At 45.1% G+C, this 72,089-nt stretch overlaps 1 protein-coding gene and 2 long non-coding RNA genes across 3 annotated transcripts; 1 reads left to right on the top strand and 2 right to left on the bottom strand.

Annotated features, from left to right (window-relative positions):
- Nucleotides 1-25,480: 25,480 nt before the first annotated feature.
- Nucleotides 25,481-25,885, bottom strand: LOC311121013. Its single transcript, XR_014612222.1, has 2 exons — nucleotides 25,784-25,885; nucleotides 25,481-25,700 (listed from the first exon to the last, which is right to left on the bottom strand). It is a non-coding gene; the product is annotated as an uncharacterized lncRNA (long non-coding RNA).
- A 6,988-nt stretch (nucleotides 25,886-32,873) lies between these two features.
- Nucleotides 32,874-33,357, bottom strand: LOC311121012. The gene is made up of 2 exons (XR_014612221.1): nucleotides 33,177-33,357; nucleotides 32,874-33,093 (listed from the first exon to the last, which is right to left on the bottom strand). It is a non-coding gene; the product is annotated as an uncharacterized lncRNA (long non-coding RNA).
- Nucleotides 33,358-49,325: 15,968 nt separating this feature from the next.
- Nucleotides 49,326-67,368, top strand: LOC311121010 (myosin heavy chain, fast skeletal muscle-like; the record flags this gene model as incomplete). The annotated part of the gene is made up of 39 exons (XM_084195554.1): nucleotides 49,326-49,541; nucleotides 49,880-50,026; nucleotides 51,089-51,245; nucleotides 51,619-51,646; nucleotides 52,047-52,161; nucleotides 52,251-52,343; nucleotides 52,520-52,580; nucleotides 52,691-52,789; nucleotides 53,083-53,186; nucleotides 53,616-53,754; nucleotides 54,218-54,336; nucleotides 54,489-54,638; nucleotides 54,733-54,903; nucleotides 55,132-55,435; nucleotides 56,134-56,198; nucleotides 56,292-56,379; nucleotides 56,496-56,613; nucleotides 57,014-57,137; nucleotides 57,579-57,715; nucleotides 58,329-58,584; nucleotides 58,816-59,058; nucleotides 59,406-59,582; nucleotides 59,679-59,824; nucleotides 59,993-60,083; nucleotides 60,691-61,080; nucleotides 61,202-61,328; nucleotides 61,829-61,947; nucleotides 62,093-62,289; nucleotides 62,428-62,611; nucleotides 62,729-62,894; nucleotides 63,208-63,332; nucleotides 63,492-63,800; nucleotides 64,038-64,241; nucleotides 64,382-64,507; nucleotides 64,646-64,816; nucleotides 66,314-66,418; nucleotides 66,515-66,610; nucleotides 66,918-67,049; nucleotides 67,348-67,368. 39 exons carry the CDS (start codon nucleotides 49,326-49,328, stop codon nucleotides 67,366-67,368), a joined length of 5,820 nt encoding a protein of 1,939 aa, XP_084051680.1.
- Between the last annotated feature and the right edge of the window lie 4,721 nt (nucleotides 67,369-72,089).

The raw sequence follows: 72,089 nt of genomic DNA, 5'->3' as shown, positions 1-72,089 counted from the left end.
GTTCTCATGCTTTTAAAATAACAGTTCTATTGAAGAACATTATAGATCACTGCCGTTCCCGGTTCTGTTTTCTGTTCCTCAAAACATTTATTTATTTTCCAGTTTTCGGTTCTGTTCACCGAACCAGTTCCAACCCCTGATGTAATATAGCTTGTACTAGCTAGGTAGCGAACAACTTTAGAAAACCACTCTATAAAGTAGTTTGTGCTAACTAGCTATATGGAATTCACCCTCTACCGTTTGGGCCTGTTTTGATTGTACTAGCTACAGATCCACCTCATCAGTACCTGTATAAGTGTTCCCGCTGCCCCCTTGTCTCTGTGTGTGATTGTTTATTGTGGAGGTTATATGAGCTCGGTGGAGCTTCTTGTACTTTGTATCGACATGTATACGGAATAAACCTTTATTCTGTGATTTACCCTCCTGTGCCTGACTCCGTCCAAATCACAAGCCACACCGAAGCTTCTGTGCGGGATTCTCTACGTACATTTTCTATGTAGCTGCTGCTCACTGTCACGATCGTCCGAGGAAGCGGACCAATACGCAGCGCGTTGAGTGAACATAATGACTTTAATTAGTAAGCACGTCAATACAAAACAAAAGACGAAAGTGAAGTCCAACAGTGACTAAGACTGAAACGGAACAAAAACCCACCATACCCACAGGAAAACATTCAGAATAAATATGGCTCCCAATCAGAGATAACGAGCCGACAGCTGACACTCGTTACCTCCGATTGGGAGTCATTGACCAAACCTAGAAATACAACCACAGAACTGCAAACATAGAAATACAAAACCAAAACCCAACAAAACAAAATACACCCTGGCTCAAATACAAAAGTCCCAGAGCCAGAGTGTCACAGTACCCCCCCCTAAAGGTGCGCACTCCGGGCGCACCAGCATACCGTCTAGGGGAGGGTCTGGGTGGGCGTCTGTCCACGGTGGCGGTTCTGGCCCTGGTCGTGGTCCCCACCCCACCTTAGTCACTATCCGCTTCCGTAGCCTCCTCCACATGACCACCCCCCAACTAAACCCCACTGGATTAAGGGGCGGCACCGGACTAAAGGGCAGCACCGGACTAAGGGGCAGCACCGGACTAAGGGGCAGTACCGGATTAAGGGGCAGCACCAGGATAAGGGGCAGCACCGGGCTAAGGGACAGCACCGGACTAAGGGGCAGCACCGGACTAAGGGACAGCATCGGGCTAAGGGACAGCCCCGGACTCAATGGTGGATCCTGGCTGGCTGGCTCTGGCGGATCCTGGCTGGACGGCTCTGGCGGATCCTGGCTGGACGGCTCATGGCTGGCTGAAAGATCTGGCTGCTCATGGCTGGCTGACGGATCTGGCTGCTCATGGCTGGCTGACGGATCTGGCTGCTCATGGCTGGCTGACGGATCTGGCTGCTCATGGCTGGCTGACGGATCTGGCTGCTCATGGCTGGCTGACGGATCTGGCTGCTCATGGCTGGCTGACGGATCTGGCTGCTCATGGCTGGCCGACGGATCTGGCTGCTCATGGCTGGCTGAAGGATCTGGCTGCTCATGGCTGGCTGACGGATCTGGCTGCTCATGGCTGGCTGACGGATCTGGCTGCTCATGGCTGGCTGACGGATCTGGCTGCTCATGGCTGGCCGACGGATCTGGCTGCTCATGGCTGGCTGACGGATCTGGCTGCTCATGGCTGGCTGACGGATCCTGTCTGGCGGAAGGCTCTGGCTGATCCTGTCTGGCGGAAGGCTCTCGCGGCTCCGGTCTGGCGGACGGCTCTGAAGGCTCATGGCAGACGGGCGGCTTAAGCGCCTTTGGGCAGACGGGCAGTTCAGGCCCCGTTGGGCAGACGGCAGACTCTGGCCGTCTGAGGCGCACCGTAGGCCTGGTGCGTGGTGCCGGAACTGGAGGTACCGGGCTGAGGACACGCATCTCAGGGCTAGTGCGGGGAGAAGCAACAGGGTATGCTGGACCCTGGGAGCGCACATAAAGCCTAGTGCGGGGAGAAGGAACAGGGCATGCTGGACCCTGGGGACGCACATAAGGCCTAGTGCGGAGAGCAGCAACAGGACGCACAGGACTCGGGGAACACACAGGAGGCTTGGTGCGTGGTGTAGGCACTGGTGGTACTGAGCTGGAGCGGGGAGGTGGCGCCGGAAATACCGGACCGTGCAGGCTTACTGGCCCCCTTGAGCACTGAGCCTGCCCAACCTTACCCGGGTTGATGCTCCCCGTCGCCCGACCAGTACGAGGAGGTGGAATAACCCGCACCGGCCTATGTGGGCGAACCGGGAACACCATGCGTAAGGCTGGTGCCATGTACGCCGGCCCGAGAAGACGCACTGGTGGCCTGATGCGTTGGGCCGGCTTCATGACATCCGGCTCCACGCTCAATCTAGCCCGGCCGATACGTGGAGCTGGGATGGTGACGCACACCACAGGCGTAGTGCGTAGAGCAGGAACCGGCCGGGCTGGGCTGGCGACGCACATCGTGGACCTGGTGCGTGGAGTAGGAACAGGCCGGTCCATACCGGGAACACACACCACTGGCCTTAACTGGGGATCAGGAACGGGCCGGACCGGACTGGTAACACACCTCAGTCTCTCACGCCGTGCCACAACAACTTCCCTCCCTCTACTCGCCAATGGCTCCCGTAATCCGAAAGCCTTCTCTCCACCTCTACCTGTGGCAGCCTCCTGCTGCCCAGCCGCCCAAGCCATGTGCCCCCCCCAAAAAATTCTTTGGGGTTGCCTCTCATCCTTCCGACGATGGCCCTGCCGACGCCGTTGCTCCTCTCTCCGTCGCCTCTCCACTGTCTCGCTCCATGGACGGCGATCCATCCCATCCAGGATTTCCTCCCAAGTCCATGACCCTTTTCCGTCCAATATCTCCTCCCATGTCCATGAATCCTTAGGAGCAGGGTCCTGTTGCCGCTTGACACGCTGCTTGGTCCTATTACGGTGGGTTTTTCTGTCACGATCGTCTGAGGAAGCGGACCAATACGCAGCGCGTTGAGTGAACATAATGACTTTAATTAGTAAGCACGTCAATACAAAACAAAAGACGAAAGTGAAGTCCAACAGTGACTAAGACTGAAACGGAACAAAAACCCACCATACCCACAGGAAAACATTCAGAATAAATATGGCTCCCAATCAGAGATAACGAGCCGACAGCTGACACTCGTTACCTCCGATTGGGAGTCATTGACCAAACCTAGAAATACAACCACAGAACTGCAAACATAGAAATACAAAACCAAAACCCAACAAAACAAAATACACCCTGGCTCAAATACAAAAGTCCCAGAGCCAGAGTGTCACACTCACTTTCCCCCTCCATTCATTTGCTTCCGTTTAAGAAACGTTTTTCAACAGAATCGACGGAATGAACACACCCCTGATCACACGCAAACAGTTCACTTTCATAGCAGCCACTTAAAAACAGAACGATCACTTTGCTTGTTGTATATAGAATTCATTCTCGCAACTATCTACGCGCTCTCCTCCTCTCACCTTTTCCCTTCGCTTGTGGACTTCAGTGCACAACACATCAGCTGTCTATGACCAGGCGAAAAAACCTTTCCAAGGCAAACCCTCATGATGACCACTAACCGCTACACACAGCCTACATCATTGTCTACTAGAACTAACACGTTAGTAAACCTGCTACAATCGTGCAGCACAGTGTACAGTCAGAAAGCAGTTTAGCAGTTACACCGGCGGGCCCCGGTGGCAATAAATTAATAAAACCAAAAACCATAGCCAGCTAGCTAACATAACATCCCTCTCTGTTTGAGCCGGGTGTTTGAGTAGGCAAAACTAGCTAGCTGCATTTGCTAGCTAAGTGAAAGTAAAACAAAACATTTTTACAACCAAATATAGCTATCTCTCTTCTTAATTTTGGAAGAAATTAATTTGTTAACTGTTCAACTATTGTCTTTCTCTCTCTTTGAGTCAACTACTCACCACATTGTATGCACTGCAGTGCTAGCTAGCTGTGGCGTATGCTTTCAGTACTAAATTAATTATCTGATCCTTTGATTGGGTGTATAACATGTCAGTTCATGCTGCAAGAGCTCTGATAGATTGGAGGAAGTCCTCCGGAAGTTGCCACAATTACTGTGTAAGTCTATGGAAGGGGGTGAGAACCAAGAGCCTCCTAGGTTTTGTATTGAAGTCAATGTACCCAGAGGAGGACAGAAGCTACTACTGTCAAAGTTCAAACTCAACGGGCCCTGTACAGGGCTCAAAACAACTGCTAATAGTTTAACAGGTTACTAAGGCCTTTTCACACCAACTGAGTTGTGTTTGACTTGGTGAGAAAGGGCCTTTACAGGTGTAGCAGGTGTGGAGGACGGGGATTGGAAAGTAGGCTGTCTGACCAAACTATACAACTATGTGGAACAATTAATATATGTGGAACAGTTAACATGTGGAACAGTAACTGTGTGTAACACATGACATATGGTAATGATCACAGCATTGGAGTAAAAATTTAAATGTTAAAGCAATTATATAGTAATTAATGATGAATTAGATTGTCAATCAAGCAATCAAATAACTTTTACATGTAGAATGTTTTTAACAAATGAACATATTATTAAGTGAAAGTGCTGAATAGTACCAGAGCTTAAACCCTTATAGACCCTAGCATGTCTTGGGGATCCCCTGTTATTGGTGATGGTGAGAGGTTAGCATGTCTTGGGGATCCCCTGTTATTGGTGATGGTGAGAGGTTAGCATGTCTTGGGGATCCCCTGTTATTGGTAGTGGTGAGAGGTTAGCAGGTCTTGGGGATCCCCTGTTATTGGTAATGATGAGAGGTTAGCATGTCTTGGGGATCCCCTGTTATTGGTAATGGTGAGAGGTTAGCATTCCTTCGGGGTCCCCTGTTATTGGTAATGGTGAGAGGTTAGCATGTCTTGGGGATCCCCTGTTATTGGTAATGGTGAGAGGTTAGCGTGTTTTGGGGGTCCTGTTATTGGTAATGGTGAGAGGTTAGCATGTCCCGTGTTATTGGTAATGGTGAGGGGTATGATCTTTGTACCATTTAAATTCATCCTAAAATATCAATTTTGCTATCTCCCAATATAAAAGCCATCTCTGATGAGAGACCTGCTCTCCTCCATCTTGCATTACAAACACTACACTTGTCCGTTCAGTAGCGGGGTAAGACTCCATCTTGGGAAATCCCCTGTTATTGGTAATCGTGAGAGGTTAGCATGTCTTGGGGATCACCTGTTATTGGTAATGGTGAGAGGTTGGCATGTTTTGGGGGTATGATCTTTGTGCCTCTGTAAATTTCACACTCACAATTATTCACGATTTGTTCAGGATGATCTGTAATCATGGTAGCATCCACATTACTGTAGAAGTGTTCAGAAACATATTCTATTATTTACAATAAGTTACTCCAAAATGAAACAACACATTATTTACCATTCATTTATATTGGGCACAATATAAACTAAAACAAACTGCAAATGCATCCTATAAATTTGTAGAGTCCCACGCTTGATGTAGTCATTGCATGCTAGGAATATAGAACCAAGCACTAAACTTTTGACTACTTTAATACACATATACTGTAAGTGACACCTTCAAATGGAAGGACTCGATACATAAAGTCCTTTCATTTTGTGAAGGAACATTTTATGTTTGAGCTTGTCATGAGCCTCTCACTCCACCGGGTTACCACCTTAATTTTCTTCCACTCTGCTCACCACTCTCTCTACTCAGCCTAACTAGCTCCACCTGTCCCTGCTCTGCTCTGCTCTAATTACTCTGCCAGCTGCGCTGCATTACCCACTACCTCTCCCAGTATTTAAGGCCCTGTCTTTCAGCTCTCCGGTGTCAGATCGTCTGCAAAGCTCACACCCGGAACCTGTTTGCTCGCGCTTCTGGCTCACCCTGGTTTTGTGACCCCGGACCTGCCTGATTTTTGGATACTCTTCTGCCCCAGGAGATCCAGACCTGCTTCTGCCATTACGACTCCTGACTACTCTTCAATCCCGGTAACTCTGACCAGCCTTCTGCCTTGCTACTACGTATTTTGGATTTCCCTTGAACTGTACTGCTGCCTTGTTTCATTCCGCCCTGTTGTGTCTGTGTCTCCCCCCCCCAGGACTTCTGGACCACCCACCACCGGCTTCATAGGACGCATCGCTGCCACTGGGGGGGGCACAGACCCAGCACATTGGACGGGATCCCTGTTACCCCTGGAGCCTTCATTCACTCCCTACTTCCCTTTTCCCTTAAGTTTTAATAAACTTTCTGGTGTGACGCAATTGTGGTCCTCTGGTCGTCTGTCTGAACCGTGACAGTACGATCTGACCATTATGGACTCAGCGCACACTTTCCCCGACATGGAAACCGATGAGCATGAGCAGCAGTTCCAGCAGCAGCAACAACAACTCGCCATGATCATTCAACTCCTCACCAACCTTACCCCAGCCAGTCTGCCCACCAGCCCTGCCCCCGAGTTACCTGCCCCGGTCATTGCAGCCGCTGCTCCGGAACCCAAGATTGGAAACCCCGAGCGGTTCAACGGCGACTCAACCCAGGTCCGGCCATTCCTGACTAGCTGCCGACTTCAGTTCTCCTTGCAGCCAAGGACCTTCGCCACGGAGGGGGCTAAAGTTGGGTATGCCATCACTCACCTGACGGGCCGAGCTCGACTCTGGGGAACAGCAGAGTTCGAACGTCAAACCCCCGCATGTGCAACCTTCGACCTGTTTGCTGAGGAGATGCTGAAGGTGTTTGACCTGGATTCACCAACCGCAGAGGCGTCTCGTGAACTGTTCAGTATTCGACAAGGCAGACGTACAGTCGCAGACCATTCCATCGACTTCCGAACCCTGGCTAGACGAAGTTCTTGGAACACACCATCGTTGGTGGACGCGTTCTTCCATAGTTTGGCTGACTATATCAAGGACGAGTTGGTCTCCCATGAACTGCCTTCCACTCTTGATGAAGCCATCGCACTGACTGTCAGGATCGACAGAAGGATACAGACCCGTCGTCGTGAGAGGGGGCGCCAAGGTCCACCTACTACCGGCATTCGGAGAGATCCGACTGGGCTCCTGTCATCTACTGCCACTCACCCAGGTCAGTTTGATCAGTCTGAGCCTATGGAGATTGGGCGAGCCTCTCTCACTCCTGCAGAGCGCCAGCGCCGCTTCACCTCAAACCTCTGCCTCTATTGTGGAGGTGATGGACATCGTGTGGTAACCTGCCCTTTAAAGGGCCGAAGCTCACCGGGCATAGGGGGAGTCCGGTTGAGTTCAATGACCATCCAGTCCTCCGACCGCAAACCCCTGCTGCAAGTTCACCTCCGCCTCTCTGACTCAACTCACACCCTGGCTGCTCTGGTGGATTCTGGCGCCGAAGCCAACATAATGGACATCAAGCTGGCACGCCAACTGGGACTGGAGAACCTCCGTTTGACACCTCCTATTCCTGCCCGGGCACTGGACGGACACTTACTCGGATCGGTCACTCATGTCACGGCCCCGGTCTCGATGGGTCTGTCCGGAAACCATCAAGAAACTATCCAGTTTCACCTGCTCCCCTCTCCAGGCCAACCCCTCATCCTGGGTTACCCATGGCTCCGCCGGCACAACCCTCAGCTCGACTGGGTGACCGGGGTGATCAGGGAGTGGGGAGAGGACTGCCACCGAACCTGCCTGCTTGCTGCCGCACTACCCCCTCGGCCAGTACCTACTAACTCCGCTCCTGACCTCTCCAATGTCCCAGAATGCTACCATGGTCTCAGAGAGGTGTTTAACAAAGCAAGAGCCACATCTCTGCCCCCTCACCGACCGTACGACTGTGCCATCGACCTCCTCCCTGGAACAGCCCCTCCAAAGGGTCGTCTTTATTCATTGTCTGCTCCTGAAAGAAAGTCCATGGAGGACTACATCAATGGCTCTCTGTCCGCAGGATTAATCCGTTCATCTTCATCTCCTGCTGGTGCTGGCTTCTTCTTTGTGGGGAAGAAGGACGGATCTCTTCGCCCCTGCATCGACTACAGGGGACTCAACGACATCACAGTGAAGAACCGTTACCCTCTGCCTCTGCTCACCTCTGCTTTTGAGTTGCTCCAGGGAGCCACTGTTTTTACCAAGTTGGATCTCAGAAACGCTTACCACCTAGTGCGGATCCGGGAGGGAGATGAATGGAAAACCGCATTCAATACACCAACAGGCCACTACGAGTATCTGGTTATGCCTTTTGGCCTCACCAATGCTCCTGCTGTGTTCCAGGCTCTAGTGAATGATGTACTGCGGGACATGTTAAACAAGTTTGTCTTCGTTTACCTGGATGACATCCTAATCTACTCCAGGAACCTGTCTGAACACACCCGCCATGTCCAGCAAGTCCTTCATCGTCTTCTGGAGAATTCCCTCTACGCCAAGGCAGAGAAATGTGAGTTTCACGTCAAGACAGTGGCCTTCCTGGGGTACATAGTGGCAGAGGGAAGTATCCAAATGGATCCTGCCAAAGTATCAGCAGTCACTTCATGGCCAGTTCCGGAGAACAGAAAGAAGCTGCAACAGTTTCTGGGGTTTGCTAACTTCTACAGAAAGTTTATCCGGAACTACAGTACCGTTGCTGCCCCTCTCACTGCTCTAACCAGCACCAAGCAACCCTTCACCTGGACCCCAGCAGCCGACAAAGCCTTCAGTACCCTCAAGGTGAGGTTCACCTCCGCTCCCATCCTCCAGATGCCTGATGTGGACCGGCAATTCATTGTGGAGGTGGACGCCTCGGATGTGGGAGTTGGTGCTGTGATTTCTCAGTGGGCTGCGGAGGATAGGAAGCTCCATCCCTGTGCCTTTTTCTCACGTCGGTTGTCCCCCTCTGAGTGCAATTACGACATAGGGAACCGTGAGCTGCTGGCTGTGAAGCTTGCCTTGGAGGAGTGGCGTCACTGGCTGGAGGGGTCCACCATTCCATTTCTCGTTTGGACCGATCATAAGAACTTGGAGTACATCCGCACGGCCAAACGGTTGAACTCCAGGCAGTCCCGCTGGGCCCTGTTCTTCACCAGGTTTAATTTCACTCTGTCATACCGGCCTGGATCACGCAACACCAAGCCAGACGCCCTCTCCCGTCAATTCCAGAAGGATGACACCCCCTCCAAGGACCCTGTGTCGATTCTGCCAAGTCCCTGCATCGTTGCAGCTCTGACCTGGGCTGTTGAGGAACAGGTGCTGGAGGCTCTCCGTAACCAGCCAGGTCCCAGCACTTGCCCAGCTGACCGCCTTTTTGTCCCCGAAGACCTGAGGTCCCAGGTCGTTCAGTGGGGACATGACTCCCGCCTAGCTTGTCACCCTGGCTCCACCCGCACTTACAACCTGCTCGCCCAGAGGTTCTGGTGGCCCTCTCTGAGAAGGGATGTACGGGAATTCGTCCAAGCCTGCCCCATCTGCAACCAACACAAGTCGTCCTGCCAGCCCCCAGCCGGATTGCTGCAGCCCCTGCCTGTGCCCAGACGTCCCTGGTCTCACATCGCCCTTGACTTTGTCACGGGGCTGCCCCCTTCAAGTGGCATGACCGTCATTCTCACCATTGTTGACCGTTTCAGCAAGATGGCACACTTCATTCCCCTCCCCAAGCTCCCAACCGCCAAGGAGACCGCCCAGGTGGTCCTGGAACACGTCTTCCGGATCCACGGACTGCCTAAGGATGTAGTTTCTGACCGTGGTCCACAATTCTCCTCCGCTTTTTGGAAGGAGTTCTGTCACCTGCTGGGAGCCACAGTCAGTCTGACTTCCGGATTCCATCCCCAATCCAATGGGCAGTCAGAGCGGGCTAATCAGGAGCTCGAGAAGGCACTGCGATGCATGACTTCACGCAACCCCCACTCCTGGTCGCAGCAATTGACATGGGTGGAGTACGCACACAATTCTCTGACCTGCTCTGCCATCGGTATGTCCCCTTTCCAATGTGTTTATGGATACCAGCCTCCTCTATTTGCCAGCCAGGAAGAGGAGGTTACTTGCCCATCTGCACTTGCTTTTGCCCGTCGATGTCGCCGCACCTGGTCACAAGCCCGAGCCACACTCCTCAGATCCGTTGCCAGCTACACTACTGGGGCCAACCGTCGGAGAATTCCTGCTCCCACCTACCATGTTGGTCAAAGGGTGTGGTTGTCATCGAGGAACCTGCCACTCAGGGTGGAGTCGCAGAAGCTGGCACCTCGGTTCATTGGCCCATTCCCTATCATAAGAGTGATTAGCCCAACTGCTGTCCGGCTCCAACTGCCTAATTCCCTGAGGGTGCACCCCACTTTCCATGTGTCTAAGATTAAGCCCATCCATGAGAGTCCGCTGGTCCCTGCTGCGCCTTGTCCTCCTCCTCCACGGCTCGTCGATGGTGGTCTGGTTTACACCGTCCGCCGCCTGCTTCGGTCCAGACGGAGGGGTAGGGGTCTCCAGTACCTCATTGACTGGGAGGGCTATGGACCTGAGGAAAGGACCTGGGTGCCAGCTAGTCGGATTGTGGACAGGACTCTCATCACCGCTTTCCACCAACGGCATCCTGATCAACCTGCAATCCGTAGGGGCCGCCCCAGAGGGGTCCCTAACCGTCCTGCCCGCTCGGCTTCCTGTCCTGTGCCTGATCCTGTCTCGGGACCTGTCCCATCTCCCGACCACGGCCCTCCGGCTTCCTCCGAGGATGAGGACGTTCACTCGGACCGTTCGGAGGAGTTCTAGCCCTCCTCCGGCTCCCCTCCTCCCGCCCGGCGTGGTGTTGCTCTTGGGACTTCTGGGGCCGTCCCTTGGGGGGGGGGTTCTGTCATGAGCCTCTCACTCCACCGGGTTACCACCTTAATTTTCTTCCACTCTGCTCACCACTCTCTCTACTCAGCCTAACTAGCTCCACCTGTCCCTGCTCTGCTCTGCTCTAATTACTCTGCCAGCTGCGCTGCATTACCCACTACCTCTCCCAGTATTTAAGGCCCTGTCTTTCAGCTCTCCGGTGTCAGATCGTCTGCAAAGCTCACACCCGGAACCTGTTTGCTCGCGCTTCTGGCTCACCCTGGTTTTGTGACCCCGGACCTGCCTGATTTTTGGATACTCTTCTGCCCCAGGAGATCCAGACCTGCTTCTGCCATTACGACTCCTGACTACTCTTCAATCCCGGTAACTCTGACCAGCCTTCTGCCTTGCTACTACGTATTTTGGATTTCCCTTGAACTGTACTGCTGCCTTGTTTCATTCCGCCCTGTTGTGTCTGTGTCTCCCCCCCCCAGGACTTCTGGACCACCCACCACCGGCTTCATAGGACGCATCGCTGCCACTGGGGGGGGCACAGACCCAGCACATTGGACGGGATCCCTGTTACCCCTGGAGCCTTCATTCACTCCCTACTTCCCTTTTCCCTTAAGTTTTAATAAACTTTCTGGTGTGACGCAATTGTGGTCCTCTGGTCGTCTGTCTGAACCGTGACAGAGCTTTTCTAATAACCAATTCGACTGGGCTCATGCAAAGGACTGATTGATCGTGCCTGGGAGGAATCCTTACTATCAGTATAAGCAATTTGTCCGTACGCCCAGAACATTGTTTTGATGACCGAAAGGGGTGTCTCAGTTTCAAGGTCTCAGCTATTGGTCGGTCACATGCATGAACCAAACGTTAATGATGAATTAATTATGAATAATGAATAAGCTAAATCATGCAAATATAACTTGTCTGTGTAAGTAGTATATAAGAGAACAAGATTCATTTAAGATTGACTTCAGGTGTCCCTGATGTTAATTTCCATGACAATTTCTAAACGGTAAAACAGATATGTATGAAAATACCCTCAAATAAAAGGTGACATTCTGTACTGTTGCCGCAGTTTTGTTTGATCTCAAATCCAAAATGCTGGAGTATAGAGCCAAATTAAACATCTTAGCTTCACTGTCCAAATAAATACGTAGGTGTGTATTGCAAATATAAAAAAAAAATGTGTATAGCAAATATCCAAACAACATGTAGTATAGCTATTCTCCAATAAAGGGGAATAAACGCCAAGGCTAGAAGAGGCTACGCAAAGGGCCTTTTTTTGCATGCCACTGCATAGGTTACTTAAGGTTGTACAACCATCTGGAAGTCTCACAAGCTTACATTGTTTCGCTACACGGATTCCAGCGGTAATCAATAGCGATGGAACTTAAGCCTCGTTCACAGGAACTTAAGCCTCGTTCACATTACCCATAAGCCGTGTCGTTGCGCTGGATGTCATGCATTTCAATTGAGACTTCCACAACAGAGTGAAAACACCACGCCCCCTTGTGGTTCAAGGTTCCGTTGCGAGACGGACACTGCATACGTTGGCATTTTTCTAACTTTAGGTCGTCTTCAGTCCAGTAACAGGAAGTTACCAATACAGAGAAGATTAAAATATGTGGTTTTCGGTGATGGCTTTATGAGATAGCTAGCAACTTGTAAACAATTACCCATTCCTATAAGTTAGTATTTTAATAGTAGTGTTAAATAATACACATTGGCTTTTAAGCCAATTATATTATGACTGTTGCCTCCCGTTGAAGTTTATTGTGATGGTGATGATGTTTGTTTTGATTATAATTGTTAGGTGGAGGTTGCTAGCTACAATGTTACCTTCAACCTAGCCTTTAGCTAGCTAGCTACTCTGCACTGCAAGCTAGTTTGACTTGCAATAAAATTAGAGAAACAAGTTGATGAAAAAGTAACTAAACAAAACATGTTTTATTATCATCTGAAACAATATATTGATCCTGTCTTGAATTAAAAGGTTATATTTTGCTATCTCCCTAAATAAATGCGATCTCTGATGAGAGACAGGCTCTCCTCCATCTTGCGTTACAAACACTACACTTCTCCATTCAGTGGCGGTGCAAGACTTTGTGAAGATGACTTAATGGGTAATTAAATACGTCACGATGTCTGCTTAGGAGTGTTTTAACAATGCATCTTTCTTACAACGGCCGAAGATGTAACATGCGTTTCCCTAAACACCACGAAGAGAAAATATTTGTAAAGTGCATTGTTGAGGCACGTGTCGATACTGATAGGATCTAAAGATAGGCAGCACTGCTCTCTGTGCCCTGAATGCCCCCTTGTCACACCCTGGCTCTGGGACTCTATTTGTTGAGCCAGGGTGTGTTCATTCTATGTGTTTATTTTCTATGTTGGGGGTTCTAGTTCGTCATTTTCTATGTTTGACTGAGTGACTCCCAATCAGAGGCAACGAGTGTCAGCTGTTGGCTGGTTGTCTCTGATTGGGAGCCATATTTAACTGTCTGTGTTTCACTTTGTGTTTGTGTGTTTTTGTTCCGTGTTCGGTCATTGTTACCGTGGACTTCACGAGTCGTTTGTTGTTTTCGTTCGTGCTTTATTAAATAAAGTTAACATGTTCTTTCAACACGCTGCGCATTGGTCTCTCCCTGACGTTCGTGACAGAAAAACCCACCGTACCAGGACCGAGCAGCGTGTCCAGGAACAGGCAGCCTGGACATGGGAGGAGATATTGGACGGGAAAGGGTCCTGGACCTGGGAGGAAATCCTGGCCGGGATGGATCGCCGGCCATGGATTGAGACGGTGGAGAGGCGACGGAGAGAGGAGCAGCGGCGTCAGCAGGGTCAACGTCGGACAGGCGAGAGGCAACCCCAAAAATGTTTTAGGGGGGGGGGGCACACGGCAGGGGCGACGAGGGAGCAGGAGGTAGTGTTGCAGAGGATGGAGCATTTGGAGGCGATAAGGGAAAGGGTGAGAAATGAGGCATGGCGAGAGGAACTCGGTAGGCAGCTGAGGGAGTGGGGGGTTATGACGAAACCCAGTCCCGCTCCTCACACCAAGCAAGTGGTGTGCGTCACCAGTCCGGTCCGGCCCGTTCCTGCTTCCCGCACTAAGTGTAAGGTGCACGCCGCCAGCCCAGCCCGGCCTGTTTCTGCCCCTTGCACCAAGCCTACGGTGTGCGTCACCAGCCCGGCCCGGCCTGTTCCTGCCACTCGCACCAAGCCTACGGTGTGCGTCGCCAGCCCGGTCCAGCCTGTTCCTGCCCCTCGCACCAAGCCTACGGTGCGAGTCGTCAGCCTGGTCCAGCCTGTTCCTGCCCCTCGCACCAAGCCTACGGTGCGAGTCGTCAGCCTGGTCCAGCCTGCCCCTCGCACCAAGCCTACGGTGCGAGTCGTCAGCCTGGTCCAACCCGTTCCTGCCACTCGCACCAAGCCAGGGGTGCGAGTCGTCAGTCCGGTGAGGCCCGTTCCTGCCACTCGCACCAAGCCAGGGATGCGAGTCGTCAGTCCGGTGAGGCCCGTTCCGGCTCCACGCACCAAGCCAGGGGTGCGAGTCGTCAGTCCGGTGAGGCCCGTTCCGGCTCCACGCACCAAGCCAGAGGTGCGAGTCGTCAGTCCGGTGAGGCCCGTTCCGGCTCCACGCACCAAGCCAGGGGTGCGCATCGTCAGCACGGTCCGGCCCGTTGCTGCAACACGCACCAAGCCAAGGGTGCGCATCGTCAGCCCGGTCCGGCCAGTTGCTGCTCCACGCACCAAGCCAGAGGTGCGCGTCGTCAGTCTGGCACAACCCGTGCCTGGGTCATCGGTGCCAATTCAGGTACCGCTCAACTGCTCCACTAAGGAGCTGAAGCCTACCGCTCCTGCTACGTCCAGTCCAGCTCCAGCCAGCGGGGCCAGACCGGACCAGGGGTGCTATGGGGGGTTTGTTGGAGGGTGGTGGGCAAGCCCGGAGCCAGAACCGCCGCCGAGGAGGAATGCCCACCCAGCCCTCCCCTGTTTTGCTCGTATTTAGGCGCGGTCGCAGTCCGCGCCTTTAGGGGGGGGTACTGTCACACCCTGGCTCTGGGACTCTATTTGTTGAGCCAGGGTGTGTTCATTCTATGTGTTTATTTTCTATGTTGGGGGTTCTAGTTCGTCATTTTCTATGTTTGACTGAGTGACTCCCAATCAGAGGCAACGAGTGTCAGCTGTTGGCTGGTTGTCTCTGATTGGGAGCCATATTTAACTGTCTGTGTTTCACTTTGTGTTTGTGGGTTTTTGTTCCGTGTTCGGTCATTGTTACCGTGGACTTCACGAGTCGTTTCTTGTTTTGTTGATTGTGTTCTATTATCACTAAAGATAATAAAGTTAAACATGTTCGTTCATCACGCTGCGCCTTGGTCTGTTCAATACGACGATCGTGACACCCCTTTAACTTATTTTTCACATTTTGCTGTCTTAAATTTTAATCAGAAACAATATTAAATTGTATTATTTTTCCCACAGATCTACACAACCTACTTAACATTTACTAAGTGAAAAGGTTATAAAACTTACAAAATTAAGAAAAAATAACTGAAATATCATAATTTGAGTTAATATTTGGTGGAAGCACATTTAGCAGCCATTACAGCTGTGAATAAGATTTTACCAACTTTGCACAACTCTTAGGGTTACATATATCCATTGTTTTTGTTAACATTGCTCAAGCTCAATATATTTTGTTGGGAATCATTGATGGATTGCAATATTCAAGCCTTGTTTCTGATTTTTAAGCAAATTTAAGTCAGGACTGAGACACCTCTACGAAATCCATTTTGGCATCTTTGGCAAAAACATTTGTGTAATTGTCTCGCTGAAAAATAAAACTATCCCAGGGTTTTCAGAAGACTGAGGCTGTTAACTTTTTACCTGGGCTTTGCTCCTTTCATATTTAATTGAATCCTGACAAACTGCCCACTCCCTGCCAACGGCAAGCATACCCATAAGATGATGCTGCCACCACTATACTTGAAAAGTGTTTCACTCTTTGTTGTGTTGGATTGGATTTGACCCAACTTTGTAGTTTTTTATATATGCCAAAAATATTGTCTTGCAGTACTACTTAACAGCCTTGTTGCAAACATAATTGATTATTTGGAGTGGATTAAATGTAATTTCTAAAATATACTTAAGTATCAAAAGTAAAAGTATTAATCATTTCAAATGTCTTATTTTAAGCAAACCAGACGGCACCATGTATAGTTGAAGTCGGAAGTTTACATGCAACTTAGCCAAATACATTTAAACTCAGTTTTCCACAATTCCTGAGTTTCCAAGATGGTGAGGTAGTGCAGTTGTGTTTTTATCGTCTGTCTGTAAATAGCCTGTAAATACCCTATTTTCGTACATTTTTCGTACATATTTCCCTATCAGACTTTTCATCCTTCTACAAGATATACTTTCCTGCAACCCACCTCACTCAATGTGGAACGGGTTCTATTATTGACTTACCTTTATCTAGAAGCTAGAATCTCCAGTTGAAACTAGCTAGCCAGCTAACTAGCTACTTGCTATTTGCTATTAGCCACAGCTAGCGGTGTTTTCATCTAGAACATTGGATTTTTTTTCCGCGGGATTAATTTTAATCACTGGACATAGATCACCGGATATTCGGCCAGTCTGCACAGCGCGTTATCGACCCAGAACATATCAGTTTTTCCGCGGAATCACTGATTCACTGGACCTTTAACTCCGGATTCATCGCCACCAGCTGGCTACAACAAAACGGACGCTGTGGTCTGGCTAATCAACCTGAGCTAGGCCCATCTCCCGGCTATCTACCTCTCTATCAACTGGACGGGACCACATAGTATTGACACGGAGCCCCGCCGATCCTACACGACTGGTCTGCCGACGAAATCGTCTGATGTGGTTACGACGTAACCACGAAGATTCCATCCATCTGCTAGCCCTGGCCCGCTAGCACACGCTTACTCACTAAACTGAACTAGCTACTGGACTAGCTACTTGCTATTAGCCACAGCTAGCAGTATTTCACGCAGAACATTTGATATTTTTCCGCGGGATTAATTTTAATCACTGGACTTTGATCACCGGATATTCGGCCAGTCAGCACTGCGCGTTATCGACCCAGAACATATCAGTTTTTCCGGCGGAATCACTGGACCTTTAACTCCGGATTCTTCGCTACCAGCTGGCTACAACAAAACGGACGTAGCACACGCTAGCCGTAGCCTCTTACTCACTAGTGCTTTACCACCGGACCTTATGATAACTCAGCTATACAGCTGATATCTGCTGGACTGTTCCTTTTTACGGTACTACATCCTGTTTATGTTTAGCCTCAGCCCAAACATGGTTAGTTTATTGTTGTTTCGGTTATTTCTAATTGTACTATATCACTGTAGACCCCCCAGCCTAGCTAAACCTGCCTTAGTTAGCTCTTTTGTCCCTCCACCAATACACTCAGAGACCGATTCAATTGATGCCTTTAGAGATACTATCTCTTTCAGTGTTACCCAACGCTTAGGTTTGCCTCCACTTTACTCATGTCCTTCCATATCCTTGTCTGTACATAATGCCCTGAATCTTTTCTATAACACCCGGAAATCTGTCCCCTTTATTCTATATACCCAACGCACTAGAAGACCAGTTCTTAAAGCCTTTAGCCGTATCCTTATTCTAGTCCTCCTCTGTTCCTCTGGTGATGTAGAGGCTAACCCAGGCCCTGTAGCCCCCAGTATCACTCCTACTCCCCAGGAGCTATCATTTGTTGACTTCTGTAATCGCAAAAGTCTTGGTTTCTTGCACATAAATATCAGAAGTCTACTTCCTAAGTTTGAGTTATTCACTGCGTTAGCACACTCTGCCAACCCTGATGTTCTAGCAGTGTCTGAATCCTGGCTCAGGAAGGCCACCAAAAATTCTGAAATTTCCATCCCCAACTATAACATTTTCCGTCTAGATAGAACTGCCAAAGGGGGTGGAGTTGCAATCTACTGTAGAGATAGCCTGCAGAGCTCTATCATACTATCCAGGTCTGTGCCCAAACAGTTTGAGCTTTTACTTCTAAAAATCCACCTTTCCAGAAATAAGTCTCTCACTGTTGCCGCTTGCTACAGACCCCCCTCAGCCCCCAGCTGTGCCCTGGACACCATATGTGAATTGCTTGCCCCCCATCTATCCTCAGAGTTCGTACTGCTTGGTGACCTAAACTGGGATATGCTTAACACCCCAGCCGTCCTACAATCTAAACTAGATGCCCTCAACCTCACGCAAATTATCAACGAACCTACCAGGTACAACCCTAAATCCTTAAACATGGGTACCCTCATAGATATCATCCTGACTAACATACCCTCTAAATACAGCTCAGCTGTCTTCAACCAGGATCTCAGCGATCACTGCCTTATTGCCTGCGTCCGTAACGGGTCCGCGGTCAAACAACCACCCCTCATCACTGTCAAACGCTCCCTAAAACACTTTAGCGAGGAGGCCTTCCTAATTGACCTGGCCCAGGTATCCTGGATGGATATAGATCTCATTCCGTCAGTAGAGGATGCCTGGTTGTTCCTTAAAAATAATTTCCTCTCAATCTTAAATAAACATGCCCCATTCAAAAAATACAGAACTAAGAACCGATATAGCCCCTGGTTCTCCTCAGACTTGACTGCCCTTGACCAGCACAAAAACATCCTGTGGCGTACAGCATTAGCATCAAATAGCCCCCGCGATATGCAACTTTTCAGGGAAGTTAGGAACCAATATACACAAGCAGTCAGGAAAGCAAAGGCTAACTTTTTCAAACAGAAATTTGCATCCTGTAGCACTAACTCCAAAAAGTTTTGGGACACTGTAAAGTCCATGGAGAATAAGAGCACTTCCTCCCAGCTGCCCACTGCACTGAGGCTAGGAAACACTATCACCACCGATAAATCTACAATAATCGAGAATTTCAACAAGCATTTTGCTACAGCTGGCCATGCTTTCCATCTGGCTACCACTAACCCGGCCACCAACTCTGCACCCTCTGCTGCAACTTGCCCATGCCCCCCCCGCTTCTCCTTCACACAAATTCAGACAGCTGATGTTTTGAAAGCGCTGCAAAATCTGGACCCCTACAAATCAGCTGGGCTAGACAATCTGGACCCTTTCTTCCTAAAACTAGCCGCCGAAATTGTCGCAACCCCTATTACTAGTCTGTTCAACCTCTCTTTCATAACGTCTGAGATCCCCAGAGATTGGAAAGCTGCCGCGGTCATCCCCCTCTTCAAAGGGGGTGACACTCTAGATCCAAACTGCTACAGACCTATATCCATCCTGCCCTGCCTTTCGAAAGTATTCGAAAGCCAAGTTAATAAACAGATCATCGACCATTTCGAATACCACCGTACCTTCTCCGCTATGCAATCTGGTTTCCGAGCTGGTCACGGGTGCACTTCAGCCACGCTCAAGGTCCTAAACGATATTATAACCGCGATTGATAATAGACAGTACTGTGCAGCCGTCTTCATCGACCTGGCCAAGGCTTTCGACTCTGTTAACCACCGCATTCTTATTGGCAGACTAAATAGCCTTGGTTTCTCAAATGACTGCCTCGCCTGGTTCACCAACTACTTCTCAGATAGAGTTCAGTGTGTCAAATCGGAGGGCCTGTTGTCTGGACCTATGTCAGTCTCTATGGGGGTGCCACAGGGTTCAATTCTTGGGCCGACACTTTTCTCCGTGTATATCAATGATGTCGCTCTTGCTGCTGGTGACTCTCAGATCCACCTCTACGCAGACGACACCATTTTGTATACATCTGGCCCTTCATTGGACACTGTGTTAACAAACCTCCAAACGAGCTTCAATGCCATACAACAATCCTTCAGTAGCCTTCAACTGCTCTTAAACACTAGTAAAACTAAATGCATGCTTTTCAATCGAACGCTGCTAGCACCCGCCCACCCGACTAGAATCACCACTCTCGACGGGTCTGACCTAGAGTATGTGGACAACTACAAATATCTAGGTGTCTGGTTAGACTGTAAACTCAACTTCCAGACTCACATAAAGAATCTCCAATCCAAAGTTAAATCTAGAATCGGCTTCCTATTTCGCAACAAAGCCTCCTTCACTCATGCTGCCAAACATGCCCTCGTAAAACTGACTATCCTACCGATCCTTGACTTCGGCGATGTCATTTATAAAATAGCCTCCAACACTCTACTCAGCAAATTGGATGTAGTCTATCACAGTGCCATCCGTTTTGTCTCCAAAGCCCCATACACTACCCACCACTGTGACCTGTACGCTCTTGTTGGCTGGTCCTCACTACATGTTCGTCGTCAAACCCACTGGCTCCAGGCCATCTATAAATCACTGATAGGCAAATCCCCGCCTTATCTTAGCTCATTGGTCACCATAGCAGCACCCACCCGTAGTCTGCGCTCCAGCAGGTATATCTCACTGGTCATTCCCAAAGCCAACACCTCCTTTGGCCGCCATTCCTTCCAGTTCTCTGCTGCCAATGACTGGAACGAATTGCAAAAATCTCTGAAGCTGGAGACTCTTATCTCCCTCAATAACTTTAAGCATCAGTTGTCAGAGCACCTTACCGATCACTGCACCTGTACACAGCCCATCTGAAATTAGCCCACCCAACTACCTCATCCCTATATTGTTATTTAATTTGCTCTTTTGCACCCCAGTATCTCTATTTGCACATAATCTCTTGCACATCTAGCATTCCAGTGTTAATACTATTGTAATTATTCTGCACTATAGCCTATTTATTGCCTTACCTCCATAACTTGCTACATTTGCACACACTGTATATATATTTTCTGTTGTATCTCTGACTTTATGTTTTTTTTTACCCCATATGTAACTCTGTGTTGTTTTTGTTGCACTACTTTGCTTTGTCTCGGCCAGGTCGCAGTTGTAAATGAGAACCTGTTCTCAACTGACTTACCTGGTTAAATAAAGGTGAAATAAAAAAATAAAATAAAAATTAACCCTAGTAAAAATTCCCTGTCTTAGGTCAGTTAGGATCACCACTTTAAAAAATGTGAAATGGCAGAATAATAGTAGAGAGAATTATTTATTTCAGCTTTTATTTATTTCATCACATTCCCAGTGGGTCAGAAGTTTACATAAACTCAATTAGTATTTGGTACCATTGCCTTTAAATTGTTTAACTTGGGACAAACGTTTCGGGTAGCCTTCCACAAGCTTCCCACAATATGTTGGGTGAATTTTGGCCCATTCCTCCTGACAGAGCTGAGTCATGTTTGTAGGCCTCCTTGCTCTCACACACGTTTTCAGTTCTGCCCACAAATTTTCCACAGGATTGAGGTCAGGGATTTGTGATGGCCACTCCAATACCTTGACTTGATGCCATCTATTTTGTGAAGTGCACCAGTCCCTCCTGCAGCAAAGCACCCCTGTGCTTCACTGTTGGGATGGTGTTCTTCGTCTTGCAAGGCTCACCCTTTTTCATCCAAAGATAACAATGGTCATTATGGCCAAACAGTTCTATTTTTGTTTCATCAGACCAAAAAGTACGATCTTTGTCCCCATGTGCAGTTGCAAACCGTAGTCTGGCTTTTTTATGGCGGTTTTGGAGCAGTGGCTTCTTCCTTGCTGAGCGGCCTTTCAGGTTATGTCGACATAGGACTTGTTTTACTGTGGATATAGACACTTTTGTACCTGTTTCCTCCAGCATCTATACAAGGTCCTTTACTGTTGTTCTGGGATTGATTTGAACTTTTCGCACCAAAGTACGTTCATCTCTAGGAGACAGAATGCGTCTCCTTCCTGAGCGGAACGATGGCTGCGTGGTCCCATGGTGTTTATACTTGCATACTATTGTTTGTACAGATGAACGTGGTACCTTTAGGCATTTGGAAATTGCTCCCAAGGATGAACCAGACTTGTGGAGGTTTACCATTTTTTTCTGAGGTTTTGGCTGATTTCCTTTGATTTTCCCATGATGTCAAGCAAAGAGGCACTGAGTTTGAAGGTAGGCCTTGAAATACATCCACAGCTGACTCAAATGATGTCAATTAGGCTATCAGAAGCTTCTAACGCCATGACATCCTTTTCTGGACATTTCCAAGTTGTTTAAAGGCACAGTTAACTTAGTGTATGTAAACTTTGACCCACTGGAATTGTGATACAGTGAATTATAAGTGAAATAATCTGTATGCACAAAGTAGATGTCCTAACCGACTTGCCAAAGCCATAGTTTGTTAACAATACATTTTGTGGAGTGGTTGAAAAACGAGTTTTAATGACTCCAACCTAAGTGTATGTAAAATTCCGACTTCAACTGTATATATATATATATATATATATATATATATATATATATATATATATATATATATATACATACAGTGGCGGAAAAAAGTATTTAGTCAGCCACCAATTGTGCAAGTTCTCCCACTTAAAAAGATGATAGAGGCCTGTAATTTTCATCATAGGTACACGTCAACTATGACAGACAAATTGAGGAAAAAAAATCCTGAAAATCACATTGTAGGATATTTTATGAATTTATTTGCAAATTATGGTGGAAAATAAGTATTTGGTCACCTACAAACAAGCAAGATTTCTGGCTCTCACAGACCTGTAACTTCTTCTTTAAGAGGCTCCTCTGTCCTCCACTCGTTACCTGTTTTAATGGCACCTGTTTGAACTTGTTATCAGTATAAAAGACACCTGTCCACAACCTCAAACAGTCACACTCCAAACTCCACTATGGCCAAGACCAAAGAGCTGTCAAAGGACACCAGAAACAAAATTGTAGACCTGCACCAGGCTGGGAAGACTGAATCTGCAATAGGTAAGCAGCTTGGTTTGAAGAAATCAACTGTGGGAGCAATTATTAGGAAATGGAAGACATACAAGACCACTGATAATCTCCCTCGATCTGGGGCTCCACGCAAGATCTCACCCCGTGGGGTCAAAATGATCACAAGAACGGTGAGCAAAAATCCCAGAACCACACGGGGGGACCTAGTGAATGACCTGCAGAGAGCTGGGACCAAAGTAACAAAGCCTACCATCAGTAACACACTACGCCGCCAGGGACTCAAATCCTGCAGTGCCAGACGTGTCCCCCTTCTTAAGCCAGTACATGTCCAGGCCCGTCTGAAGTTGTCTAGAGTGCATTTGGATGATCCAGAAGAGGATTGGGAGAATGTCATATGGTCAGATGAAACCAAAATATAACTTTTTGGTAAAAACTCAACTCGTCGTGTTTGGAGTACAAAGAATGCTGAGTTGCATCCAAAGAACACCATACCTACTGTGAAGCATGGGGGTGGAAACATCATGCTTTGGGGCTGTTTTTCTGCAAAGGGACTAGGACGACTGATCCGTGTAAAGGAAAGAATGAATGGGGCCATGTATCGTGAGATTTTGAGTGAAAACCTCCTTCCATCAGCAAGGGCATTGAAGATGAAATGTGGCTGGGTCTTACAGCATGACAATGATCCCAAACACCGCCCGGGCAATGAAGGAGTGGCTTCGTAAGAAGCATTTCAAGGTCCTGGAGTGGCCTAGCCAGTCTCCAGATCTCAACCCCATAGAAAATCTTTGGAGGGAGTTGAAAGTCCGTGTTGCCCAGCGACAGCCCCAAAACATCACTGCTCTAGAGGAGATCTGCATGGAGGAATGGGCCAAAATACCAGCAACAGTGTGTGAAAACCTTGTGAAGACTTACAGAAAACGTTTGACCCATGTCATTGCCAACAAAGGGTATATAACAAAGTATTGAGACACTTTTGTTATTGACCAAATACTTATTTTCCACCATAATTTGCTAATAAATTCATTAAAAATCCTACAATGTGATTTTCTGGATTTTTTATTCTCATTTTGTCTGTCATAGTTGACGTGTACCTATGATGAAAATTACAGGCCTCTCTCATCTTTTTAAGTGGGAGAACTTGCACAATTGGTGGCTGACTAAATACTTTTTTTCCCCACTGTATATATATATATACAGTGGGGAGAACAAGTATTTGATACACTGACGATTTTGCAGGTTTTCCTACTTACAAAGCATGTAGAGGTCTGTAATTGTTATCATAGGTACACAAAAATCCAGAAAATCACATTGTATGATTTTTAAGTAATTAATTTGCATTTTATTGCATGACATGAGTATTTGATCACCTACCAACCAGTAAGAATTCCGGCTCTCACAGACCTGTTAGTTTTTCTTTAAGAAGCCCTCCTGTTCTCCACTCATTACCTGTATTAACTGCACCTGTTTGAACTCGTTAACTGTTTAAAAGACACAAGTCCACACACTCAATCAAACAGACTCCAACCTCTCCACAATGGCCAAGACCAGAGAGCTGTGTAAGGACATCAGGGATACAATTGTAGACCTGCACAAGGCTGGGATGGGCTACAGGACAATAGGCAAGCAGCTTGATGAGAAGGCAACAACTGTTGGCGCAATTATTAGAAAATGGAAGAAGTTCAAGATGACTGTCAATCACCCTCGGTCTGGGGCTCCATGCAAGATCTCACCTCGTGGGGCATCAATGATCATGAGGAAGGTGAGGGATCAGCCCAGAACTACACGGCAGGACCTGTTCAATGACCTGAAGAGAGCTGGGACCACAGTCTCAAAGAAAACCATTAGTAACACACTACTCCGTCATGGATTAAAATCCTGCAGAGCACGTAAGTCCCCCTGCTCAAGCCAGCGCATGTCCAGGCCCGTCTGAAGTTTGCCAATGACCATCTGGATGATCCAGAGGAGGAATGGGAGAAGGTCATGTGGTCTGATGAGACAAAAATATAGCTTTTTGGTCTAAACTCCACTCGCCGTGTTTGGAGGAAGAAGAAGGATGAGTACAACCCCAAGAACACCATCTCAACCGTGAAGCATGGAGGTGGAAACATAATTCTTTGGGGATGCTTTTCTGCAAAGGGGACAGGATGACTGCACCATATTGAGGGGAGGATGGATGGGGCCATGTATCGCGAGATCTTGGCCAACAACCTCCTTCCCTCAGTAAGAGCATTGAAGATGGGTCATGGCTGGGTCTTCCAGCATGACAACGACCCGAAACACACAGCCAGGGCAACTAAGGAGTGGCTCCGTAAAAAGCATCTCAAGGTCCTGGAGTGGCCTAGCCAGTCTCCAGACCTGAACCCAATAGAAAATCTTTGGAGGGAGCTGAAAGTCCGTATTGCCCAGCGACATCTCCGAAACCTGAAGGATCTGGAGAAGGTATGGAGGAGTGGGCCAAAATCCCTGCTGCAGTGTGTGCAAACCTGGTCAAGACCTACAGGAAACGTATGATATCTGTAATTGCAAACAAAGGTTTCTGTACCAAATATTAAGTTCTGCTTTTCTGATGTGTCAAATACTTATGTCATGCAATAAAACGCAAATGAATTACTTAAAAATCATTCAATGTGATTTTCTGGATTTTTGTTTTAGATTCCGTCTGAAGTGTACCTATGATAAAAATGACAGACCTCTACATGCTTTGTAAGTAGGAAAACCTGCAAAATCGGCAGTGTATCAAAGACTTGTTCTCCCCACTGTGTATATATATATATATATTTACAGATAGCCAGGGGCACACTCAGACATAATTTACAAACGAAGCATGTGTGTTTTGTGACTCTGCCAGATCAGAGGCAGTAGGGATGACCAGGGATGTTCTTGTTATGATTTAACTGGATAGAACCCAAATGCAGACAAGTACACCAAGCCAGAGAAGTTTTAACAGGTTTATTATAATGTTCAATAGTCCAGGTTTCCAATAAATGGGGAAGAGCAAGTCCAGGTTACAGGGAGGGTAACAGATCCAGGTCAGGGCAGGTGTGGTACCGTAATGTCCTAGTGTCCGTGGTGAGTCCAAAGGAGAGGTCCGATAGTGGAGAGCAGGATGGTGGTGGCAGGAGTGAAGCGGAGGCAGGAGTCAGGTTCCAAATATCTGTGGCACAGGAGAAAAAGTAAATAGACAGGCCAAAAACACAAGAGCGAAAACAGACAGGTTGAGTCGGCAGCGAGACTAACATGGTTGTCTTGACTATGATCTGACGATGAGTGGCAAGTTTGACCGGGTCTTAAAGGGCTGAGGTGATTATGGTGAATGAGCTGCAGCTGGAACCCTGACTCCCGCACACCAGACTTCACTCAAGGACAAACAGAGGGGAGGGGAAGAGCAGAGAGAGAGCTACCTAGCAGCAGTAGGCCTAACAGTACCCCCCCCTCTACGGACGCCACCTGGCGGCCGACAGGGTTTATCGGGATGTGACCGATGAAATTCACGGACCAGAGCAGGATCCACAATGAAGCTCCTGGGCACCCAGGAACGTTCCTCAGGACCATAACCCTCCCAATCCACCAGGTAATGGAAACCACGACCCCGGCGGCGAACATCCAGAAGTCGCCGGACAGTGTAGACAGGACCCGCACCCACGATCCTGGGCGGAGGAGGGGGACGAGAGGGCGGGCACAGAGGGCTGACAGACACAGGCTTGATCTGGGATACATGAAAAGTGGAATGAACCCGTAGGGAGGCAGGAAGCTGTAGCTTAACCACGCAGGGGTTAACAATAGACAGTATCTTGAACGGTCCTATAAAACGCGGCGCCATCTTCTTAGATTCTACTTTCAATGGAAGATCACGTGACTTAAGCCATACCTCTTGACCAGGAGAGTAACCGGGAGCCTGGGACCGGTGACGGTTGGCTTGCCTCTGCATGTACGCCGAAGCTCGGGACAGAGCTACCCTGGCCTTCCTCCAGACCTTGAAGCAGCGGCGCATGTGGGACTGCACCGAGGGTACCGCCAGTTCCCTCTCTTGAGAAGGGAACAGGGGAGGTTGATAACCCAGAGCACACAGAAAGGGAGACAAACCAGAGGAAGCGTTAGTCAAGGTGTTATGAGCATATTCCACCCAGGGGAGCATGGAGCTCCAAGACCCAGGGTTAGACCCTGTGACACAGCGGAGAGCGGTCTCCATCTCCTGGTTCGCTCTCTCGGCTTGCCCGTTGGTCTGGGGGTGATATCCAGAGGACAGGCTGGATGTGATGCCCAAAGCTTTACAGAAAGCTTTCCATACCTGGGAGACAAACTGGGGACCCCTGTCGGAGACAATATCAGTGGGCAGACCATGACAGCGGAACACATGTTCAACCAAAATATCAGCCGTCTCTCTGGCAGTGGGCAGTTTAGGTAGGGCCAAAAAATGAGCAAACTTAGAAAAACGATCAATCACAGTAAGAATGACAGTCTTTCCAGACGAGGGGGGAAGTCCAGTGACAAAATCCAAAGCAATGTGGGACCAGGGCCGGCTGGGTATAGGCAGAGGTCGTAGATGACCAGCGCTGGCCTGGGTGGAGTTCTTACTTCGTGCACAGACCGTACAAGCAGCAATGAAGGCTCGAGTGTCCGCCTCCATCCTGGGCCACAGGAACTTCCGTCGCACAAAGTCAAGGGTCCGAGTAACTCCAGGGTGACAGGTAAGGGGAGACGAGTGAGCCCACTGAAGTACCTGGGAGCGAACAGACTCAGGGACAAACAACCGGTTAGGAGGACCGCTCCCAGGGTCAGCTTGATGATGTTGAGCCTGTCTAACAATCCCTTCGATGTCACATGTAATGGCCGCAATACTGCAGGTAGGAGGCAAGATGGGTTCAGGGTTACTACCAGTATCAACAGCAGCAGTGGCGGCTCCTGAAAAAATTCTCAGGAGGGGCAATTTTTCTGATGATTTAGGTGACCTACACACATTTAAAAAAAGATATGTCCAGCAACAACATGAAGACAGGGGCAGCATATAAGTCAATACCAGAAGCATTTATTGACTGACCTCAAAAGTGTTGGCTTACCAGGGTTGGTGGAGCCCTCAGTTTCATCTTTGCCTCGCAAAGCTAACTCAAACACTCCGCAAAACTTCACACACTGGATTAGCCGGCTGAGGATGTGGTGGTTCTTGCTAATGTCGTAGTAAATATATTTGTTATAGTGAATATGGAATATGATATGTTGAGTAAAATGTTGTGCTAAGATCTATTTAGGTCAGGAGCTGGTTATAAGTTCTGTTCCTATCCAATAACAATGGACAAAAGGGTCCTATCTTGTCAGCCTTGTCAGCAGGTGGCCAAGGACAACACCCACGCCATAGGCCTCTCAGTTCTTCCAACTCACGAGTTCTTGCTCTGAGGACACACACACACACACACACACACACACACACACATCATCACTGTTAAACACACACACACAAAAATCCCCTCTCTTAGGCTGAACATTTGAAGACAGAGAACCCGACTCAGAGCCAATGCAACAGTGACAGTAGCCTGCAGGGGACCTCGCCCAACTCATCAGGACCAATCAGAAGATCAGAACTACTAGATTGAACCTACTTCATTTATTGCATAAAATGTCTGCACACAATGTTTCGGGGCTCTCTTCAGATAATAATAATAATAATAATAATAATAATAATATGCCATTTAGCAGACGCTTTTATCCAAAGCGACTTACAGTCATGCGTGCATACATTTTTGTGTATGGGTGGTCCCGGGGATCGAACCCACTACCTTGGCGTTACAAGCACCATGCTCTACCAGCTGAGCTACAGAAAGTGGATACTCATGGATGCGCATTGCAATTGTAAAATGTCAACACAATTGGAGACACCACGTCATTTTTGGAGACATGTTATTGACAGTAAACTATTGTAGATGCGACTGCTAACTAAATAAAACATTTTAGCTGGCTAGCTAATCATCTTAGCTAAATGTGGGGCAAACAATTCAGTTATTTACCGTTAATTTGAGGGATTGGGGTGAAAGAAATCGAGTTACATAGTGATACTTTACGATATACTGTATTGACAATATCGCAATATTTTAGCGCTAGTTGGCTGTACCTGCACCAAAACACCATTATTGTTCCTTCATAGCTTGTTCTCAATCTTTTCACATTGGGAGCAAATTTGTTTTCAGCACTTTTATTTCCATGACTGATCAAAACTCGTTCTCATGGCTTTCTGATCCCTCTGCAACAGACATATGGTGCGCAATAAAATCACAGTATCGAATCGCAATACGTATAGAATCATGAGACTCGCAATGCTGATGCATATATCTTATCGTGAGGTTCCTGGCAATTCCCAGCCCAAGTTCATTTGCCACAACAAATCTCTTCGCTAGCAAATGCGATGTCTTCTCCAAAACGGCAATGTGTCTCCAGCAATGTTTACTTTTTTGACGTTCTATGGCATCTCCACTTTCCAAGCATATATGACCACATGTAATATTTTGGTAAGTGATGCAAATAGTGAACTATGTAGGGCCAGGATGTAAAATATATGTAGCTGCAGCAATTTCTCTTATCTGATATGGTAAGTAATGGGGCTTAATTTATAGCTCCCTAAGAGTTTGACGAACGGGTCCGTGAACGCGATTCCAGATATATTTACCTCTGAATAAACTGCCTTTATTACACCATATTCACATCCAGTAAACTTGTGATTATCAACACTAACCTCATCGTTGTGGCGGCGGACAGCTAGCCTGTATCCCTCGTCATCCAGTTGAGTGAGTGGCAGTCTTTTTTAGTTCGTACCAATTTTTGGAAAATCCTCGGGTGTAGGACTTTCCGGCTTTAGTAGAAACCTGTTGAATTATTAAATTTGGTCTGGGAGGTCCTAATTGTTTCGTTGCCAATTTATCTTCATTTGTTCGCCGACAAAAAGGAACTTCTTTCAAAGACACAATCGAGTTGGACTGAAGCCTAGCCATTTTGATAGTAGTAGTGAATTGATTGAGGCTGCTACCTGGTCTTTTCTTAGTTACGTTCATTCGTGGTTACGTTATGTATGACGAAAGCGCGTAAGTGCAAGCCCACAGACACCCATAGAGAATGTATTGAAAGCTTTGAAATGTGAAACAAATAGATTTTACATGACAGGCTATGAGAGACTTCTGGGCGATTTTCAACCTGACTGAAATCGCCCAAAAAACGGGCGGGGCCATTTGAAGCACGACTTTAGCCTGATTTGACATTTAGTGGCTGGCAGATCAGACGTGAACACTGATAACTGCTGTTGCCGTGATATAATTTTTTATAAATTTATATATATTTTTTTTATTTGTATTTTTTTAATTTTTTATAATTGATTAGAAAAAAAATCCCTTCCTTTTCCCGTTTGGCAGTGCGTCGCCCATATCGCCCTATTGAACAAGCCGTCCCTGAACAGCAGAATGAACACGAGACAGGGCGTCAGGCTTGACGTTGCGTGACCCAGGACGGTAAGACAGAGAAAAATTGAATCTCCCAAAAAATAGTGCCCACCTGGCTTGACGGGGATTGAGCTGCTTAGCTGACTGGATGTATGCCAGATGCTTGTGATCCGTCCAAACGATGAAGGGTTGTTCCGCCCCCTCCAACCAATGCCGCCACTCCTCGAGAGCCAGCTTAACGGCGAGCAGTTCACGATTGCCAACATCATAATTCCTCTCTGCCTGAGAAAGCTTCCGTGAAAGAAAAGCACAGGGATGCAGCTTGTTATCTTCAGGAAAACGTTGTGACAAAACCGCACCTACCCCAGTGTCGGATGCATCCACCTCCACGACAAACTGGCGGTCTGGGTCCGGCTGCATCAGAATGGGAGCCGAGGCGAAGCGATGTTTCAGTTCTTCGAACGCTGATTCGGCCCCTTCATTCCAAGCGAACGGTAGTGAGATGGAGGTGAGAGCGGTGAGTGGTGCCGCAATGCGGCTGTAGTCCTTGATGAACCTCCTGTAGAAGTTCGCAAACCCCAGGAATCGTTGAAGTTGTTTGCGGGTGGAGGGGGCTGGCCAGTCCGTGACTGCAGAGATCTTAGCTGGGTCCATCCGCAACTCCCCCTGAGCGATTATGTAACCCAAAAAAGAGGTCTCAGACACATGAAATTCACATTTCTCCATCTTCACAAATAGTTTGTTCTCCAACAACCTTTGCAACACCTGGCGCACATGTAGTTCATGTTCCTGGGAGGACTCAGGATATCATCCAGATAGACAAAAACAAAACGATTCAACATGTCCCGAAGGACATCATTCACGAGTGCCTGAAAAATAGCAGGGGCATTAGACAAACCAAAAGGCATGACCAGATACTCAAAATGTCCCAAGGATGTGTTGAAGGCAGTCTTCCATTCATCACCTTTACGAATGCGCACCAGGTGATACGCATTTCGTAGATCCAGTTTCGTAAAGATGGTAGCACCATGAAGGAGGGGAAAAGCAGAATTAATCAAAGGCAGAGAATACTTGTTCTTAATGGTGATGTTGTTAAGTCCACGGTAATCAATACAGGGTCTGAGGGTCTTATCCTTTTTAGCAACAAAAAAGAATCCCACTCCTACCGGTGACGAGGAAGGACGAATAATACCTGCCCCCAAGGAGTCCCGAATGTAGTTCTCCATAGCCTCCGTCTCCGGGCGGGAGAGATTGTACAGGCGACTGCTGGGGAGCGGGGCTCCTGGCTGGAGGTCAATGGCGCAGTCGTAAGGCCGGTGAGGAGGAAGGGAAGTAGCTCTGTGTTTGCAGAAAACGGATGCCAGGTCATGATACACATCAGGGACAGCAGAAAGATCCATGGACTCCAGTGGAGGTTGAGGCACAGTACTGGCAGGAGTCTGAGCAGAACACAAGCAATTCACATGACAAAATGTGCTCCATGAAACAATTCTACCTGTCACCCAATCAATGTGTGGATTGTGTCTTATGAGCCAGGGGATACCAAGGACCAGGGGGGTCTGTGGGCAGTCGATAATATGGAATTGAATGTTCTCCTGATGATTTCCCGACACTCTAAGACAAACAGGAACAGTCTGATGGGTAATACGGGTCAACAATTGTCCATTTAGACCCTTAGCCTGCAGCGGACAGTCCATAGGAACAGTCTCCAAATCCATTTGTTGAGCCCACTCTCTATCCAAAAAGCTTTCGTCGGCACCAGAGTCAACCAGCGCACTAACAGAGAAATTCTGGGACTGCCACTGGAGGGATGCCTGGAGCAGAATGCGGGGAGAAGAGGAAGAATCCGCTGCTCGGCTCACCAAAACTTCTCCCATTAATGATGAGCCGGCCCTTTTCCCGGACGAACTGGGCAGGAAGGAACGAAATGACCAGCCTCTCCACAGGCAGACCCGAGCCTGAATACGACGTGCACGCTCCTCTGAGGACAACCGTGCACGACCCACCTCCATGGCTTCGGGTTCAGTGCTCCTCGTATCGACTCGGGAAGACCCGGCTTTCTCCGTAGGGAAGATGCGGGGAAGAGTTTGTTGACGACAGACAGGTTGCTTGGAACTAACACTCCTCTCCCGGCGGCGCTCCCGAATCCGATTATCCAACCTGATGGTGAGTGAAATAAGATTATCCAGCGTAGGCGATTCATCATATGACACCAATTCATCTTTTAAAGTCTCAGACAAAGCATTGATGAACACTCCTTGTAATGCCTCGTCATTCCAACCACTCACTGCCGCTAAAGTCCGAAACTCCACTGCCATCTCCGCCACACTGCGAGCCCCCTGCTGAAGAGAAAACAACCGTTTCGCAGCCTCCTTGCCTCGTATGGGGTGGTCAAAAACCTTCCTCATCTCAGTGGTGAAGGCAACGTAAGCGTTGCAAATGTCCGACTGACTCTCCCAGACCGCGGATCCCCAGGCACGAGCGGAACCGCTAGTAGAGTTGATAAGGTAGGCAATACGGGCTCTTTCTGAGGCGTAGGTGAGGGGCTGTTGTTCAAACACTAACGAGCATTGAGTCAAAAAATCGCCACAGGTTCCCATGTTCCCGTCATAGCGCTCTGGAGCAGGAACAAAGGGCTCTCTGATCTGGGCTGAAGGGGTAGTAAGGGCAGACACTTGATTGGTGAGTAATTGAACCTGATTAAGCAGCACCTGACTGTCCTCAGCAATCGTCTTAAACAGGGTATCATGTTGGCCAAGTAAAATGCCCTGGTTGGCTATGGCAGTCCAAATTTGAGTGCACTCTGGTGTGGTATCCGAGCTACTGTCTGCTGGGTTCATATTGGTCAGATCATACTGTTATGATTTAACTGGATAGAACCCAAATGCAGACAAGTACACCAAGCCAGAGAAGTTTTAACAGGTTTATTATAATGTTCAATAGTCCAGGTTTCCAATAAATGGGGAAGAGCAAGTCCAGGTTACAGGGAGGGTAACAGATCCAGGTCAGGGCAGGTGTGGTACCGTAATGTCCTAGTGTCCGTGGTGAGTCCAAAGGAGAGGTCCGATAGTGGAGAGCAGGATGGTGGTGGCAGGAGTGAAGCGGAGGCAGGAGTCAGGTTCCAAATATCTGTGGCACAGGAGAAAAAGTAAATAGACAGGCCAAAAACACAAGAGCGAAAACAGACAGGTTGAGTCGGCAGCGAGACTAACATGGTTGTCTTGACTATGATCTGACGATGAGTGGCAAGTTTGACCGGGTCTTAAAGGGCTGAGGTGATTATGGTGAATGAGCTGCAGCTGGAACCCTGACTCCCGCACACCAGACTTCACTCCTGCAATCAAGGACAAACAGAGGGGAGGGGAAGAGCAGAGAGAGAGCTACCTAGCAGCAGTAGGCCTAACAGTTCTATTGATAAGTGCGTGAATTTGACAATATTTCTGTCCTGCTAAGCATTTAAAAATGTAACGAGTACTTTTGGGTGTCAAGGAAAAGGTATGGAGTAAAAAGTACAATATTTACTTTAGGAATGTAGTGAAAGTAAAGCGCAGATAACCCCCATAAAACTACTTAAATAGTACTTTAAAGTATTTTTACTTAAATACTTTACACCACTGGTCATACAGGCCGGTAATATGGAGTAAATGCAATGATGTTGATTCCTTTTGTATTTTAAAGTATCGTGGTGGCAGCATCATGTTATGGATATGCTTATCACTGGCAGGGAAGTGGATTATGAATAGGTTCTGAAAGAGGGAACATGATCTAATTGAGAAAGGAAAATTAGCTAGAAAGTCACAGTCTTGTATGCCACATTATTGTAGCTATTATGAAGCTATTCCTCCTGAAACTTGAACAAATATAGATTTTCATGACATTTAATCCACAGATGGGTCCTTTGGAAGAAGGATTGTTGACATATATTTGACATTTGTATCTTAAAGCATAATTGAGAATAACTAATTGAAGTTGGAACATTCAGTAAAGGCTGAACGGAACATGACGAGAGGTGGGGGTGCGTTGTGTACTTCCATTCAAGTTGATTGGCGAAGTTACATTTAAATTGTTGTCATATTGGCTTAGATGTGATGGTAGAAAGACTTGAATTTAACATTGAGCATTGATCAAAGCCGGTGGCTGCCGGCTTCTTAATATTTTGTTACGGGGTGCCTAATGAACACAACCCTGATTCTGATCCAACAAATTACATTTAATATTATTGATATTAAAGGTGACTGTTATTATGACTGTTTGACATACAGTATTATGACTTTTTGGTACATGGTGCTGTCTGTGGGATAAATTGCAGGACTATAAAGCAGAGGCTCCTATCATCAGGTCTTCAGTCATCCCAGATATAACAGCTGCCATAGAGGTCAAGGCTATTACCAAAGCAGCAGTTAAACTGGACAACCTTCTATTCAACTCATTCACAGGCTGACAGGAACACTCCATTTTTCCCATGATTTAAATCAGTTTTCCAATTGTGTGACTGAATGTGAAGTCTTTCATTTCTAAACATTGATCATTGGTGGGGCCATCTAGTGGATTGGGCGGTCACTTGTCCTTTCTGTTCTAAAAGGCTTGGCTAGGACGAGTTCCCTGCTCCCCCAGAGACGCTTGTGTTCCAACAGCTGCAGCTGAAGGGAGGGTGTGGGATTCCCAGTTTTATTGACGTTCTTTTTTTGGTCATTTAAGCTCTTATCCAGAGCGACTTACAGTTAGTGAGTGCATACATTTTTATTAAATTTTTTCATACTGGCCCCCCGTGGGAAACGAACCCACAACCCTGGCGTTGCAAACGCCATGCTCTACCAACTGAGCTACATCCCTGCCATCCATTCCCTCCCCTACCCTGTATGACACTGTGCCAATTGTGCGGTCTCCCGGTTGCGGCCGGCTACGATAGAGCCTGGATTCGAACCAGGATCTCTAGTGGTACAGCTAGCATGTTCTCTGTTATGGACTTTACTTTTCTTGTCCTTGACTGTGTCTTCCTGCAACCTCTGTGTTTTTATATTTGAAAGTCTAAAAATAAAGCTGTCCAAAAAGAAGCAGTCTGTTTCGTATATGGCCATATCCTCTGGTGCACAGCTCAAATGGCATCATATCTGCCAATAAAGCAAAGCCAAATTACTTTAGATATGTTGCTATGGAAGCTGCATGTATTTCTGACACACCCGTTTCTGAACATGGCCATATTGGACTTGGAAATGATCTGTTGCTTTGGCACGCTTCTTGTAACTCTGCTATTTAACTCTGTTTAATACCATCTCTATGACGGAGGGTCATAAACCAATCCTAAACGACTTCAGGCTGCATGTATTTCTGACACCTAGTTTCGGATCATGGCCAGGGTAATCCTTTTGACTATTTGTTTGTCCAAAGATCTGTAAAGCTTGCTGAAAAACACAACAGCTCCCCATTTGATCCAAGTGTTTATCCTTGTAAATGTATTAGATGACAATTACATTTAGCCCTCCATTGACTAAACACTGCAAACTGAAAGGTGAAGATCTCATACCTATACTGTGGACCACAGAGAGATCCGATAAAGGCCAGTACATTATTTTGACCTTCTTAGTCGACCATGAGGTTCTCACATTGCTGACGTCGTAATATATTTAAAGCAAGATATGTGATCTGGGAAATAATATCTGTATTAACTGAGCCAAGATTGGTTGTTTTGTGGATCCATGCCATAGCATGTGACATTTCATTTCCAGATTTAGATTTTTACTGGCTGTGACATTTTAATGAGTTGAATCATGGAGAAAAAAAATACTGATGTGAGCAAAGGCTCTGGGGTGTCTCAGGCAAACTCCTGCCTGTGGTGATAAAACTACTTTGCGGTCATTTAAAGCACCCTTAAATGTATTGGATCAAGAGTCCGCTCCTCCCAAGGCCCTGCTAAAATACATTTAAAATGTACAATAACAGTTTTACTCAACTGCTTAATGACATCTGTTAGTTAATAACAGTATATAAGGGGCCTGCAACTCCTGTTCTGGACAGCCCATCCACATGGCGTGCAGGCTCTTGTTCCACCCCAGCTCTAACACAGTGGGTTCAGCTAAATCAGAGAGGAAGTGGCGAAGTGAGAGGTTTTACTCCTCTCAAAATATGCCCATGAACATAAGCCCACAATGTGAATCATTTTTGAATGGAGGTCAATGAGAGAGTGTTGGATTTGGTCAACAAAACATGGAATTGATCATTTGCTACGTAAGGCTTATTTGATCTAATAAAAGTTTGGTAATGGTGAGGTTGTTGAGAACGCCCTGATATAAGTGGACGCATGTGGCATTTCAGTTGTGCCTGTTGTCATAGAGATAGATAGAGGACTCATCATGGATGTAACCTGTTTTAGCATGGACATTGCCATTGAGAGCTTCCACCATTTTAAAGTAGTCAACTGGGTGGGGATTCCTATGAGTTGGGAGCCATCAGCCAATGAAGAATAATACAACTGATACTTTAAAATAGATATAGCCTCAATGGCGCTGTGCATGCTGTCACAGATGCTATAATGACACAGATAGATGTATGTATATATGTTAATTCTTACATTCATGCCCTCAGTTTATGCTAAATGCTATTGCTCCTTTCTTAGGTTTATCTTGGTAGTCTCCTAAATGTGTAGCTATATGTTACATCCATTCCCTTTACCTGGTCACCTGGCACTACCAGGTCATTCATTCACCTTTATGTTGATGTGTTCCTAATATGTTTCCCTCTTGAATCCCTTCCAGACCACCACATCCTTCCACAACCTAACCTCCCTACCAGCCTTTCAACCTCCAACTCTGAAACCCCAAACCTTAATGAAACTCCATTCCAAACCCTCTCACCATGTGCTCTGGGTTAGTGTTCAAATGTGTTTAATAAATACCCTAAACCTGGATTCCTCCTCTCCATCTCCTCAATGCATTATTCTTGCCGATTCGCCATGTTGGCAGCAGAAATCCTATACCAGTCAGTCATATAGAAAACGTCCTAATACAGTTTGTTTGAGAAACTCATCATACTAAACATCATCTTTAATTTAGCAATTAATTTATTGAAATCAGGTTCTATATGTTAGAAATACAATTCAGTTAATTCAGGAAGTAAACTGAAATTCAAATGTTTCACAATACTTTTAAATGACAAATAATTTTAGTTCACTTCCTGAATTGACCTGAAATGACCCCAGCCCTGATCTCGATACAGTGTTCACTGCATTGTGAGGAGACCCATGGCTGTAAACTCAAAAATCACAGTTGTCTAGTTGGGTATGACAGGTGTACATATTCCTCTGCCACTGATCTAAGGTCAGTTTTATCCCAGAGGGTAACTTCTGGCCAGAGTAAGTTTGGAGTTTAGAGAAACATGTCCCTGTTGTAACAATGTAACTAGTCTTTACCAGTGATTGGAGTTAGCTAGCTAACTGTTAGCTATGCTGATGTAACAATGTAACTAGTCTTTACCAGTGATTGGAGTTAGCTAGCTAACTGTTAACTATGCTGATGTAACAATGTAACTAGTCTTTACCAGTGATTGGAGTTAGCTAGCTAACTGTTAGCTATGCTGATGTAACAATGTAACTAGTCTTTACCAGTGATTGGAGTTAGCTAGTTAACTTTTAGCATTGCTGATGTAGCAATGTAACTAATCTTTACCAGTAATTGGAGTTATCTAGCTAACTGTTAGCAATGCTGATGTAACAATGTAACTAGTCTTTATCAGTGATTGGAGTTAGCTGGCTAACTGTTAGCTATACTGATTTAACAATGTCACTAGTATTTACCTGATTGGAGTTAGCTAGCTAGCTGTTAGCTATGCTGATGTAACAATGTAACTCTTCTTTACCTGATTGGAGTTAGCGAGCTAACTGTTAGCTATAATGATGTAACAATGTCACTAATCTTTACCAGTGATTGGAGTTAGCTAACTAACCGTTAGCTATGCTGATGTAACAATGTAACTAATCTTTACCAGTGATTGGAGTTAGCTAACTAACTGTTAGCTATGCTGATGTAACAATGTAACTAATCTTTACCAGTGATTGGAGTTAGCTAGCTAACTGTTAGCTATGCTGATGTAACAATGTAACTAGTCTTTACCAGTGATTGGAGTTAGCTAGCTAACTTTTAGCTATGCTGTTGTAACAATGTAACTAGTCTTTACCAGTGATTGGAGTTACCTAGCTAACTTTTAGCTATGCTGATGTAACAATGTAACTAGTCTTTACGAGTAATTGGAGTTATCTAGCTAACTGTTAGTTATGCTGATGTAACAATGTAACTAGTCTTTACCAGTGATTGGAGTTAGCTAGCTAACTGTTAGCTATACTGATGTAACAATGTCACTAGTATTTACCTGATTGGAGTTAGCTAGTTAACTGTTAGCTATACTGATGTAACAATGTAACTAATCTTTACCAGTGATTGGATTTAGCTAACTAACTGTTAGCTATGCTGATGTAACAATGTAACTAATCTTTACCAGTGATTGCAGTTAGCTAGCTAACTGTTAGCTATGCTGATGTAACAATGTAACTAGTCTTTTCCTGGTTGGAGTTAACTAGCTAACTGTTAGCTATGCTGATGTAACAATGTAACTATTACTTACCTGATTGGAGTTAGCTAGCTAACTGTTAGCTATGCTGATGTAACAATATTGTTATGTATGGTACGACATGCTGTACGTCGTACTGTACGTTGTTATGGTTTACGACAGTGTGCTGCGTTACGGATGAATGGGTTGTCAGAATGCGTGGCACATGTCATTAAACGACAGAGTGATGTTCAATGTGAAACTGTGCAGATGTCCGTTCTTCTACAACTAGGCTAGATATAACATTGGCGACGAAGATGGCTGAATTCAGTTTACCACCGCCAGCACCATTCCTCGCCGTGCCTGGCGAACCTCCAGTCCCGTGGAATAACTGGCTTGATAGTTTTAACACTTATTTAGAAGCTATGGACTTTTCTACAATCTCCGACAAGCGGAGGACAGCACTGCTCCGTCACTGCCTTGGTACAGAGGGACAGAGGATTTTCAGAGCGCTTGGATCGGCTCCTACATTACCTACATACGCACTGGATGGCCAGCACATGTGCCGGAAGAGCTGGCGACTTTCGCCAGAGTGAAGCACGAACTTTCTTGCTGGAAAGAAGTCTGTGTCTCTCGAGGGTTTTGCACTGTGGTCCCGAGTGGCCTGCGTGCGCGTGTTCTATCCATGGCGCACGAGGGTCACTTGGGCATAGTCAAGGTCAAACAGCGATGTCGAGACCTTGTGTGGTGGCCAGGCATCGACCACGACATTGAAGCCCTGGTCAGGGATTGTGCTGCATGCCTCCTCAGTGGGAAAACAGGACAGTCCGCCCCACCCCCCCTGCAGCCTCTCGCATGGCCGTCCCACCCCTGGGAGCACATCCAACTGGACATCTGTGGCGAGATCCATGGACACGCAGTCCCTCACCATCAGCGCTTCCTGGTGGTGGTGTATGACCTCCACTCTAAGTGGCCAGAAGTGGTTCCTGTCGGAACTGTCACAGCACAGGCCATCGTGGACATCCTAGACAGCCTGTTCACAAGGTGGGGCCTACCCCTCACCCTTACCACGGACAATGGGCCCCAGCTAACCTCTGCCGAGTTCTCCTCATATCTCAGCAACAAGGGAATCAAACACATCCGCACGGCCTACTACAACCCACAAGCTAACGGAGGGGTGGAACGCTTCAACCAAACGCTGAAGAAAGGCATCAGAGCGCACCTGGTCCAGGGGTGCACGTTCCAAACTGCTTTGAATCAAACGCTAATGCACTACAGAGCAAGCAAACACACAACAACACAGGTCTCCCCGGCATCCCTCATGCTAGGTCGTGAGATGGAACTGCCACTGGACAGACTCAGAACACAGAGAGTAGCAGAACCGGCGACTAGGCGCACCCAAGAACAGCAGGCAGTGACCAGGCACCAAAGAGCAATGAAACAGCGTTTTGACAAGGCACACAGGGTGAAGAAGTCGATCATTCAAGTGTCAGACTGGGTCCGAGCCCGACGGCCTCAGCGGTGCAACAAAATGGCCTCATTCTGGTCGGACCCCTTGCAGGTCAGTCGACAACTGGGGCCCGCCACATTCATGATGAGCAATGGATCACGCTGGCACGCCAGCCGCCTCAGAAAAGTCGCTGCCCCTCAAGGAACACGAAGGCACACAAAACAGACATGCAGGCCAGAGACGCCACCGGATGGACCTCCTCCACCACTACCACCTGAGCCCCAGCCTCTGTGGGTTCCCCAAGGGCCAGAGCCACAGGCGGTGGCGGTGGAAGAAAGGCCTATGCGGGCACGAACTCGCCCTGCTTATCTGGGGGACTACTTAACCTCTTTTCATTCTTAGGCTCCGTTAGGTGTCTTAGTCAACCTCCAGGTTAATGGACTGAACTGGCTAGTTTGGAGAGTCCATCCGTTTAAGGGTTAATGTTTATTTCTTACAGGTATCACTCTAGGTTCTTGCCCTATGGACATTTTATATATGGTACCAGTCCCTGGTTTTGGAAAGGGGGGGGAAATGTTATGTATGGTACGACATGCTGTACGTCGTACTGTACGTTGTTATGGTTTACGACAGTGTGCTGCGTTACGGATGAATGGGTTGTCAGAATGCGTGGCACATGTCATTAAACGACAGAGTGATGTTCAATGTGAAACTGTGCAGATGTCCGTTCTTCTACAACTAGGCTAGATATAACAAATATAACTAGTCTTTACCAGTGATTGGAGTTAGCTAGCTAACTGTTAGCTATGCTGATGTAACAATGTAACTAGTCTTTACCCGATTGGAGTTAGCTAGCTAACTGTTAGCTATGCTGATGTAACAATATAACTAGTCTTTACCAGTGATTGGAGTTAGCTAGCTAACTTTTAGCTATGCTGATGTAGCAATGTAACTAATCTTTACCAGTAATTGGAGTTATCTAGCTAACTGTTAGCAATGCTGATGTAACAATGTAACTAGTCTTTACCAGTGATTGGAGTTAGCTGGCTAACTGTTAGCTATACTGATTTAACAATGTCACTAGTATTTACCTGATTGGAGTTAGCTAGCTAGCTGTTAGCTATGCTGATGTAACAATGTAACTCTTCTTTACCTGATTGGAGTTAGCAAGCTAACTGTTAGCTATAATGATGTAACAATGTCACTAATCTTTACCAGTGATTGGAGTTAGCTAACTAACCGTTAGCTATGCTGATGTAACAATGTAACTAATCTTTACCAGTGATTGGAGTTAGCTAACTAACTGTTAGCTATGCTGATGTAACAATGTAACTAATCTTTACCAGTGATTGGAGTTAGCTAGCTAACTGTTAGCTATGCTGATGTAACAATGTAACTAGTCTTTACCAGTGATTGGAGTTAGCTAGCTAACTTTTAGCTATGCTGTTGTAACAATGTAACTAGTCTTTACCAGTGATTGGAGTTACCTAGCTAACTTTTAGCTATGCTGATGTAACAATGTAACTAGTCTTTACGAGTAATTGGAGTTATCTAGCTAACTGTTAGTTATGCTGATGTAACAATGTAACTAGTCTTTACCAGTGATTGGAGTTAGCTAGCTAACTGTTAGCTATACTGATGTAACAATGTCACTAGTATTTACCTGATTGGAGTTAGCTAGTTAACTGTTAGCTATACTGATGTAACAATGTAACTAATCTTTACCAGTGATTGGATTTAGCTAACTAACTGTTAGCTATGCTGATGTAACAATGTAACTAATCTTTACCAGTGATTGCAGTTAGCTAGCTAACTGTTAGCTATGCTGATGTAACAATGTAACTAGTCTTTTCCTGGTTGGAGTTAACTAGCTAACTGTTAGCTATGCTGATGTAACAATGTAACTATTACTTACCTGATTGGAGTTAGCTAGCTAACTGTTAGCTATGCTGATGTAACAATATAACTAGTCTTTACCAGTGATTGGAGTTAGCTAGCTAACTGTTAGCTATGCTGATGTAACAATGTAACTAGTCTTTACCCGATTGGAGTTAGCTAGCTAACTGTTAGCTATGCTGATGTAACAATATAACTAGTCTTTACCAGTGATTGGAGTTAGCTAGCTAACTGTTAGCTATGCTGATGTAACAATGTAACTAGTCTTTTCCTGGTTGGAGTTAGCTAGCTAACTGTTAGCTATGCTGATGTAACAATGTAACTCTTCTTTACCTGATTGGAGCTAGCTAGCTAACTGTTAGCTATGCTGATGTAACAATATAACTAGTCTTTACCAGTGATTGGAGTTAGCTAACTAACTGTTAGCTTCGCTGATGTAACAATGTAACTAGTATTTCCCTGATTGGAGTTAGCTAGCTAACTGTTAGCTATGCTGATGTAACAATGTAACTACTATTTACCTGATTGGAGTTAGCTAGCTAACTGTTAGCTATGCTGATGTAACAATGTAACTATTCTTTACCTGATTGGAGTTAGCTAGCTAACTGTTAGCTATGCTGATGTAACAATATAAGTAGTCTTCACCAGTGATTGGAGTTAGCTAGCTAACTGTTAGCTATGCTGATGTAACAATGTAACTAGTCTTTACCTGATTGGAGTTAGCTAGCTAACTGTTAGCTATGCTGATGTAACAATGTAACTACTATTTACCTGATTGGAGTTAGCTAGCTAACTGTTAGCTATGCTGATGTAACAATGTAACTACTATTTACCTGATTGGAGTTAGCTAGCTAACTGTTAGCTATACTGATTTAACAATGTCACTAGTATTTACCTGATTGGAGTTAGCTAGCTAGCTGTTAGCTATGCTGATGTAACAATGTAACTCTTCTTTACCTGATTGGAGTTAGCGAGCTAACTGTTAGCTATAATGATGTAACAATGTCACTCATCTTTACCAGTGATTGGAGTTAGCTAACTAACCGTTAGCTATGCTGATGTAACAATGTAACTAATCTTTACCAGTGATTGGAGTTAGCTAACTAACTGTTAGCTATGCTGATGTAACAATGTAACTAATCTTTACCAGTGATTGGAGTTAGCTAGCTAACTGTTAGCTATGCTGATGTAACAATGTAACTAGTCTTTATTTGAACGTTTCACCCTATTGAACATTAATTTAGCTGCACCATATTAGACACAACAAACATTTAAACAACTATTTGAATGCAGAGGTTTGAAAACAGAAGAGGTGATCGACATTGAAGAACGTGAAATGACTGACTTGAAAGAAGAACTTGCTCAATTACATATATAAAAAATAACTTTAACTAATGTCTCTGCTGATGGTGACTCCTTCACAAGTTGCTAGAGCTGTCTTTTAGGAAGATATACAAAGTGTTATGTAAAGGATTAATCAGGGCCGGTCCTTGCAGTTCTGCCACCATAGGTGAGACCAAGAAATGCAGCCCCTCGCCAAAAATTTAATTGTCCCAGTAAGCAAAATGTATTTGAAAAGATGCCTAAAATACTTATTTTCCAGACGTTGAAGTTAGGTTCAATTTTGGTTCTGAATGAAAGGTGAAAAGGTATTTTCCGTATGTTAAAAATACATATTTTCCAGAACGTTGAAAAGGCATGTTTTACAGATGTTGAAAATATGTATTTTCCGGATGTTGAAATCTGGTTCATTTTTGGTTTTCAATGAAAGTCGAAAATAAACAAAATAATTTATAGACGTCTGTGTTTGGGCCAAATCAAGGCTGGACATAGCATAGACGTCTATGATTGGTTCAGATTTGGTCCGGAGCAGACCAGGAACCAATGTCTGTGGATGTGGAAATCAAGGCCAGTCTGGAACTGCACCAAAAGCCATCAAACTTCGGTCCCTGCCTACTGAGGTGTAGCCTACAGTGTTGCCTGAAATTTAATTTTATGAATGCCCATATATGTACAGTTGAAGTAGGAAGTTTACATACACTTAGGTTGGAGTCATTAGAACTAGTTTTTCAACCACTCTATACATTTCTTGTTAACATTTGTACATTTACATTTTAGTCACTTAGCAGACGCTCTTATCCAGAGCGACTTACAGTCAGTGAGTTCATAAATTTTTCATACTGGCCCCCCGTGGGAATCGAACCCACAACCCTGGCGTTGCAAGCAGGACTGACCAAAGGCCTTGAACTGACTTTGGTGCGAAAAGTGCAAATCAATCCCAAAACAACAGCAAAGGACCTTGTGAATATGCAGAAGGAAACAGGTACAAAAGTATCTATATGCACAGTAAAACGAGTCCTACATCGACATAATCTGAAAGGCCGCTCAGCAAGGAAGAAGCCACTGCTCCGAAACTGCCATAAAAAAGCTCGACTACGGTTTGCAACTGCAGATGGGGACAAAAATCTTACTTTTTGGAGAAATGTCCTCTGGTCTGATGAAACAAAAATAGAATTGTTTGGCCATAATGACCATCGTTATGTTTGGAGGGAAAAGGGCGAGGCTTGCAAGCCGAAGAACACCATCCCAACTGTGAAGCACGGGGGTGGCAGCATCATGCTGTGGGGGTGCTTTGCTGCAGGAGGGACTGGTGCACTTCACAAAATAGATGGCATCATGAGGAAGGAAAATGATATAGATATATTGAAGCAACATCTCAAGACATCAGTCAGGAAGTTAAAGCTTGGTTGCAAATGGGTCTTCCAAATGGACAGTGACCCCAAGCATACTTCCAAAGTTGTGAAATGGCTTAAGGACAACAAAGTCAAGGTATTGGAGTGGCCATCACAAAGCCCTGACCTCAATCCTATAGAAAATGTGTGGGCAGAACTGAAAAAGCGTGTGTGAGCAAGGAGGCCTACAAACCTGACTCAGTTACACCAGCTCTGTCAGAAGGAATGGGCCAAAATTTACACAACTTATTGTGGGAAGCTTGTGGAAGGCTACCCGAAACGTTTGACCCAATTTAAACAATTTAAAGGCAATGCTACCAAATACTAATTGAGTGTATGTAAACTTCTGACCCACTGGGAATGTGATTAAATAAATAAAAGCTGAAATAAATAATTATCTCTACTGTTATTCTGACATTTCACATTCTTAAAATACAGTGGTGATCCTAACTGACCTAAGACAGGGAATTGTTACTAGGATTAAATGTCAGGAATTGTGAAAAACTGAGTTTAAATTGGCTAAGGTGTATGTAAACTTCCGACTTCAACAGTAGTAAGTCTACCCTTTGTAAAACACCAAAAAACGACATCCGTACATGACCAAAAATATGTCATCCAAAAGACGTTGGCTCGTGCTTGCTGGGATGTAGCCTACCATGTCGGCCAGCAATAGGATTGTCACGATCGTCTAAGGATGAGGACCAATGCGCAGCGTTGAATGCGAACATCTTTTATTATATAAATGATCACACGATCAAAATAACAAACGAAAACGTGACGTCTACAGTTTAACACAACCCAACTAGAACAAGAAACCACAAAACACAAAGTGAAAACAGACAGTTTAAATATGGCTCCCAATCAGAGACAACGAGCCAACAGCTGACACTCGTTACCTCTGATTGGGAGTCACTCAAACAAAGAAATACAATAACCTAGACCCACAACAAAACATAGAAACTAACACCCTGGCTCAACATACGAGAGTCCCCCGAGCCAGGGCGTGACAGTACCCCCCCCTAAAGGCGCGGACTCCGACCGCGCCAACGAAACACAACAGGGGAGGGACCGGGTGGGCACTCCGCCTAGGCGGCGGATCCGGCTCCAGTGGAACAGGCACGTGCCGTGCTGCACTGACGACGCACACCACTGGCTTGGTGTGGGGAGCAGGAGTGGGCCGGACTGGGCTGGCGACGCTCACCACAGACCTGGTGTGGAGAGCAGGAACGGGCAGAGCCGGGCTGACGAGACGCACCACAGACTTGATGCGGGGAGCAGGAATGGGCCGGACTGGGCTGACGAAACGCACCATAGACTTGGTGCGGAGAGCAGGAATGGGCCGGACCGGGCTGGCGACGCGCACCACAGACCTAGTGTGGAGAGCAGGAATGGGCCGGACTGGGCTGGCGACGCGCACCACAGACCTGGTGCGGGGAGCAGGAACGGGCAGAGCCGGGCTGTCGACGCACACCGCAGGTTCGGTGCGGGGAGCAGGAATGGGCCAGACTGGGTTGGCGACGCGCACCACAGACCTGGTGCGGGGAGCAGGAACGGGCCGTGCCGGACTGACGAAACGCACCATAGACTTGGTGCGGAGAGCAGGCACGGGCCGTGCCGGACTGACGACGCACACCACTGGCTTGGTGCGGGAAGCTTGGATGGGCCGGACTGTACTGGGGACACACACCACTGGCCCTACACCGGGATCTGGAACGGGCCGGACCGGACTGGCAACACACGCCAGTACCTCTCGCCGTGCCTCTACTTCCTCCATCCCCTCTTCGACCAGTGGCCCCCGTAACCCGGCGGCCTTCTCCGGCAACCCACTGGGCCGCTCTATCGCGGCCTCCTGCTGGTCCGACGTCGTGAGCCCCCCCCTAAAAATTTTCGGGGCGTCTCTCCTACCCGTGGACCAGGTCTCCATGTCCCTCGCCAGCCTTTCGCCCTTCTGCCATAATGTCAAGCCCTTCTCTTCCTCACTCGGCTTGACCCAGTCCAGGAGGCGAAGGAGATCTGTGAGGGATCTCCCTGGCGATGGCTCCTGGACAGGCTGCTTGGTCACATCTTGGTGGTTTCTTCTGTCACGATCGTCTAAGGATGAGGACCAATGCGCAGCGTTGAATGCGAACATCTTTTATTATATAAATGATCACACGATCAAAATAACAAACGAAAACGTGACGTCTACAGTTTAACACAACCCAACTAGAACAAGAAACCACAAAACACAAAGTGAAAACAGACAGTTTAAATATGGCTCCCAATCAGAGACAACGAGCCAACAGCTGACACTCGTTACCTCTGATTGGGAGTCACTCAAACAAAGAAATACAATAACCTAGACCCACAACAAAACATAGAAACTAACACCCTGGCTCAACATACGAGAGTCCCCCGAGCCAGGGCGTGACAAGGATTTTATAAATGCCCATCCGTTTGTTAAACAGGCCGTTACATTGGCTTTATTAGTCCTGGTTCCTGTGACTAATCAGTTTGGCTATTTAAGCTCTGAATATCAACTACCCAGCTTTAACATGAGTCATCATGAGCCTATTTGCAATGTGTTTACACAGCGGGAAATGCAAAAGTATTTTCTTATTTGCTATGATCAGCTAGTCCAAACCACTGAAAACTGATCATGACAATGGGGTGAAACTCCTGTGATTGTCCATTGCATATTGTCCATTTTACTTTGAACAGTCCTGTTTATAGGATATGTTTGTTAACATTACAGATCATTTTGAGCGCCATTTAGGTTAGGCTATTTGATCGGAGAAACCTGCATGATGTAAAAAGTGTCTGTCTCATTACATTGTCATACATTTTATCTCCAGCCTGTAGGCTACAGAAAAGGCCACATGCTCTTTCTACCATATCCTTTATCTGCTACATGATTTATGTTAGATAAACATTTTTATGGAAAGTTGGTGGGGTGCTGTCTCTCCAACAGCGCCCTGGAGAGGCGCGCTGGGAATGGACCAGCAAAATATTTTGCACCCCTGCAAAAGTGGGGGTGCAACGCTCACCTAAAAAGCCCATATGCCACTGGTTGAGAGACATTGTCATGGTTTTTGGGCAGAATTATGTGAGGTTTTATGTGTAGTTGAAGGTACATCTTGGTCGGTTTAGAAAATGCCGCCCTCGTCAATCTGCAGCCTAATCCTGCCTAATGGGATTCATTGAAATGTAATGTAATGTAAATGTAAAGGAATCTGTTACTTTATTGTAACTTTTCCCTATTCATGTTACATCACATTTATTGAAGCAGCTCAGCTGCTAAGCGGTTTACTTCAGCGTGTAATAAAAGTTTGAGGCAGTTATATCGTTGTCAGCGATATGAGTGGATAAGATTATTGAAATACTGATATGGTGTTACGTAAGTCATAAGAATCCTACTGGACCGTTTTAGCCAACTGAAATGTGAGACAAATAAAAGCTCCACCTGAATCTTCATTAGATCATATTGTACATAAATACACATTTAGATTTAACAATTTTATAAGCTGTTATTGAAAGCCTAAAATCTGTTCTAGTTTCATTTAATATGGTTCTACCAGGGTAATTAATCAAACTAAGCAAAGCACGAGGTAAAGGCCAACTCTGTCACAAGCGTGAGGTGAGGAGACAGTTCAGATGTGTTTCCAAGCTAAATAATATAAATAATAGGTGAACATATATAACGTTTTTGATGAGGATTAATGCCACTAAAATGGAACTAAAAAAGGTCAGATTAGAATTCATGAAAACTATTTTAGTGGTAGTGGGGCAACATGGACTCACTCCATTACAGTATTTGAGGGTCAGTGGTAGTAACATTGGAATACATTTGATAAATCAAACTTCTGATATTGTTATAACTATTAGTAATGAAATATATCTTATGTAAATTCAGTAAAATTCAATGAAGGGACAAATCTGACATTAAACAGTAATGTAATGGGAGTGTGGTGGTCCTGGAAGTGGGAGGTGCTAGTTAGGGACAGACACACAGGTCTGGGGGGGAGGTCTCTCCTACAGTCCATGTCCTTCCCCAGAGTGGTCCATAATTAACTTCTGCTTGGTTGGCACTTCCAACCAGATATAAGGAGGCTGGGGCCCCAGCATCCATAAGTCAGATACCTTCTTCCTCTTTGGTAAGACCTCTCCACCTCCTTAGATTTTTACATTTGTCTCATCTTTAATTTTTTACATTTGTCTCATCTTTGTACTCAGTGGCATTAGCTTAATGCACTGTTTGAATTGAGTTCTGCATGTCTCTTGTAAGATTCGACAATATGTAATCAAGTGGCATTGGTTTTAAATGTAGTTTTGAAATGTGTTTAACTTTAAACGTTTTAATTCAAATTTGTAACTTCTATTTACGGTCAAAAGTGGTGCTCCTGCATTTGTATGTAAATTGAGGGTGTGCTCTAGAATTTAACTGGGTTTAAAGTTATCAGTTCCACGTGTAGTTGAATTTGACATGGCAGTAATGATTGAGTTAAATGTTTTCTAGCCCTTTGGGTGCTAAATGATAAGGCTTTAGACTTGTGTGTTTTCACAACACCCTAATGTTTGACAGGGTCCTCTAAGAAGTACACATTCATCTGTAGAAGGGGAAAAAGAAGGTGAGACATGGTTTGAGTCTTCACATAAAAAGTAATGAGAATATTTGGAGAGATACTGCTCACCTAACTCTGTTGACTGGGGAGGAAGCAGAGTCAATCATGTTTCTTGTTTCATCTCTTTCCTAGTGATCCGTCACCATGAGTACGGACGCTGAGATGGAAATCTACGGCAAGGCTGCCATATACCTCCGTAAGTCTGAGAAGGAGAGGATGGAGGCACAAGCCATGCCCTTTGATTCAAAGAACTCCTGCTATGTGACAGACAAGGCAGAGCTGTACCTCAAGGGTCTGGTCACTGCCAGGGCCGATGGGAAGTGTACTGTAACAGTCACCAAACCTGACGGCACTAAGGAGGTAAGCCTGATCTGAAAAGTATTCAAGTTCAAGTTTGTGCAATTACTCTATTTATTGAAAAATCATCTAAGTTATATGAAAAAATGCCAATAGGCAATAAGACATAATTAACAAAAGATAGATTAAGAAGCATTTAATTGTTTATTTGTGTGCAGTATATATCCTTAAAACATTGACTAGTCAAGAATCACCAGTCATTTTTCAGTGGCTGATAACAAAGTAGTTGATTAAATGTGGATATGCATTATTTAAATGATTCAACTTGGATTTCATGAGCAAAACGCATTCAGTCATGTCCACTTTGATCTGTGTGTAATCTAGATTTCTGACTGTTTCAGGAAGGAAAAGAGTTCAAAGATGCAGACATCTACGAGATGAATCCCCCTAAGTATGACAAGATTGAGGACATGGCCATGATGACCTACCTGAATGAAGCCTCTGTGTTGTATAACCTCAAAGAGCGTTATGCAGCATGGATGATCTATGTAAGAAACCTGCACATACAAACACACACATATACAGTACCAGTGAAAAGTTTGGACACACCTACTCATTCTAGGGTTTTTCTTTATTTTTACAATTTTTCACATTGTAGAATGATAGTGAAGACATACAAACTATGTATACAGAAGATAGTCCTATTTGGTAAAAGACCAAGTCCATATTATAGCAAGAACAGCTCAAATAAGCAAAGAGAAACGACAGTCCATCATTACTTTAAGACATGAAGGTCAGTCAATCCTGAAAATGTGAAGAACTTTGAAAAGGTTATTTTTCTTTAGTTTTTTAGCAGACGCTCTTATCCAGAGCGACTTACAGGAGCAATTAGGGTTAAGTGCCTTGCTCAAGGGCACATCGACAGTTCTTCAAGTGCAGTCGTAAAAACCATCAAGCGCTATGATGAAACTGGCTCTCATGAGGGCCGCCACAGGAAAGGTAGACCCAGAGTTACCTCTGCTGCAGAGGATAAATTCATTAGAGTTACCAGCCTCAGAAATTGCAGCCCAAATAAGTGCTTTAATGAGTTCAAGTAACTGACACATCTTAACATCAACTATTCAGAGGAGACTGAGTGAATCAGGCCTTCATGGTCAAATTGCTGCAAAGAAACCACTACTAAAGGAAATCAATAATAAGAAGAGACTTGCTTGGGCCAAGAAACACAGATCTTTGGTTCCAACTGCTGTGTCTTTGTGAGAATCTTAAATATAAAATATATTTTGATTTGTTTAACGCTTTTTTGGTTACTACATGATTCCATATGTGTTATTTCATAGTTGTGATGTCTTCCCTATTATGCTACAATGTAGGAAATAGTTAAAATCAAGAAAAACACTTGAATGAGTAGGTGTGTCCAAACTTTTGACTGGTACTGTATATGAACAGAAGAAATACACACATACAGTACTATACATAAATTAATGGTAGAAACCAAACCAAATCAATACATCAGTATACCAAAGTACTCCCACATCCTCACATAAATCCTGATAAAAGTCCATCTGACTTTATTAATCCCCTAATTTAATTGAATCACTTTCATCCAGACCTACTCTGGGCTCTTCTGTGCCACGGTGAACCCCTACAAGTGGCTCCCCGTGTACGACGCAGAGGTTGTCAACGCCTACAGAGGGAAGAAAAGGGTGGAGGCTCCACCCCATATCTTCTCCGTCTCTGACAACGCCTTTCAGTTCATGCTGATTGGTACGAGCTCTCATGGATGGATGGATGGATGGATGGATGGATGGATGGATGGATGGATGGATGGATGGATGGATGGATGGATGGATGGATGGATGGATGGATGGATGGATGGATGGATGGATGTCCATGATTGCATATGGATCTCAAAGTCCATAAGTGTTTATGGATGGATGGATGAATGGAAGTGAAAATATGCTTTAGAGAGATATCTACTGTTTTCTAGTCTAGGTAATAACAGTTTGCTGGGAATATTTGTTTTCACTACCAATGAATGAAAAATGTTCCAAAATGAAATGCATGATGATGCTATGAATGAAATAATGTCCCCATAATGTTACTTGAGTACGATAAGCAATATGTATTTCGGTTACAGATAAGGAGAACCAGTCCATCCTGATTACGTAAGTTTTTTACAAATATTACACTTTTAGCAATATGTTGGGTCACTTCCCACTGGGCACACACTGGTTAAATCAATGTTGAACCAACATGAAACAGACGTTGAATTGACGTCCGTTCCCAATGGGATGAAAATAAGTGATGATTAGGCTTAATAATGAATATTTGTTCATTTACATTTTTGTCATTTAGAATCCAGAGTGACTGCATCCTTTTTCATACTGGTCCCCCGTGGGAATTGAACCCACAACCCTGGCATTGCAAGCACCATGCTCTACCAACTAAGCCACACAGGATTTTCTTATGTTAGAAAACAGGTCAACAGTGTATTTTTCTATGCTATTTCTTAGTGAAAGCCAATCTGACACTCAAACACCCCTCTTTCTCTGTCATATAAACCAGTGGAGAATCCGGTGCAGGAAAGACTGTCAACACCAAGCGTGTCATCCAGTACTTCGCCACCATTGCAGTGTCTAGTGGCGAGAAGAAGAAGGAAGCAGACCCCAGCAAAATGCAGGTAGGTTGGGCTCATGTTTGCCTTTTTAACACATTCCAAGAAAAAATTACTTTACCAGTTTCTGAGCAACTTGTGTTTGTCTCAATCAGGGGTCTCTTGAGGATCAGATCATTGCAGCTAACCCTCTGCTGGAGGCTTACGGTAATGCCAAGACAGTGAGGAACGACAACTCATCTCGCTTTGTAAGTATGAAGGGCATACTGTGGAAGTGACCTTATATTGGACACATGTGTTTCAGTAGTTCCCTATTGATATGTCAATAGATGTCCAACAACCTGTAACATTTAAAGGGGTCCATCAAAGTAAAATGTTAGATTTATTTTGTTGACCTATTTCTAACCCCCGTGCTCTACTATAGGGTAAATTCATCAGGATTCACTTCCAAGGTGGTAAACTGGCTAAAGCTGACATTGAGACCTGTGAGTTGGTTTTGATTGTTTCTCAATGCTTTCCTAAATTCACAGAATATTTTTGGGGGATCACATATTCAAATTCTCTCTCTCTCTCTCGCTCTCTCTTTCACCCTCAGACCTGCTGGAGAAGTCCAGAGTGTCCTTCCAGCTGCCCGATGAGAGAGGCTACCACATCTTCTTCCAGATGATGACAGGCCACAAACCTGAGATAGTTGGTACGAAAAGAAGAGGTTCATGGGAGATTCTTCCCACCCCCATCTGTGGAACTTATTAAACATGTTCATAATCTACACTGATAATACTATTACATCTTTGGGAAAGATGTATCAAGTGATGCACTGTGATCACACTAGTCCACAAGTCTTTGTCCCCTCTTTTGATGCTATTTATTATATACTACATGTATCCTTGAGTCCATCTATTGAGTAAAGGAGAGAGAGATACTGTAAAGGTAGGAGAGCACAATTCTAAGAGATTTAACTGACAAGCCATTCTCTGTTGTCCACAGAAATGGCCCTCCTCACCACCAACCCCTACGACTTCCCCATGTGTAGCCAGGGTCAGATCGCTGTGGCCAGCATCGACGACAAGGAAGAGCTGGATGCCACAGACGTGAGTCAAACAAAGGGTTAACCAAACTCTAGATATAGAAAGGGAATGACCATCAAACACACTGAATGCACTGTGAAATTCCAACTTGGTGGAAGCTGGGAATGTTCATGTATGTTTTTGTTTGATTCTAAATGCCTTGTGTTAGTTAGGCATGTGCCTCAAGGAACTCTTCATGCCTTTACACTTAGCCTTGAGGCTAATACATGTAAGACATCCACAAGAGAGCACCACTAAGTTTCCTTTGGAGCTGTGTAAAACTCCTTTTGTGCTGCCATCAACTAGTGTGTTGGCCAAGCGTTATCATGTGGAACAGAGAAGCCTTTCAAATCTATCCATCCCATTGTTCTGCAGTGAGCAGCACAGAACTGTAGTGTAACTGAGCAAACTACCGTTCAGTTCATCACTGTTGTACTTCCTCTTTAATGCCAGGATGCCATTACAATCCTGGGCTTCAGTAACGATGAGAAGATTGGCATCTACAAGCTGACAGGAGCTGTAGTGCACCATGGCAACATGAAATTCAAGCAGAAGCAGCGTGAGGAGCAGGCCGAGCCAGACGGCACAGAGGGTGAGTCCCACTCATAGATATACAATATGTAAAGCATTAGTCCCATTCCCAGTCCCACTCATAGATATACAATATGTAAAGCATTAGTCCCATTCCCAGTCCCACTCATAGATATACAATATGTAAAGCATTAGTCCCATTCCCAGTCCCACTCATAGATATACAATATATAAAGTATTAGTCCCATTCCCAGTCCCACTCATAGATATACAATATGTAAAGCATTAGTCCCATTCCCAAACATAGAAATAGAACACGTAAGACAGACAGTGCCACATGAAAGTGATGCAGGAGATCATTTTTGGAGAACAAATTCTGAGCTCCAGAAATGATTTGAAATGATGGATGTGGGTGAATCAAAACCTAACTCACAAAGAAGTTAGCCAAACTATTTTGACAGTGTGACATTAAAAACAAAGTGATCTTGTGTCCCTGAGTCTGTTGTTGTTGGTTCTCTCTCCAGTGGCTGATAAAATCGCCTACCTGCTTGGCCTGAACTCAGCTGAGATGTTGAAGGCTCTGTGCTACCCCAGAGTGAAGGTCGGCAACGAGTATGTGACCAAGGGACAGACTGTGGCTCAGGTAAGGCGGCCAAACACAGCATCCACCATTTTCTGAGCATCATCATTATTTAGGGAACGAGTGTATTGCTTTTGTTTTTCCAAAGCTTGTGTAACCATATCACTGGACATGGTCAATATTTCCTGTGTTAATTTGAGGTGTTATCATTGCAGGTTAATAACTCAGTCAGCGCTCTGGCCAAGTCTATCTATGAGAGGATGTTCTTGTGGATGGTCATCCGTATCAATGAAATGTTGGACACCAAGCAGCCAAGGCAGTTCTATATCGGTGTGCTTGACATTGCCGGGTTTGAGATCTTTGATGTGAGTACGAGACCAGAACAAGACAATTAGTTGTGATTGAGATGGATTACAGCCTTGTATGATGAAATTATCTCTTTGAAAATTCCATCAACAGTACAACAGCATGGAGCAGCTGTGCATCAACTTCACCAATGAGAAACTGCAACAGTTTTTCAACCACACCATGTTCGTCCTGGAGCAAGAGGAGTACAAGAAGGAGGGAATCGTCTGGGCCTTCATTGACTTCGGCATGGACTTGGCTGCCTGCATTGAGCTTATTGAGAAGGTAAACTGTCTGTGAGGATTATACTGGACCGCAACAGCAAAGCTCATAGGGAGTGCTGTGTGAGACATTATCACAGTTTTACAACGCATCTGACTGTTGAGAACTCAATATGTTTCCTATTATGTGCCTCTAAATTAATATAATCCTATAATAGCATGTTTACTAAAGGAATGAATGTAATCCTAAATGTAAATATCACTAATTTGATATACATCTCTTTTCATAAAGCCATTGGGCATCTTCTCCATCCTTGAAGAGGAGTGCATGTTCCCCAAGTCTTCAGACACTACCTTCAAGGACAAGCTGTATTGCCAACATCTTGGGAAAACAAAGGCGTTTGAGAAGCCCAAGCCTGCCAAAGGCAAGGCAGAGGCCCACTTCTCCCTGGTGCACTATGCCGGTACTGTGGACTACAACATCACTGGCTGGCTGGAGAAGAACAAGGACCCCCTGAACGACTCAGTTTGTCAGTTATACGGGAAGTCTGGAGTCAAAATCCTGGCTGCCCTGTATCCCGCTGCCCCACCAGAGGGTAAGTATCAGGTCAAAATATTTAACAAGGCACTAGCTACAACTCAGTCCCACATTTTCTTTAAAATAGCTTTGAATGTATCACAATTGTATCACAATTTTCTCAGGGTTTATCACTGGGATAATTTATTTATACACTCGGTTAAAGTGGCAATATGTAACTTTTTGGGCAGCCCCACCAAATGCACATAGAAAAGTGAGTTGTAGATCTCTCATTCTACTTGAAAGCAAGTCTAAGAAGCGATAGATTTGTTCTATGCTTCCCGTTATTCCGTTTTGTTTTTGCATCTTTTACTTTGGGTTTTGTTCAACCAGCTTCAAACAGCTGAAACAACAATATCTTTGGTTATAGAAAATGTATTTCACAGCGGTTTAGCTGGTATAGTGATTCTCTACACTATGCTAGTTAATTTTTTCACATAGGTTTTAGCAACCAGGAAATAGCGGAGAGATTTCTGCATAGTGCAACTTTAATTTAATTATATAATAGGTGTTATTTTACACAAATCTCATTGGTCGCATTTGCATCTAGATAAGTGTGATAAGTTAACCCGAGATTCTCTGGTTTATAATTAATGTGCTTTCTGGAGACAAGACCACTCTAGATTTCTTACATACTCTTATTATTATTCTATTTATTCCACCCGCTCTAGGAAATGTACTTTTCTAGTTATCTTGAACTTTTCCCCATTTGAACAGATACAAGCAAGAAAGGAGGCAAGAAGAAGGGTGGTTCCATGCAGACTGTGTCCTCCCAGTTCAGGGTGAGCTTTTGAAACGTGTATATTCAGTCCTTCAAAAGGTGCATTGATAATCATAAATGATGTCTGAGAAAATGGTTTGTAACCCTCTTACAGGAGAACTTACATAAGCTGATGACCAACTTGAGGAGCACTCATCCTCACTTTGTGCGCTGCCTGATCCCCAACGAGTCAAAGACTCCAGGTACAATAAATATTGAGTTAAATATTACATCTTATCAGTACAGTATCAGTGACTTTAACAATCTCAATCTTTAACCTGTTTATGTGTATTAAAAGAGACTTGGTTTGTTTTACCAGGTCTGATGGAGAACTTCCTGGTTATCCACCAGCTCAGGTGTAATGGTGTACTGGAGGGTATCAGGATCTGCAGAAAGGGCTTCCCCAGCAGAATCCTTTATGCTGATTTCAAGCAGAGGTACACGCACTTAAACACAAATGCGCAAATGCACACAATCACAGAGAGATCTTCTCTAAGGGTTTTCCAGCATCAGAATAGTCTTACCTTATAAGTAATACAGTCAGGTCCAAAATGACTGGCCCTCTTGCTAAGATGAGCAGAAAAGACTGGTATCAAATGTATAATAAAGATACTGAACTATATTGTATGGTCAAACATTTGTGACAATTATATTATTTTATACTAATACAATTGTTCAGAGAAAGAGAGATAAAATAATATAATTGTGTTTGATTTGTTTAGTGTTTTTTGCTCATCTTCATCAAGGGTGACCTCACTGTAATAATTATAATTATGACCTCACTGTATAACCAACCTATTACAGCTTGGCATACTTTAAAACTGTCTCCTCATTCAGGTACAAAGTACTGAATGCCAGTGTCATCCCCGAGGGCCAGTTCATGGACAACAAGAAGGCTTCTGAGAAGCTGCTTGGGTCCATTGATGTGAATCACGATGATTACAAGTTTGGACACACCAAGGTCAGTCAAATACCCCCCAGCAAAAGCTGACAACAAAACACTACTTCAATGATAATTTAAACCCTTACCATATAAAATCTCTCCAGTTGATCTATCCATCCTTTTGTTCTTTCTTCTTCATTTAACTAAAGGAAAAGGTGGAAAAACATTGTAGTGTTTTTTACTTCAACGTCATAGAAGTATAGAAGAGAAACTAAACTCATTATCATGTGCATTGTGTTAGAGTGGTATGGCTGCAGTTATCTGTATCTGTGGACATTATTAATCTACAACTGTAGAGTAACTAACAACTTAGAAACATCATATCTCATGGTTTGTTTGTAACCATTGCAAAGTTAATGTTGTCAAATCAGTCTAGTGGAGTTGTTCCCCTCTTTTGATTCAACCCTTTCTATCTGTCACCATCTGTGGTTCCATTGACCATGTTAACCTGTGTCTCAGGTGTTCTTCAAAGCCGGTCTTCTGGGTGTCCTGGAGGAGATGAGAGATGAGAAGCTGGCCTCTCTGGTCGGCATGCTCCAGGCTCTCAGCCGTGGATTCCTCATGAGGAGAGAGTTTAGCAAGATGATGGAGAGGAGGTGAGGAATAGTGGACATCTTGGCAAAGCATACTGTCAACCACCCGTATCTAATGCATTATGATTACATGCTGTATATGCTGTGAGTTGTTCAGAATAAGAAAGTTCATCTTATAATGCTCTATTAAAGCTAGAATTCTTAATTGAAACATTAACAAAGAGGAAACCCCGCCTCTGTTTTGGTATACAGCTGTGGGATGGGCCTGGAGCATTGCAACTATTCTCTAATTGGTAGACAGAGATATGGTGATAGTTTTAAGCTTGTTTTGAGTCCATACAGTGTTTGTTTCCATTTACATTGTTTGCAAACATTGTAGTAAAACAAGCTTATATTTGGGGTTAATTAATTTAAATAAATCCAAAATGTAGCAATTAAGGATTATATCGTTATAGCTTCAGTTTGGCATTTAGCAAGCTGTTCAATTGTCTTTTAAATGTGTGGTATTTACCTATTCATTCTTGAAGAACATAAAATGCCTCATGAGCTTAACATGCATGACCTGTCAATCCTTGCATCTAGAGTTCGGGGCGTTCCATTTTGTTGTTCTTCTAATCCCTGAATGTACCTTTAAGCATGTCACTCACCATGCCACTATATCCTTTCTGTCGACCAGAGAATCCATTTACACCATCCAGTACAATGTCCGCTCATTCATGAATGTGAAACACTGGCCATGGATGAAGGTCTATTACAAGATCAAGCCCCTGCTGAAGAGCGCTGAGACTGAGAAGGAGCTGGCCAACATGAAGGAGAACTATGAGAAGATGAAGACAGACCTGGCCAAGGCTCTGGCCAAGAAGAAGGAGTTGGAGGAGAAGTTGGTGTCCCTGGTGCAGGAGAAGAATGACCTGGCGCTCCAAGTTGCATCTGTGAGTGAACAACAACCCTCATATGGGTACATTTACACACAAATGAATACACACATGAACACACACACACACTGTAAAGTATGTGGTAAACTCAAAACATTTCTATTGCCAATGTAATATGCTGTATTTATTTCATGAATTTCTATTGATTTGCTCTGACCTCTTTGACTAAAGTGTATATTTTGTTACACAAAGTGAGGCCGTAGATCTTTGCTCCTGCTCTGAAACCAGGATTCAGAAAATCTGAACGATGCTGAGGAAAGGTGCGAGGGGCTCATCAAGAGCAAGATCCAGCTGGAGGCCAAACTCAAAGAGCTGACCGAGAGACTGGAGGATGAGGAGGAGATCAATGCTGAGTTGACTGCCAAGAAGAGGAAGCTGGAGGATGAGTGCTCTGAGCTGAAGAAGGACATTGATGACCTGGAGCTCACCCTGGCCAAAGTGGAGAAGGAGAAACACGCCACTGAAAACAAGGTCTAGTGACTTACCATAGACAGTCTAACCAAACAATAATCCAAACAATAATCAACTCAAAACATAGCTTAACAATAATGGAATTCAAGTTGTATTGTAGGTGCAGGAAAAATTAAGACACAACAGTGGAATTTCAGTTGCGGGGTACTCACCACATTCATTGCATTTTCTGCTCCCTACTCATTTATGACTTCCACTCAGTACACTGGCATAGTGTACACTGCCATCTAGTGTTGAATCTATAGTACAGTACATGTTGACACATTTCTAATTTAAATGAATGCAATATATAACAAACTAAATCTCCCCTTTATGGTGAAGTATAATTATGTTGTGACCATTTTCAGGTTAAAAACCTGACAGAGGAGATGGCATCTATGGATGAGAGTGTTGCCAAGCTGACCAAGGAGAAGAAAGCCCTCCAAGAGGCCCACCAGCAGACACTGGACGACCTGCAGGCAGAGGAGGACAAAGTCAACACTCTGACCAAGGCCAAGACCAAGCTGGAACAGCAAGTGGACGACGTGAGTGGAGTTTGATATTTTAACCATTATAGTGTGTAAGATTATATTATCTTCAGTTGTTTAGATTTTAACAATATATTTGTTTTTATCTTATAGCTTGAGGGTTCTCTGGAGCAAGAGAAGAAGCTCCGTATGGACCTTGAGAGATCCAAGAGAAAGCTGGAGGGAGATCTGAAACTGGCCCAGGAGTCCATAATGGACCTGGAGAATGACAAGCAGCAGGCTGATGAGAAAATCAAGAAGTAAACACAAACAAATGACTACAGTATCAGCTGCTATAATGGTTGTTCTTGATTAATTATGAATTAGCATTTGCATGTGATTCTTAAAAGCAACATGAATGGTATTATACTCCCTTTACACTATCAAACCTAAACCAACTCTGCAATCAACGTGTTTGTGTTTTTTAGGAAGGAGTTTGAGACCACTCAGCTCCTCAGCAAGATTGAGGATGAGCAGTCTCTGGGAGCTCAGCTGCAGAAGAAGATCAAGGAACTCCAGGTACAGTACAAGATCAAAGGATCTAAGCTCCAGACACACTGAATAATTTCCTGAAATAAACGGACACATTTGTCCATGTGACTTCTGATGGCTCGGTAGGTGTTTCTTGCTGACATTTCCTACCATTGTAAAGATGGTGCTTCCATCGAGTTAGATAGAGGACTCATCTTTGTGTCTGTGCCATTATGGCGTTTGTGACAGAAAAGGCATCTCCGTTTTTTAAGTAGTCATTTTTGAACCCGATCGAACAACCCAAGAACACTCGAGGCTGTAATCGCTGCCAAAGGTGCTTCAACAAAGTAATGAGTAAAGGTTCTGAATTAATACTTATGTAAATGTGCTATTTCAGTTAATTTTATTTTTTTATACATTTGCAAAAAACATTCTAAGAACCTGTTTTTGATTTGTCTTTATGGGGTGTTGTGTGTAGAATGATGAGGCAAAAAATAAAATTTATCAATTTTAGAATAAAGCTGTAACGTATTAAAATGTGGAAAAAGTAAAGGTGTCTGAATATTTTCTGAATGCACTATTATTATTTTTAGAGAATACATTTTTTCAACTGTATTGTAGTGTTAATCCCCCCTGCTTCTGCCCCCTGTTCTAGGCCCGTATTGAGGAGCTGGAGGAGGAAATTGAGGCTGAGCGTGCTGCCAGGGCTAAGGTTGAGAAGCAGAGGGCCGATCTCTCCAGGGAACTTGAGGAGATCAGCGAGAGGCTGGAGGAGGCCGGAGGCGCCACTGCTGCTCAGATTGAGATGAACAAGAAGCGTGAGGCTGAGTTCCAGAAGCTGCGTCGTGATCTTGAAGAGTCCACCCTGCAGCACGAGGCCACAGCCGCCGCTCTGCGAAAGAAGCAGGCCGACAGTGTGGCTGAGCTCGGGGAGCAGATCGACAACCTGCAGCGCGTCAAGCAGAAGCTGGAGAAGGAGAAGAGCGAGTACAAGATGGAGATTGATGACCTCTCCAGCAACATGGAGGCCGTCGCCAAGGCTAAGGTGAGTAGTGATGTTTTGGTCAAGCATTGTTGAGGAGTGTCAACTACATTACCATTCAAGTGAACTGAAGTTAACAGGAGTCCCATATATGAAGTAATGATGGTACATGTTTCACTAACAGGGCAATCTGGAGAAGATGTGTCGTACACTTGAGGACCAGCTGAGCGAGCTCAAGACTAAGAATGATGAGAATGTTCGCCAGGTCAACGACATCAGCGGACAGAGGGCCAGACTCCTGACAGAAAATGGTACCATCAACAATGAAATACAACCCTATGCTTTCCTTCAGTAGAACACAATAACATGTGTTGGGGGCTGTATCCACATAATTTCTACTGTACTATTCACATTTTACATTTTAGTCATTTAGCAAACGCTCTTATCCTGAGCGACTTTCAGTTAGTGAGTGCATACATAATTTTTTTATACTGGCCCCCCGTGGGAATCCAACCCACAACCCTGGCGTTGCAAACACCATGCTCTACCAACTGAGCTACATCCCTGCCGGCCATTCCTTCCCCTACCCTGGACCAATTGTACGCCGCCCCATGGGTCTCCTGGTCACGGCCGGCAACGACTGGATTCAAACCAGGATCTCTAGTGGCACAGCTAGCACTGCAATGCAGTGCCTTAGACCACTGCGCCACTCGAGAGACACCACCTAACATTGCCCTATGATACCTCCAAATACATTTTCAATCTTAGAGAACAGAGACCCTATTAACTAGATATCCCTCTATCCCTGCAGGTGAGTTTGGCCGCCAGCTGGAGGAGAAGGAAGCCCTGGTGTCTCAGCTGACCAGAGGAAAACAGGCCTTCACCCAGCAGGTGGAGGAGCTGAAGAGGGCGATTGAGGAGGAGGTCAAGGTAAGGGACCCAAAATGGACTCCACCGACCACAGAGTTTAGAGCCATATCTTCATATAGATGGTGACTATGCCACCCTTAGAGTCTTCTACTATGATTAGTTTGACTATCTCTCGAATCTCTCTTGGTCTCTTTCTCTCTCACAGGCTAAAAATGCACTGGCCCATGGTGTCCAGTCTGCCCGCCATGACTGTGACCTCCTGAGGGAGCAGTTTGAGGAGGAGCAGGAGGCCAAGGCAGAGCTGCAACGCGGCATGTCAAAGGCCAACAGTGAGGTGGCTCAGTGGAGGACTAAGTATGAAACTGATGCCATCCAGCGCACAGAGGAACTGGAGGAGGCCAAGTGAGTCGCACGCAACAGCAACAACTCAAATATAGGGTGTGGATGGTGAGGAGGGTAGGGGGATCTGAGAAAATGTTACGTCAAAATATATTGTAACATATGTTTCAAACCGAAAAACCACCCTCTGTTGTACAACAGGAAGAAGCTGGCCCAGCGTCTGCAGGAGGCTGAGGAGACCATTGAGGCGACCAACTCCAAGTGTGCATCCCTGGAGAAGACCAAGCAGAGGCTGCAGGGAGAGGTGGAGGACCTCATGATTGATGTTGAGAGAGCCAACGCATTGGCCGCCAACCTCGACAAGAAGCAGAGGAACTTTGACAAGGTAAAAATGAAAACCAAATTTTCTGCTATATAATCAATTGAAGTATAATTGTAGCATGTTTCTGATTCAAAACTCTTCATCTATGCCTTCTAATGAAAATCCCATGTATTTCACTAGGTTCTGGCAGAGTGGAAGCAGAAGTATGAGGAGGGTCAGGCAGAGCTGGAAGGAGCTCAGAAGGAGGCTCGCTCTATGAGTACTGAACTTTTCAAGATGAAGAACTCCTACGAGGAGGCTCTGGATCATCTGGAGACTCTGAAGAGAGAGAACAAGAACCTGCAACGTGAGCATTTGACAGCAATTCTATTTGGCTCATGTTTGACTAGTGTTTTGAAAATGGAGGGAACTGTAATCATCAAAACTACTATTACACCATTTCAGAGTTTTCATGTGAAGTATAAAAATATATAAATGGAACATGTAATTGCTATTGCTTTTAACAACCCAAGGAAGTTGAGGGCAATTAGATTTGTAAGACCGTATGAAGTGCTGTTAATTAATTAACTGTTATCATGATTCAATGTCAACTTCAATGCATTGGCGATATCCACTGAAAATCTCCCAAGTCTAAACTGCTCCTGTGTGTGTGTGTGCAGAGGAGATCTCTGACCTGACTGAGCAGATCGGAGAGACTGGCAAGAGCATCCATGAGCTGGAGAAGGCCAAGAAGACCGTGGAGACAGAGAAGTCTGAGATCCAGACCGCTCTGGAGGAGGCTGAGGTACAAACTACAGCTGTTTGATGGGAAAAGCAGTGTTGCACTAGTCAATGCCAGCTACAGGCTAATGCTCCCTGCTTTGGTGTTCATATATATATATTTAATTCCTTGTACACATCCAAATATATTGAACAATTCGCCTGACTGCTTCTGTTTGTCCAGGGCACACTGGAGCACGAGGAATCCAAGATTCTGCGTGTGCAGCTGGAGCTGAACCAGATCAAGGGTGAGGTGGACAGGAAGCTGGCTGAGAAGGATGAGGAGATGGAGCAGATCAAGAGGAACAGCCAGAGGGTGGTTGACTCCATGCAGAGCACCCTGGACTCTGAGGTCAGGAGCAGGAATGACGCCCTGAGGGTGAAGAAGAAGATGGAGGGAGACCTGAACGAGATGGAGATCCAGCTGAGCCACTCCAACAGGCAGGCCGCTGAGGCCCAGAAACAGCTGAGGAATGTCCAGGGACAGCTCAAGGTAAAGGGAATGTTTAAAAATCTGAACATGGAGAGGGATTTGTTTGTGAATCTGTAAAAAATAATAGAACAGAGGACTTGAATAGAGTGTATTATGTACTAAAGGTAGAGATATTTGGTAAACTCTTTCCAATTAACATTTCTATCACCAATCCTTTCGCCCCTACTTCCACTAAAACTTTGAAACTTTAAACTACTTCCACAAGTCCTAATGAACCTATGTCATTGTGAAATCCAGGATGCCCAAGTGCACCTTGATGATGCCGTCCGCGCCGCAGAGGACATGAAGGAACAGGCAGCCATGGTGGAGCGCAGAAACGGTCTGATGGTGGCTGAAATCGAGGAGCTGAGAGTTGCTCTGGAGCAGACAGAGAGAGGCCGCAAAGTGGCTGAGACTGAGCTGGTAGACGCCAGCGAGCGTGTTGGACTGCTGCACTCCCAGGTATGGGTCAAAAGCCAATGAAACTCAACCAACCATACTGTTTACACACAACAGTATTTCAACAGCGCTTGCTTTTAGATTTTCATAATATCAGCCCTGTGACATGTGAGTCAAACAAATCGTCTTGTTTCCTCCTTCAGAACACCAGCCTTCTGAACACCAAGAAGAAGCTGGAGACTGACCTGGTGCAGGTGCAGGGAGAGGTGGACGACATTGTCCAGGAGGCCAGGAATGCAGAGGAGAAGGCCAAGAAGGCCATCACTGACGTGAGTCCTGGAATTACATCAACTTGATTTGTCCCCAAGGTCCAAATGTAGCTGGGCTGGTTAAGAACAACAAAGATCTCAGAGGAATGTTATGATTGGTGCCAATTGTTGCATAAATTAAACAAACTACTTTTCCAGGCGGCCATGATGGCTGAGGAGCTGAAAAAGGAGCAGGACACCAGCTCTCACCTGGAGAGGATGAAGAAGAACCTGGAGGTCACAGTCAAGGACCTGCAGCACCGCCTGGATGAGGCTGAGAATCTGGCCATGAAGGGAGGCAAGAAGCAGCTCCAGAAACTGGAGTCCAGGGTGAGTTAACAGCAGGGTGGATTAGGGTGGATTGAAAGACAGATTGCTGGAAATGTATTTGATCATATAAAAATACACAGGATAATTGTTTCATGACTTTTTCTCTCAATAACCCAGTTAGATCAGGAGTTCCCAAACAGTTTTGCTTCGCGGACCCCTTTTGTGATAGAGAATTCATCAGGGACCCCCTCATAATATCAGAACCCAACTCCTACTTTAGTTTTACTATGACTTCTGCAGTGCGTGGCTGGACTAATCAAGTCTCGGCCCCTGGGAAATAACATTTTAAAGTCACCTTTTGGCACCAGAAACAACATCCTGCAGTTTTAAAGCTAATTTCCTGTAATTCTACACATTTTGCCTTTGGGCAGAGAGAAAACCCACTGGGCACAGACGTCATTTCAACATCTATTCCACGTTGGTTCAATGTAATTTCATTGAAAATTACGTGGAAACAACATTGATTCAACCATTGTGTGCCCGGTTGGAATGTTGTAGTTTTAGAGCTAATTTCTTGCAATTCTACACATTTTGCCATGGGGCGGAGAGAACATTTATAAAGCTTAAATTAAATGACGGTGCATTTATATTCAAAACAAAACATTTGGGGAATATGTTATACTTAAGTAGTGGTGTTGAGAAGAATTGGAGCCAAGACCTTCGATATAAAAAAGTATTTATCCAGTTGCTTCATTCAGGCTTGTACAGTTGTCGTGGGAAGACTTCTAAACTGCAAATCTATTCAAATGTTATTGGTCACATACACATATTTAGCAGATGTTATTGCGGGTGTAGCGAAATGCTTGTGTTCCTAGCTCCAACAGTGCAGTAGTATCTAACAATTCACAACAATACACACAAATCTATAAGTAAAGAATGAGTTCAGGCAAGTAGGGGCCTCTAGTGGCCATTCGGGTACTGCACCATACACTTAGAAAAGCAGTAGAGACCTCTAGTGGCCATTCTGGTACTGCACCATACACTTAGAAAAGCAGTAGAGGCCTCTAGTGGCCATTCTGGTACTGCACCATAAACTTAGAAAAGCATTCCAGAATGGACATAGAAATACAAGAAGAATTGAGTTGGAAGAAATGGATCATGGATAGAGTACTGTGGATACCAATATCACCGAGAGCCTCCCAGAACCACGTTGTGCGTCTAAGGGTGAAGAACGTAAATTGTGGATTACTAATATTACATTGTACTGCATTGCACTCTCTAAACTTTGTCCACATATCACTGGTAGTTTAATCTGTTCTTGCTAGAAATATTCATAACAAAATGTAAATGTAAATTCCCCTTTGGGAACCACTGACCTAGATAATGAAAAGTTGTTGTTATTATTACAGACCCCTTCAATTAAATGTTTAGAAGTACATAGGGACAGATAACAGTTGTGCCTCCTTGACTGGGTAGAACACTACACCTCTGGGTTACAAAGATTTGTTACGTCTGATTTCACCACCTCAAACATATACGTTTATTTCTTCCACAAAGGTGCGTGAGCTCGAGACTGAGGTGGAGGCCGAGCAGAGAAGAGGTGTAGACGCAGTCAAGGGAGTCCGCAAGTATGAGCGCAGAGTCAAGGAGCTCACTTACCAGGTAAGAGAAAGTGCCTTCTTCACACACTTGACAGTAACACAGACAGGTTTGTGTATAAAACTATACTGACATTGATTCTTTGATCTTCTCCCACAGACTGAGGAGGATAAGAAGAACGTTAGCAGACTTCAGGACCTGGTAGATAAGCTGCAGTTGAAAGTGAAGGCCTACAAGAGGCAGGCTGAGGAAGCGGTGAGTCACATACTTAGTCAAATACTCTGAAAGCATACATTCGAAGAAAACTAATTTCCCTACAAAACTTAATGTCCATACAGTTTAGTTGAATAAGTGTTGCTACTTCACATTGCTGTACAGGGGGATGGTCTAGTGATAGTGCTGGAGGCAGCGGTTTGATCCCCTGTTCCGCCACTCACTTTCTCTGCTGTATCATCCATCTCCCTATATACATTGCTATCCTAAATGTATATTTTAATTTGCTACCTGAAGTTTCAAAGTGTAAATACTGATGTTCTGCTCTCCCTGTCTTTTCCTCACCCAGGAGGAAGCAGCCAATAGCCATATGTCTAAGTTCAGGAAGGTTCAGCATGAGCTGGAGGAGGCTGAGGAGCGTGCTGACATCGCTGAGACTCAGGTCAACAAGCTCAGAGCCAAGACCCGTGACACTGGAAAGGTACAGAACTGCTGCTGACTCATGTTCAAATATGACCACATAAACACCACCTATGATTCAATCTTCACAGAGGTCAACACAGACCTTTTACACTCACTCAACTGTATTTAAGATCTCTGAGAAGAACATTTTAAGGTAGGGCAACAACAACAAAAAATATTATTTCAAGTTAGTACCTCAAAATTGAAATCCAAGCTGAGCACTGAGCTTGAAAATGCTTGATCCATTATATTCTTTCCAAGTGTTCATATATTTAGCATGTTAATTATTAATACTGATCCATTCTTTCTTCTTACAGGGCAAAGAAGTTGCTGAATAAACAAGACCAAGTCTTATCATTTTCCTGTGTTGCATAAAATATGATTTTCATGGTGAAATGTTGAGCATTGATTAAAAACATGTTGACCTACATACACTTCCTTTGTGACTGTGGACTCATTACTCAGCACACAGCTTTTTCATACCATACAAATATTGTACTTTAATTAAAGGAGCAATCTGGGATTCCAACAACAACAATGTGGTCACATCAGCTGAGGGAGAAATGTAACCTCTCTCAAATTCATAGACTGAGCTATGGATGTAAGGACTGACCATCCATAACATCAAAAAGATAGTTTTAATTCTTTACACTTGGAGGAATTGGCCAATATGGACAGGCCCAAATTTAAACGTTTCTAAAATAAAAAAAAGAGAAGCATATGCATAACCATGGTAACAGTTTAAAAGGGAACACTGCTCAGAGAAAGGTTCTCAGGAAACAACAGGATATTTGCATTTGAATTTTGTCACAGATTATGTGCACATTAACCTCTCGTGGAAAGACTTATAAACTTACAAACTTATAAATTGTTATCGATCATCTGACAAAATAACACATTTTAGTTCTCGGTTTAACCGATATGTGCAAATAAATGGGAAAATAAATGACAAAAGTGATATTGATTTATCATTAGCCAATTTGTATTTCCAATAGATTTTTGGCAGCTATACACCCCCATAATGATTAGAGTTCCTCTCCTACCTACTAGTGGTGAAATTCACATTATTACAGATATTATTACGGTCACGTTTCAGGAGAAGACCCAGGTCCAGACAGTGTTGAAGTAACAAAAGTTTATTACAAAAACAGGGGGCAGGCCAACGACAAGTCAAGGGCAGGCAGAGGTCAGTAATCCAGATCAGAGTCCAAAAGGTACAGAGCGGCAGGCAGTCTCACGGTCAGGGCAGGCAGAGGTCAATAATCCAGGGTGGTGTGACAAGGTACCGGCCGGCAGGCAGGCTCAGGCAGAATGGTCAAAACAGGAACTTGACAAAGACAGGCGCAAGGGGGAAACTGCTGGTAGGCTTGTTGAAACAAAACAAGCTGGCAACAGATAAACAGAGAACACAGGTATAAATACACTGGGGATAATGGGGAAGATGGGCGACACCTGGAGGGGGGTGGAGACAATCACAAAGACAGGTGAAACAGATCAGGGTGTGACATGGCCATTGGCTCAACTTACCCCAAGGCAAACATTTTGACTATATTAGCCCACACAGCTACAAGGATGCACTTTCATGCCAGGTTTAAGACCTCATATAGAAGCTTATAGTGTCCCCAACTGATTTATAGAACAATCTTAAAATGATCTACTTTGGTTTAGATACAAACATCATGAAACCTAACATTTTTATTAATTTGACTTGGTGAAAATCTGTTTTTTTTGGACCTAACTTGATGACCACTTTTTCCATGTGGTTTCTACCTTCACAGACTCCATGAAATGATGAGCTCTTCCTAATTATTTGGTCAAATTATGAATTGTGTGTATGGGTTCTAGGAAACAACGGTAACTCAACTTACCCCTTCGGCTCAACCTACCCCTTACCCCAATCTCCCCTACCGCTATACTGGACCACCATTATTTCATTCTGTTCCACTGTTCCGACCAGCAAAATAAAGTTCTGAACTGGTTCCAACCCAAATAAAGAACTGGTTTATATCCTTCCTTTCTGTTCCCTTTTTTACCTGAAATCAACCGTTTTTTACATTTTATACGTTTCTGAGTGTCATGGGCGCTTTGTTGTGTTTAAAATAAATAAAAAATATTTGTTACTTTTACCCCTATTTCGTGATATCCAAGTGGTAGTTACAGTCTTGTCCCATCGCTGCAACTCCCTACGGACTCAGGAGAGGTGAAGGTCGAGAGCCATACGTCCTCCGAAACACGACCCTGCCAAGCTGTACTGCTTCTTGACACACTGCTCGCTTAACCCAGAAGCCAGCCGCACCAATGTGTCGGAGGAAACACCACCCAACTGGCGACAGAGCAGGCGCCCAGCCCACCACAAGGAGTTGCTAGAGCGCGATGGGACAAGGAAATCCAGGCCTGCCAAACCCTAACCAGACTGGGCCAATTGTGTACTGCCTCATGAGTCTCCCGGTCACAGCCGGCTGTGACACAGCCTGGGATCGAACCCCGGGCTATAGTGAAGCCTCAAGCACAGCGATGCAGTGCCTTAGACCGCTGCGCCACTCGGGAAGCCTACATTGTTGTGTTTTCTGTGGGACTGTAAAAAAAAATGCCTGGAAAGTAAAACAACGTTATTAACGGGTTCCCATGCTTTTAAAATAACAGTTCTATTGAAGAACGTTATAGATCACTGCCGTTCCCGGTTCTGTTTTCTGTTCCTCAAAACATGTATTTATTTTCCAGTTTTCGGTTCTGTTCACCGAACCAGTTCCAACCCCTGATGTAATATAGCTTGTACTAGCTAGGTAGCGAACAACTTTAGAAAACCACTCTGTAAAGTAGTTTGTGCTAACTAGCTATATGGAATTCACCCAGATCCACCTCAGAGCACCACGTATGAAGAGGAGGAGGAGATGGAAGGTAAAGAAAAAGAAAGGGAGGTAGAGAAGAAAGCAGTCTAAAAGGAGGAGAGAGAAGTCACAGAGAAGTTGGGAGAGAGAGCAGTCACAGAGAAGTTGGAAGAGAGAGCAGTCACAGAGAAGTTGAAAGAGAGAGCAGTCACAGAGAAGTTGGAAGAGAGAGCAGGCACAGAGAAGTTGGAAGAGAGAGCAGTCACAGTGAAGTTGGAGGAGAGAGAAGTCACAGAGAAGTTGGAAGAGCGAGCAGGCACAGAGAAGTTGGAAGAGAGAGCAGTCAAAGAGGAGGTGTCCCCTGTAGCTCAGTTGGTAGAGCATGACGCTTGCAACGCCAGGGTTGTGGGTTCGTTTCCCACGGGGGGCCAGTATGAAAATGTATGCACTCACTAACTGTAAGTCGCTCTGGATAAGAGCGTCTGCTAAATGACTAAAATGTAAAATGAGGAGAGAGCTGTCAAAGAGGAGGTGGAGGATAGAGCTGTCAAAGAGGAGGTGGAGGAGAGAGGACTCAAAGAGGAGGTGGAGGTGAGAGCAGTCAAAGAGGAGGTGGAGGAGAGAGTAGTCAAAGAAGGGGAAGAAGAGAGACCTGTCGAAGAAGAGGAGGACACCGACGTCAAAGAAGTAAATACATTAGTAACCTCACTCAGCAGAGGGTCTATATAAGAGCTCTGAGGGTTCTACTACAAAGTTGCTGTTTTTAATATTGTTTTTATATCATGTGAGAGCTCTGAAGGGTCTACTACAAAGCAGAATCAATGAGTTAGCCAGGCCTTGCCAAACGCTAAAGAACTACTGATTTTCAGGTTAATTAAGAAAGCTAAACTTCAATATGTGTTTTTTGGTTGTTGAGTCAATTAGACCATCCCAATTTCAAGCTTATCTTTCTAAAACATTTAAAGTTATTGATCCTGCTTTGTGGTAGACCCCTTAGAGCTCTCACATTATATAAAACAATATTAAAAACAGCAATAAAGTTCAGGATAAACACACACATATCACCTATAATGACAACCTGCCATTACAGTCTATACGTGATCTTTACTATATACACAGGCACGCATACACACACACGACTGGAATAGAATATGACTGTATTGACTGTGCTATGGACTGAGTGTTGTTGTAGTTCCCTCTCTCTCCAGGTGGGGGAGCTGTGGGCTGACCTGGTACCCGGGGGGTACCAGGTCACCGCCCCCACCCAGACCCTGTGTTCTCTCCAGCCCCAGACCCCTCTCCGAGACCCACCTCCGCCCCCAGACATGGAGCTCCCAGGACCGCAGGAGTGTTCTTCCCATGACCAACAGACATACTCAAACACATTCTCCCCATAACTGCCAGCTGGAATACAACTATAGCCCAGTCCAGAAGATAACTTCAACTAGACCCCATTGTGATTTTGGTGTTTGTAGATCTGAAGGAGCTGGGAAGGTGGAACACTTGTAATTGTCCTATTCAACAAACCCCTTCTGTTTAGTCCAGGATTAGCCTTAATCTGTGTATTGGAAACTGCCCCTTCAAATTGGTCATCTTGGTCAGGCATTATGACAGTAGTCAAAGAGGAGGTGGAGGAGAGAGTATGGATAGTATACTGTATGGCCTATGGAGCCTTGAGTGTTCTGTAAAAAAACAAACAAACAAAAAACATTATTATTGTATATGACGTATGATCTATCAACTGAGCCATGCAGGAACAGATATTGTATATTAATGTAATCTTATCCAGCAGTCAGCTCCCTCTCTGAACCTATATATGCGGTACCAATTGATCCTGGGAACACACATGTTGCTATTCATATTATTCACTGTCAGCATTAGGAGACATTTAGTTTGTTCTTCCAACCACAAACTAACATGATGTATAACTGAATAAGAAGGTGTATTACATTACCATACTGTTTTCATGCTTCTTAGTGCTAGGTTTGGGCATCGTTTTACATTTACGTCATTTAGCAGACGCTCTTATCCAGAGCGACATTCAGGATATTAGTTTGTATTATCACCACCTAACCTAAATGAAGATACTTAATTGAAGTTGTGATGAATGCAATGAGTGATAATAGTATTATGACCCTGACTGAGTTCCCCCCCCCCCCCCCCCCCAACAAAAAAATTATCTAATCCATGTTTGATACAGTAATTTAAATTGTAATGAATGCAATGATTGC

Source organism: Coregonus lavaretus (genome assembly GCF_964263955.1).
Source record: "Coregonus lavaretus genome assembly, contig: HAP1_SCAFFOLD_410, whole genome shotgun sequence".
Taxonomy (NCBI): Eukaryota; Metazoa; Chordata; class Actinopteri; order Salmoniformes; family Salmonidae; genus Coregonus; species Coregonus lavaretus.
This window is presented reverse-complemented; position numbering and strand designations above follow the sequence as displayed.